At 44.4% G+C, this 72,089-nt stretch overlaps 1 protein-coding gene across 5 annotated transcripts; it reads left to right on the top strand.

Annotated features, from left to right (window-relative positions):
- Positions 1–17,641: 17,641 nt before the first annotated feature.
- DCBLD1 (discoidin, CUB and LCCL domain containing 1) lies at positions 17,642–71,653 on the top strand. Of its 5 annotated transcripts, none has more exons than XM_082216117.1 (15): positions 17,642–17,687; positions 47,519–47,731; positions 50,230–50,364; positions 51,397–51,448; positions 52,226–52,298; positions 53,363–53,496; positions 54,579–54,619; positions 55,067–55,282; positions 57,534–57,658; positions 65,433–65,580; positions 65,693–65,809; positions 67,032–67,122; positions 68,571–68,620; positions 69,528–69,662; positions 70,912–71,653. In XM_082216117.1, exons 1-15 carry the CDS (start codon positions 17,657–17,659, stop codon positions 71,424–71,426), a joined length of 2,076 nt encoding a protein of 691 aa, XP_082072243.1. In that variant the 5' UTR covers positions 17,642–17,656; the 3' UTR covers positions 71,427–71,653. The 5 variants fall into 5 exon arrangements, with proteins under 5 accessions (XP_082072243.1, XP_082072241.1, XP_082072242.1 ...); XM_082216115.1 differs by lacking the exon at positions 17,642–17,687 and adding an exon at positions 30,406–30,702 and having other exon boundaries at positions 52,229–52,298; XM_082216116.1 differs by lacking the exon at positions 17,642–17,687 and adding an exon at positions 30,406–30,702 and having other exon boundaries at positions 69,543–69,662.
- The last annotated feature ends 436 nt before the right edge of the window (positions 71,654–72,089 follow it).

Below are 72,089 nucleotides of genomic sequence, written 5' to 3'. Positions count from 1 at the left end.
ATCAGCTAACCTTTCTTCCTTTCCCACCCCTTGTTATTTGGACCATTTAACCTGATGAAAAGTTATGGCTCCATGTGTGACCTTTTGGTTGGCCTAATAAAGTTATTGTCCTACTATGGATTTCATACACTTGCAATTGTTACCAGCCCTAACCCCTGCAAGGTAAGCCATTGCTCTTATTCCTATTTTGATGACAGAGGATGGTCTGAAACAGAGGATGGTCTGAAACAGAGTGACAGGGGCTTGACTGAGATATTCTAGGGTGTTTGGGGTTGATATGAGATTCAAAGCTTCCTGATTTGGAGTTGAGTTGGTTGGCCACTATACTATTGATGAGGGACCATAGAGAACATGCTTTCCATGCAAACAGTCCCAGGTTCAATCCTGACAATCTCTATTTTAAAAGGATGCAGATGATGCCCAACTACAGACCATCAAAGGTTATGCCAGAATAAATTTGTTAGCCCTTAAGATGCACAAGGCTGTTTTGAGACTAACATGCCTAGCCCTCTGCAGAGCTGCTCCTAGTTGGAAGAGATTTACTAATAAACATTAGCAAATATTATAACCAGGTTTCTATGTCCTACATTAGCTCTTATGTTGCTGCTTTAGCTTTATCATAAATCTGGTGGGCTGTGTTCACCTAGGTAATCTAATTTGAAGACATCTTTAAGCATATTTGGAAAGGAAATATAGTCAGAATGCAATAGGTCTTTATGGATGCATTAGGTGGTGTGGAGAAAATTTGGCCCCCTGGATGTTGCTAAACTACAACTCCCATCTTCCCTGGCTACTGGCCATGTTTGCTAGGGATGGTGGGAGTTGAAGTTCAGCAATAGCTGGAGGGTCAAAGATTCCCAGCTCCTTATATGGATTCTACATCTGAGATGGGGAACCTGTGACCCTCTAGACTTTGACTCCAAATCCCATTAGTCCAAGCCAGCAAAGCTAGTGTTCAGAGACAAATGGGGGTTGTAGTCAAGCAACATCTAATGGGCCAGTTTCCCTACTCTGGTGCTACGTGGCTTGCAATTGCAGAGCTCAACACAGCAGGGCATCTAGCCAGAATGGCCTTAAGTGCAAATTCCTCCTGATTGGATGTGTTCACACCTCACCAGTACAAACTGCTTAGGGTGAATCCATATATGCCTGCTCATCTTCTAATGATCTGCATAGGTGTGGCAGTCATCACTGGTGAACCACCTTGCATTACATCAAGCACACTATTTTGATGGAGGCCGATCACACATTAAGCTGCAATCCATTGAGTGGTGAAACATATCCACTGATGTGCATGCACACATGAGCCAGCTCTTCATCATTTATCTGGAACCCATCTAATAAGGACAACAAAAGCAATCAGAGGCTACAAATATCTCTTTTACACAGTTTTTATTATCCCCTTTTCAGAGTCTGGGCTCCATGTTCTTCTGCACATGCTACCCTCAGCTTTTTCACATGCAGTTTATTTTTATGTTTGCTTTCCTTTTCAGCAGTCAGGGGCAATGGAATGGCACTAGTGGTGACTCCTGTCATTCTCACAGTTGCTGTTTGCGTGCAACTGAAGCGGCGATATTTATGCAAGCGGCAGCCGTTAGACAAACAAAAGCCTCCCTTAGCCGAGTCAACAGGTTCAACCTCTCCACCGCAAACGTAGACCCCAAAATATGATCTGAACCTTAATTTGATCTCTGCCTCCCCTCCCTTTTCCCCTGTTGCTGCAATGCTGCTAGTCTGACAGCAAAGATGCAAATGATTATTCTCTCCTGACAGAGCCACAGAGCACTCTCTGTATTTAACTGCAGCCCCCACAAGTTGGATCAAGCAGGAGACACTTGATAGCTGCTGTTTCCGTGGTTGAAATATTTGTGAAGTTAACGCATAATCTGAAAGCAGAAGCTAATAAATTATAGGGTGCTAATTGGGGCCGGAGTGGAGCCGTCAATCACATTATCCTAAACACACGGAGACCCTCATAGCCTAAAAAGGCAAGAGAGCCTCCAAGAACAGCTCCCAGTTGTCACCAGCCATGACATCCATCTCAACAAGAGCATCGGCTGTCAAGGCAGACAGTGCTTAAAGATTTTAAGCTGCAATCCTATACATACTTTCTTGGGACTAAGCCCCATTGAACTCAGCGGTGCTTCTTTCAGAATACCATAGGCGTAAGAAGACATAATTAAGATCAGGCTTGCTTTAAAGCTGAAAAGATATTGCAGGTATTTCTGTATCAGCCAGTGGGGACAACTTTCTTTATTGAAACATCTTATGTATGTAGCAGCAGCAGCAACAACAACAACAAATTGCTTTGAAACTCCTGTATCTCCCAAGTTCCCACAGTTCTGTAGAAAATGGAAGGTCGGTTTTGTAGAAATGCATTTTGATTACTGTTATTCCTTTTCTGGCACTTTTGAAACGATTACATATAGGACCCCTGGACAGTTAAGTCCAATCAAAGGCAATTATGGGGTTGCAGCACTCATTTGGCTTTTCGGGCCAAGGGAGCTGGCTTTGTTCACAGACAGCTTTCTGGGTCATGAGGTCGGCATGACTAAACCACTTCTGGTGCAACGGAACACCGTAACGGAAGCCAGAGTGCACGGAAACGCCATTTAGCTTCCCGCTGCAGCAGTACCTATTTATCTACTTGCACTGGTGTGCTTTCAAACTGGAACAGAGCAATGAGAGCTCACCCTGTCGCGCAGATTCGAACCACTGAACTTCTGATCAGAAAGCCCAAGAGGCTCAGTGGTTTAGACCACAGTGCCACCCGCACAAGACTCTCCATTTATGCACATATGTCTATTACAGACAGCTGCTTACAGCAGAAGCCAAATGCAGTCGCATAGCGTGGGGGGTGCAGGGGGGGCCGGCCGCACCGGCCGCAACATCTGGGGGTTAGGGTTAGGGGGCGCAAATCCACGGGTTAGGGGGCGCAAATTACTTGCCTTGCCCCGGGTGCTGACAACCCACGCTACGCCACTGGCCAAATGGTGTTCATTTGCCATACAGCACAATTAATAAAGATGCCCCTTGTTATCATCCAGATATGCTAGGCAACATGGCGCCACTGCTTAAATCTGCATTAGCAACTATGACCTGCTTATTTTCCCACCACCAATGTATTTCACAGGCAAAACATTTAAATAGCAGTAGCACAGTGGAAAGAGCATGTGCTAGCTTGATGTCCCCAGTTCAAATATCAGCTTGCCCATGAAATCACTAAATGGCCTATGTAATATGGAGTAAGCAATACCTGCCTACTTTACAGGGTTCTAAGGATCACTGAGATAATATATGCAAATACTCTGACCACTGTGAAAAATGCTATATAAATATGAAGGTTGACATCTTCTGCATATTTATTAAAGAGTAAGCTTCAACTAACATAGTGAGCCTTGCTCTGTTATAAAAAGGGTATGATCAGGCTACACTTAGTGTTATAATGTGGAAATGACTCCAGGTTTGTGGAATGGTCTTTATTGCCCACTAATGATGGCTCTAGACTGAGTCAAGCAAGAAAAGAGCAGGCGAAACCCTAAGTTACAGGGGAACGGAAAGGATTTGGTCTCTTACCTTTTGTCTTCCTTAGCTGTTGTTAGAAGGCTATGGGGCAAGAAGTGGGGCTTGCAGGTTTCTTTAGGAATGTGAGCAGAGGGAAACCCTGGAGAAATCTTCATGCAACACATCAAAGTGTTTTAGTGGAGTGGCAAATCATTTCTTTGTTGAGAGGAATGCAGCTTTGCATAATTGGGAATCGCTGAATTCAAACCTGTTGCAGGAAATAGAAAGTGACTGGCACTCTAAAACATCGTTTGATAAAAATGATCAAGAGTTCACCAATGCACTTGCCCAAATGAGAAGGGGTGGTACCACAGAGAATGGCAAATATCAACACCTGACCTTCGTGTTCAACTGCAAAAGATGCATGTGATTTTAGACCAGCTACCATTTTTAGCCCCCTTCGCTAACGCACAAGGTGAAACCTGTGGGTTGCACAAGAGAGACAAGTTCTCCATTTACATCACATGAAAGTCTGCAGATTTTGTGTGAGGAATTTGTCAGAAGCAATGGAGACGGCACTGACACATACTGAGACACATATGAGTTGCATACTATGAGGTAGTCTCTGACTTGGTTAAAAAACAAACTGTGGTTTTACGCAAATGAGCAATGTGCTGGCGCACACACCTGCATCATGCTTGCTTCTCTCCACCCCGTGTCTGGCGGCCATCAATTTAAATCTGAACCCATGGCTCTGACTGACACACTGATTGGGACAATGCAACGGTGGGCAGCCTGTGGCCGTCAGCCTAATTTTATGCAGATGGCAAGGAAATGGGTGAGGTTATTGAAAGGGAAAAAGAAAGAGCACTTTGGGGTCTGGCCCCGCCTACCAGCAGCAAGCAGTCCCTGATAGATTAACCCTGAGGAAAGGTTCACAGCCCTGATATGATAGCTGTCAATGTCACAAAGATACTATATTCCCACTCTGCAACTCAGGCTGCCTACACAACATACATTTCAAGCACATGACTCCCCCCAAAGTATCATGGGAACTGGAGCTTGTTAAGGGTGCCGGGAATTATAGCTCTGTGAGGGGTAAACTATGGTTCCCAGGATTCTTTGCAGGAGGCCATATGCTTTTATTGTATGGTGTAATCCCCTTAGGCATCTTTAGGGGTGATGGATGGCTCCCAAGCCCTGCACCTTTATGTTTTACAGCCTGGACGCAGAATAAGGGCCACATTTGAGCAGAACCTGCCTCATCCACTCAGAGTTTTAGGCACCAGTAGAAGTGATGCAGAAAGGCCACTCTGTTCACCTTTGGTGAGGCTGGAGGTGTGGGGAGGTGGAATTGCCTTCCCCTACCCAGGCAAGCTTTTGCTTAAAATTTTATTGAGCTCCCACACAGATAACTTCCCCTTGCAGGTTCTGCTTGTGTTCAATTTTAATAAAGTGGCCTATTGTTCAACCCACCCGTTGGTGTCAGGTTTTATTTCAATGGCCACAAAACCAGAGCTTGGAAAGTAAAAAGTAACTTGTTCTAGTCTCAGGTCCGAAAAGGAACTGATTCCAATTCACTCTCATCTCTTTACAAACTGAACTGGTTTGGTTTACAATTCAATGCAAGTTCATCCAAATGATTGTTGGTGCTTTTTTCAGCTTTGAGAATGTTACAAGCTACTGTGCTGAAGTATAAATTATATATAAGGAGACATCAAAATACACACACAGTAGAATGTATATTATTTGGTCTATTTCCCCCCAACAATTATAATCTTTAAGCAGGCCAAAGTGCTGAAAGAATAAATTTTTTTTTAAAAAAGAGAGAATGAAGATGAAGATTAACTACAGTAGGAATTGTTCAAAGTGCTGGGGAATAGCATATCTGCGCTACTGCTATTTTCAAGTGCATTTCAGACACTCCCCACATGCAAATGAGAATAAATGCTTTTTAAAAAAAAAATAGCCAAGAGAGTCACACATCCCTGCAAACTTAGTGCAAATGAATCAGGATGAATGTTCGCTACGCAGATCATCAGAAAGTGAACAAAAGATGCAGAGGGAAGAGGGATTCACTGAGTCCTGTAATCATGACCTCCCCCACAAATACGGAGCAGATCTGCATATATGGGCACCTTCTTGAAAAGAACCCTTGCATGACATTTGACATTTTCCCAGATTTGAAAAGGCCACCAGGTGATTGGATTTTTAATTTGATTCAAAATGGATAAAGAGCATCTACTGGTAAAGTGATTTTATTTGTTTGCATGGAACTCAGCATAAATACATACAAACACAAATGTGTTAATTATTAATGCTCAGTATTAAAATTTCTTCTTTAAATTTGATTTAAGAAGAAAATATTTGAGATTCAACATCCAACAGGAACAGGCTCTAGATCTGCAAATGTTAGTAGCATGGTATTGGCAGAAATGTTCCTTCCTTGTCTATAAATTCTAGCTGAAAGGGGACTAGCTTCAACGTGCCATATTAAACTGGCATTTAGCACAGTGAAACCGCAGTTGATCTTCCCTGATCGTAGAAACAAAATGCTAGCAGGTTCATATTTATAATGCAGATGTATTGCATTAGAATACATCACTACACACGACAAAATTTCTCCTTAAACATTGGCTGTTAGAAAACTGCTTTTTGGATTATGCAGGAACAGCTGCAGATATTTGTGTCTTCAAAATATATAGTATTGATGAAAGGTAGTTCCTTTACACCTCCATAAGTCCCTCCATAAAAATAGCCTTTTGAGTTCTCATGAAGACACACTAAAGGCTTATCAAGGAAAAGGGCAGAAAAATAGGGGAGGTGGGAGAGAGAGAGAGATGACATTGCAAGGATGCACAGAAATAAAATTTTATTGGCCCAATGTATTTTGAAATACACTTATTTTGGGGACACTATAGATAACAGCAATGAATGTTTCATATGATATAGCACTAACAATTATACATGGTGTAATACAGGAACTTTTTGTAAGAAAGAAGCCCACCAAATGGTGGAGATGTGCAGAGACAAGTACTATAAAGGTGGTTTTGCCTTGGCTTTTAATTCTTCCCTCTGTGCGTCTATTTAGGGTCCTTGGTCCTTACTGCAGGCTTCCGCAACCCCCTCTTGCACATGTAGCTGTGCCCATTAGAGGACGGGTCTTGCCCCATTTTCATTTTCTGTTCTTTTTCAATTCTCCCAAAATTACGATTGCCAACCAAACATTGCGTTCCTTAGTCCTGACTTGTGTCAACATATGCAGCCTTATTTGTGCATCTGAACACAGACACAAAAATAAACAGCTAAATGGGTTTGAGTTATTATTGTTGCTATTCTCTGTACATATTCTTAGTAACCCATTCCTTTTTTTATTACAGCCTCTGCTTAGTTTTCTTCGCTACTAGGAAAGGAAGCACGTGACTGACATCCACGCTCGCTGTCGCTTAGGAGGCATAAGCAATGAATGCCTGCGTTAATTTCACATGACCAGATAATCTTGAAAAGATCTCTAGTTAAAAGTAAAAGTTGGAAAGATAAATTTAGGCACCAAGCTTGGCGTGGGATGGGGGTGGAAGCAGGTTTGGAGACAAAAACACATTCCCCAGCCATGATGACAAACAGCTTAGAAAAATCACTTGATACTCACTGTTAGTTCAGGAGTATTAAAGCAATATTTAGCCTTTCAATCCTCACTTACTTTTCATGAAACACGTTGCGCCGTCTAGGTATTCAGATTCCTTGATTAACAAAGCATTTCATGGAGACTTAAAGGGCAAACTATCTTAGATCCACTGTGCTGGCAAAACACTCTGGATATTTTTGCAGTACAGAAGGAAAGTTAAAATAATGACTTCTAAGTCAAACTGAGTATTTACAGAGCAGACACATGATGGTTGACCTGGCTAAGTATAGACCACTGGAGAAGCATTCACATTACTTTTCTTTATAATTATCTAGAGGTGATGAGGTGATCTCCGTATAAATGGAAATATGATGTCATTGCAATATTTTTTAAGCCAGATATATAGATAGCTTGCTGATTGTTTCCTTAAATGAACAAAACAATCCCACAATTAACAAAAAATATTGTTATTCCCTTTAAACCAATGTGCCACTATCAGAGAGGAGGGGCCATATATATTGCGACTTATTTTATTTTATTAAACTCTACACTTCAGATATAAATTCAAAGAAGAATGGTGTTGCATGTGTTTACTAAAGCAGAGAAGAATATTTTTTTTAAAAAAAATAATTATGCCTGTTGCTATTGCATGATCTTAAACATTTAAAGGTTTGCACTGTTTAAAATGAATTCCCATGTTCTCCTGACCAGGATGCACATTAACAGAAGAATCCTATGTATGTATACTCAGAAGTATTTTCCCTATCGAGGATAATAAGTCTTACTGCCAGATAAGTGTATACAGTAATCTGTGACGCTCCAGTAGGGATGGGAAAATCTATCCATTTCATTTTTTTCTCTGTTTTTCAATAATCAAAGCTCTTTAAAAAATACCCTACATTGTTTGGCGTCACAATATGGCATTCATCAGGATCCAGGCCTAGAATGTTATGTCAGTAGCAGATTAAAGGTCAGTTCGCACAATCAGATTGACATGATGGGAATGTGGATCAGCAGGGGAAGTCCAAGACATTTTTCTGCCCAATGTTAATCACCAAATGATCCCACCTCCCAGTCAAGGTGTTTAAGTACCCAAGGTTGGACACATTATTTTGTCAGTTGAGGCAGAGCATCCTGCAAGCATCTCTCACTGGCAAGAAAAATACAATACATTAAATAGGAATTTGTTGCCTTTTCATGATGCCCCAAACCAGCTGTCTGAAGCAGCTGCCTCACTTCGTCTAGTGATAGGGCAGGCCCTTTCAGACTGTGCAGAAGGATGGAATCAGAACCTGGCAAGCAGCAGGCTGTTCCCCAAGCAAAAAGACACTTCTATTATTTCTACCTGATATGACCAATCAGAAGGCACCTTACTGTCTATCACAGAAAATCAGCACATCAGAGACAGGCAGCTTCGTGCTGAAATGGTATAGTCCTAGGAGTGGGATACAATGCGATTCTTAATGTGGAGAGTGGACCTTTTTGAAAAAGGAGTACGGATGTAGGTGGCAGGGCCAACTCTGCCCTTAGGCAGCTGCCTCAGGTGGCAGATGCTGGGAAGCAGGCAGTGTTCAAAAACAGAGTGGTGTGTACCACACAACTTGCCCTGGACCTCTAACCTAGCCTGCTGCACTCAAGTGCCTTGGAGAGCACTGTCCATTCACCTCGGTTGAGGGATGGTGGAGAAATGCAATTCAGTTTGCATTTAAGGAAGAACCGACCTTACTCACACTTTCTGAAACAGTACAAGAACCCAAATGCAGCCATCCATTGAAATCCACACTTTTCTGAATTTTGCATTTCAGTTCTCCATCCAAGTTATGTGTGTGAAAAATGCATAGAGTAGTGGAAAATCACAACAACAAAATGCCTCCTGTGAGGGATGAAATGCTTTCCAAAAATGTGCTCAATGGGCAAAGTTCAGTTGGTAGAGCATGAAACTCCTAATCTCAGGGTTGTGGGTTCAAGCCCCACTTTGGGGGGGAAGATTCCTGCATTGCAGGGGGTTGGGCTAGATGACCCTCGTAATCTCTTCCGATTCTATGATTCTGTGAGTGTGGTTTGGAGAAATCTGTTCTAAAATATTGGATAATTTTCATGAAACTTTTTTTTCAAATTGCAAACTGATGTGAAGAACTAATCTTAAGAGTGGGGAACTGAGAAACAGAGAGAAACTGAAATGGGTATGTTTTCCAATCTCCACCAGTGTTGGAGCAAGATTCAACTGCTGGTTCAACTAGCTTTTTGTGAGGCATAGGGCAGGGCATCTTGTCCTTCACCTCCGACATTAAAATATCTTATGCTAGCCCTGCTAGCACCATTCTGAGGGATGCTGTGCATGGGCTCCAGGGAAAACTTTTATTCCTTTCAGCTGACAACAACTTCTGATATGCCCAATATGCCAAGCTTTTTTAGCCCCACAACTTCACAACATTAAAGAACAACCTAAATAGGTATTGTGTGAAGCAGAGAAATTGCCAGTTGACCTGATCTCATAGTGACCATTTGGAGGCCAAAGAAAGAACAAGTGCTCAAGGCAGCGTCACCACAACTCTGGTGTAGAAGGGCCATGAGCTTGTTTTTTTACTCAGTTCCAGCTTTGCTAAAATTAGGCAACTGATTTATGCCTATCCAGGCCTGAGGTCTTCATGTGTTGATGCATCTCTAAACACAGTGTTCTCATCCCCTCAGGTTTCACAAGCAAAGCAGGATTCAGCTAATAAAATGGTCCCATGGAGAGCTTCCAAGTGGCCTCTGTGCTCACTGATGGCTGGTCACCATGGAGCACACATAGAAGCAGAGTGCTGAAAGGTACTAAAGGAGCATTTGGCGCAGACCATCACCACCCCCTGCCATAGCCATGAGAAAATACTACAAATCGGTTCAAACTACGCTTGCAAGATAGTCACAACATGCAGTCCATATCCCAAGTTGCCACAAAGTATGAGTTTCCTTGCCTACTATGCAAATAATAAAACTAACCTTGTATTTATATGGCAAAGGCCTCATGCAAAGTTTCCAGCTGGGCATCCACACGTCTCAAAAGCATTCAGCATAAATGGGAGAATCTGGCTCACTTACCTGTTTTTTCCTACTGCCCTCCAAACAGCTTTGTGCAAGCGCTTCACGGATAGAACTGGAAACCATCACCTGCGCATCTGAACTGACAGTACCAATGGTTCTAACTCATCCTAAAGACAGATAAATTCAATTTCTTTGAGCTTCCTGTGGTGGCATCAAGCAGAACTGACTCACACTATGCTTTGTCAGTGGTGATGGTCTGACGGATTGCTCCTCAAATATCTGCAATATGGACTGCGAGAACTTCACTACCAGCCAGGATGTTAGGATCATTTCTAGAACTAAAATAATATCAGGTATCAAAAGACTCTTGTGAAATTTGAATATTGTTATCATTAATCAAATCATAATACTACAGGACCTATTCAGAAGTGGCCAAACACTTTCTACCCTGAGAAATATGAATGACCCCTTCTACACACACACACACCATTTGGGGAATAAACAGCTGGTTTTATTAATTGGTGTTGCTATTAATAACTATCATTGATGTTTTAACTCTTGTTGTTCAATGTTAAAGGGAGTGCAAGGAGTTTTTAACTGGATGATTAATACTTAATGTATTATCTTTGTTTATTTAATGAAATTTTGCACATGACCTTGAAGGGGCAAGTCTGTCCTAAAAGGAAGTCTATAGCTCAGATAATAAATACAAATACTGCTGCTTTTTGGACTCACTTTTTGCAGTACCTGTAGGCTGCGGTCTTTTTTATTGTTACTGGGTGACAATCACTGGTGTCCATCCACTTTTGCAATGGAAATGCTATTGCTGCCCCAGTGCCCTCCGTTACAGAGGGCAGTATTCTGTTTGAAGGGCTGTCTAGCCCAAGTACAGTTCAAAACATGAAGAACCCTGAGTAAGGAGACCACAGCTGCCCATCACTTGGCAGCAGACTGAGCAGGGACATAGGTCACCTAGCCACAGTCTGCTGAGATGTATTTTATCCCCTATTTAAGTTGCAGTAATTACTTCTAAAATTTGCATCTATTATAAAAATTAGCATGTGCAAATTGTATGCAAATCCATGCTCCCTTTTGTCTTCTTCTTCTTCTTCTTCTTCTTCTTCTCCTCCTCCTCCTCCTCCTCCTCCTCCTCCTTTGATGATGCATTTCCTCCTCCTTTCCTTCTAGGAAATCCACTAGACTCCAGAGAAACTGGCTTTTCCATTCTCTTCTTTGTCCTCCAATCTCCCACATACCCCAAAATATGTTCTGTCCCCTCACCTGGGCCACCAGAATCAATGATCAGATTTAGCTCCCCCTCCAGTCTGCCCTTGAGTGTTTTCTCCCATATAATTCTTGTTTAAAATTGTTTTTACTGATAATTCCTTCGTCTGTTCTTCTGTAAACTGCATTGTGGCTTTTTCTTTTTACAATCAAGCAGCTCATACATTTCATGGACTAAATAAATTGTAATATTATTTGTTACTCTTGCCATTACTATGCAATGCCCCCAAAGTGCTCTAATGTGCAATTAAAATCTAAACACCACAGATGTAAGTTAATAACACCTGCTCACCTCTCTGAGCATCATTTTGGTGGTAGCTAGAGCTGGCACTGGATGGACATGGGGGGGGCTGGCCCTGAAGAGGACCCCAGCCCAGGGTGTGTGCTCCCTCAAGGGAGCCTTTGCACCATACCTGATACATCATACAAAGTGATGGGCACTTTGCTGGTGTAAAACAAATGTATAAATAATGTGCCATCTCTTCTTTGGGGATCAGTAATGAACTTCCATAAGCATTCCCCTTCCACACACAAAAATCAAAATGCAATCTGCCTATTTTCCTTTGCTCACGTGCACCCACCCTCACAAATTCCCACCGACTTAAGGTATTTTATGTCTGACAGCTTCATGTCAATTCTTCACTCCCCTTATGCTATAAGCCTACCGCAAACTCCAAAACACTTCTTAGTGGAAGGAGTTTGGCCTTTGAACTCCTTTCCTCTTCTTGATTGCTTGTTTTGTAAAATGACTACGAGAAAGCTCAAATGCAGCAGAGGTGTGATTAATTACTGCCACTGTCCAGTGCAGGTTCAAGATAATATAGGAGGAGAGAAGAATCTCAAGAATCCAAGTATTCCATTAATGACAGAGAAAAGTAGCAATAAGCTGTTTACTTTGCTGACAGAATCCTCCGCACAGGTGCTGAGTGTTCCATGGCTGAGATAAAAGATGGTTCAAGAGTCAAAAGAGCTCATTCAGACCTTTGAATCTTAATCCGGTGTTATCGATATCACATCCTGACCCCACAGGTTACAATGGCTTGGATCCTCGGAGAAGCTAACTTAAGGAAGTTCATCAAAGGAAAGGTTCTGAGCCCCCTGAACCCCTGAAAAGGCTTCGAACAATGTGGGTGGGGTGATGAGCGCTGCTGGGGTGTAGCAGAGACTTTCCTTAGGAAGGTCTCCCTTCAGTAAGTTAATCTTAGGATCCAATCCAGTAGATGTATAGGAATTCTTCTGCTCCTGTGAGGACAAGGTACAGAAGTCCCCCTCTGGGAGTGAAATTTGTAAGACACAGGGCATGGTTAAACCGACATTGTTTAGGATATGGAGTCAGCAATGACAATAGATGGTTTGGTAGAATAAAACATTTCAAACTGCTTTGTATCTCTTGACGATTTATCTTTCTTTGCCAGTCCTCGCACACATACACCACAACACTTTAAAGTCCCTTATGGTTTTAATGAAAAGTGTTGCTTGTGGCATCTGCCAGCCTAACACATCAACTAGAGCAGTGTTTCCCAAACTTGGGTCTCCAGCTGTTTTTGGACTACAACTCCCATCACCCTAGCTAGCAAGACCAGTGGTCAGGGATGATGGGAACTGTAGCCCCAAAACAGCTGGAGACCCAAGTTTGGAAACACTGAAGTAGAGAGTAAGTGCTGCTGAATTCAGGAGGACTGACTTTTAAACATACTTTGGATCACACTGCACAGTCTGCGTTGAAATCAGTGGCACATAGGTCCAGTTGTGCCTGCAGTTTTCTAATCATCTTAATCCCATGCAAATTTAGCAACAACCGTGCTGTTATAACTATACTAGCTGTACTGTTGCCATGTTTTCAATGGATCGCAGCAGTATCTATGAAAGTTGTAAGGGTGCAAATTTCTAGACAGCTGACTTCAAGGTGTGAATTATTGAGGAGGGGGGATATTTTGGATTTGATATAATGAAATTTCTCGTTTTTTCCAGTCCCATGATTCTTGGCAGAACTGTTGTAACTCATGTGGTCCTGAACCTTAAGAGGTTTTGCCCTTGCATTTTAAAGTCAAAGCTCCTGGTTTCTCAGCACACATTAAAAAAAAAAAATCTGTCCTTTATTGAAGTGCCAGACTGAAAGCTGAACTCCTGAAAACCTAACCCTCTGTGTCTGTGAAAGATGACTCATCTTTTCCAGGCATCAGGCCCAATCCTAGGAGATGGTGGACACTCACACCTTTTTGTTAATTTCAAAGGGTACTATACATTCAAGTTGTCCTCAGAGAGGATCATATATCTTACTTACATGCTTCACAGAGTAAGAGGTTTCACCTAATCCAATGCACAAGGAACTGGCAGTCCAAAACAGAGCTAGCTGCTTGCCTTCATTCAGAGATACAGTCCACCCATCACATGTTTACTCTTGCCTGTGGAAATAATGGACCTGAAAAGCGCTTATTTGTGGCTGGATCCTGCCTTCAATAAAATAGCAAAACAACAATAAAGCATTAAAGCATTATCCACAATGGCCCTTAATTGGTATGAGTTATGGGACTCATTCCTGAAGAGGACACACGAAATGGAGACACATTGCCTAGTGAAGTGTGTGTTATTTACAGCTTCTCCCATACATCATCTCAGTTCCATGGTCTAGCCTTTAAGTCTCCAGTTGCATACACAACCTCCACTCAGTGCCATTCCACATCTGTGAAACTGACTGGCTACAGAACATGGTAATCATAGTATTATGGCAGGGTAGGAAATCACACATCTTTAGCATGGCGTATGAAAAAAGAGGCCAGCACATTCTAAATGCATAGAACCAGGGCATCCTTTCTGCTCCTTTTAATTTACCCCCCTGCAGCCTAGATTTCAAAGCTTGTTATTTTTGCAAAAGCAATGCACTTTTGTTGTTTGCTCCACTGGGGGCAGGTTAGATTTCCAAAGCTGAAGAGCACTTGAGTGCACCTCACTTAACTGGCTGTGAGAAGAGGCATGGCATGACCTTGGCAAGATAAGCCATGCCAATTCAGCTTGCAAGCTTCTCATAGTTTTTAGCTGGCTGACAAGTATATTGCTGTTCCTTTTCTGCATTGGTTTCATTTTGAAGTCCCACAATAAATTATGAGCAACTTACACAGTCCCCAAGGAAACAGACTGAAGTGGACAAGAGAAAAGGGAAAAAGTTGGTCAGTGCTGGCCCAGCCATGAGACAAGATGAGGCAACTGCCTACACAGGGGCAGCAAATCCCAATGTAGATTATTCCACTCCCCCTTTCCTTCCCTGATGTAGATCTTCAGTCACCCCTTCTTCCCTGACAGGGAGGGCAATGCCATTTTGTGGTTCGCCTTGGAATCAAAATGTATTGGGCCGGCCCTGACATTGGTAGCAGATTTGCCTCTCAAGGATAGAAGTGCACATGGGTGAGTTCCTTAGAAGGCACATCAGGATTGTGTACCTTTAATTATGATCCCTCCCAGTCTCTCCGACTGCCATTGCTCAATGGTAGGGCAACTGTTTTGCATGCATAAGGTTCCAGGTTCATTCTCCTCTGTTTCCAGGTAGGACTGGGATGGAGACAACCTGGCCTGAAACCTTGGAGAGCCATTGCCAGTGAATGTAAAGCAATACTGAACTAGATCAGCCAAGGGTATGACTCAGTGTGAAGCTGCTTCCTGTGTTCCCATAATTTTACAACCAGTACTTTCAGCAGCAGTAACACTGGTTTGTCTATTTTTAGGAGGATGAACCAAATGTCTGGAATATTCCAGTGTTAAGCTACAGTAGCTGTTGACACAGGATAACTGCTGCTACCTGCGTTGTTTTTGCTGCCTTGGCAGCCCCGAAGTGACCATCAGGTTGTGTATCCATAGCAGCGACATGAGGAGGAGGAATGACCGCTGGAAGAGAAGAAACGCCATGGTGCATCTGGACTTCTTCACGTGCCTCAGCTGCAATAAAACATGTCTCTCCCATAGCAGGCGCTGTAACTCTCCAAAAGCAATCGCTTGACTTCAACCCCCCCCCCAAGGCGCACTCCTCCATTGTCTCCTGAGACAGACAGATGCCAACAAATTAGGATAAAGTGTGATTGCAAACGTTTTAAATGCAAGTTTGCACACACAATAATGGGCTCATTTATTGCACTTCAGTTAATCCAGAATCACTATTGTAGGCCAATTTGTTGTCAATACACTCCATAAGAAATGCTACTCTGGAATACAGGGCACTGCCTTATACCAAATCATGCCATTGGTCCATCTAGCTCAACACTGACTGGCCACTCAGTGATACTACATAAGCCCACTGTAAAGGGGAGTAACCAGAGTGCACTTAGCCCTGGACCCTCTCTAACTAAAAGTCAACTGAGCCCCTGTTGGGTGGCAGGTATGAAGGCTCGTGACAGAATTTGGGTACAAATAAGCAACAATGACAATAATCTGCCAGGCCTCCCCAAAAGAAAATGTCTTGAGCGTTTTAGCCCCATGCCCACATTACCCACCTGCCTACCATGGCAATTTCTGATGCCTCAGATAAAAAGAGAGGAGGTGAAATCCTTACAAAAGGAGGCATGTTTGCTTAAGGCATACAGAATTGGAGAAAAGAGAGGCTTTGCAGAGTCTCACATTAACAACAACAGCAGCAAAATATTCAGCTTCTCAGCTTTATCATAGGCAGGTCAATACTTTCATATATTCACAGGACTCGTGCTGGTAGCTTACAGCACCAGGAAAGTATGCCTGGATGAAAGCTTATACAGCATCAAGTATGCTTAACCATGCCACTGCTGTCAGTCCTTCACATTTCACAAGCGTATTGCTTCAGTAGCAGAGCTGGTGTTTCATTGCCCTTCCAATCCAAATACTAATATAACAGAAATGCTTTAACACTGCCTCGCCTCCCTGAATATTGAAAGCATTGGAATACATGAGCAGGCTTTTCCTTTCCTTTTCGTAAAGAGCACTGGCCTCATTCATTCCCATCCTAAACGCTGAGCTGTAATCAAAGTTTCAGAAAAATACAGGGTCCACTGCAAGGAGTTTGTCTTTCATGATGTTCTTCTGTAGAAACATTCCCACACTGTAAATATATGAGGCAACATAAAGCAAGTACCATAATACATTGTGTTAAGGGCAGTGTAGGCTAGGTGAGTGGTATAGACAAGCTCTGAAGTGTCACAGAAATTCATTAGTTAATCTGAAGATGGTAAAAATATAGGACAACCAGGATGGTAAATGGTCTGAAAACTACAACTGCAAACATACCATATATTTCAAGTACATAACTCCCCCCCCCCAATAATCCAGGGAACTGTAGTTTGTTAAGGGTGCTGGGAATTGTACCTCTGTTCCCAGGATTCTTTGAGGGAAGCCATGAATTTTAAATATATGCAGCCAAAGTTGAAAGAACTATGTATGTTTAGCTTGGAGAAGAGACAATTAAGGAGAGACATGAAGGCTGTCTTCAAATATCATTAGTAGTAGTAGTAGTAGTATTTATTTCAATTTAATATCAGAAGGCTGTCGTGCATAAAACAGCACAGACTTGCTCTTTACTGCCCCCAGTGGGTGGAAATTTCAGTGAAGCATATTTGGGTTAAATATTGAGAGAAACTTCCTAATGATAACAGCATTGGGCATGTTTTGGGCAGGGTGGGTTCTCCTTCACTGGAGGTGTTTGAGCTGGGTGGTTATCTGAAATGGATGCTATAGTTGCATCTTGTGTTGTAGATGCTGCACTGAGCACAGGGATGGCCTCCAGGGATGGCCTCCAGATGTCTTAGACTTCGACTCCCATCAGCCCCAGCCAGCAAAGCCAAGGGCCAGGGATGATGGGTGTTGTAGTCCAACAGCTTCTGAAGGACCACAGGTTCCCTATCTCAGGACTAGATGACTTCCAACATTCCTTGGTTCAAGATTCTATAACTCTATTGTTTCACCTATTTTTGATATTTGTAGCCTGATAATCTACCTACTAGATAGCAACATATTTTCTAGCTGCTATTTCCCCAAAATTTTACCACATTGGAGCAGGGATGATGTAGGAACACTTGCTGATAGTTCTTGGGTGTAAGAAATGGGAGCAATGCAGTGTGACTTTATTCAAGCTATATGCTCTTGATTGATATTATTGTGGTCATACTTTTGTCTAAGGCAACCTTCTCTGGTGCTCCACAGATTTTTGAACTGCAACTCCTATCATCCCTGATTATTGACTCTGCTATTTGGGGCTGATGGAAGATGGAATCTGAAGGTCATCAGGCTGGGGAAGGTAGGTGTAAACATAGGAATTTAAACAAATTTTCCTATTCTGGGGCAATAAGGCTTTCAGAATCTGTTGTAACAAGAGTTAGTTAGGCATTTTGGGGTGTTGACTGATGGCTATGGAACTGCACTGACCATGTGTTTGCTTATATACCTCCAATAACACTTCCTCAATCTGTACATATGGAAATTAATAGTTCACTACAAAGCCTTGCTTATATTTTCATTAATGAGCTCCAGCTACTGAGGGAAATGGGAGCTCTGGCAAAATGCCCTGTGTTGCCCAGAAACGTGCACAATCTAACACCAACCTAATGTGTGCCAATAGAAGATATTGTTGTACCTCTAGTCTGGGGACAATACAGCAGCCAACATTTTGTCAACATTCTTAAATTTGTCATTTTCTTCTGCTAACACAGGGTGCTATCCACAGTTAATTTAACAAATCGTTAGCATCATTTATTTGAATTCTCTTATTCCAGAATAATTCACTGCTATGTAGGACACAAGAAGAAGTCATAATTAAGGTTTAAAGCACTCTGGAATTCATGGTTTTGAATGTTCTGGTGAAACTCTGATTCTACTGGATTTTGAAGACTCCATTTACCAAATATAAACCTTCTGCGCCATGCCATCTTCTTCACCATACAAACAGGCAGCAGCAGTATCAGTTCCCAACCAGATCCCAAAACCCTACTGCAATATTATAGATTTCTTCTTTACAAAAATAAGGGTGCTCAAATGTGTTGACCAATGGTATTAGAAGGTAAAGGGATCCCTGAACGTTAGGTTCAGTCGCGGACAAACAATAAAATATTGATTTCTCCTAGAAAGCTAATGACATTTTTAAAAATGAATGTTTTCATTACTATTACTAGGATTTGTATACATTCTCTTTATTATGCAAGAAGGTCCCGTCTCTATCGTTTTTAGCATTAAATTTTAAGCAGAATTTCTCATCGTCACACAATGACTAGCTTTCCTAGGAAAATATTTTTGAGTCTTCTGTGGGTGAGCTGGTGTCAGCGACCTACTTAAGCTATCTATGGAACGAGGGTGACACACTGTGGTCAGAAGAAAACATGACTTCACTTCTCCACCTCCATCGTTCTACCCGGACACTGAGGTCCAGCACCGAGGGCCTTCTGGCGGTTCCCTCACTGCGAGAAGCCAAGTTACAGGGAACCAGGCAGAGGGCCTTCTCGGTAGTGGCGCCCTCCCTGTGGAACGCCCTCCCACCAGATGTCAGAGAGAACAACAACTACCAGACTTTTAGAAGACATCTGAAGGCAGCCCTGTTTAGGGAAGCTTTTAATGTTTGATGTATCATAGTATTTTAATATTCTTTTGGAAGCCGCCCAGAGTGGCTGGGGAAACCCAGCCAGATGGGCGGGGTATAAATAATAAATTATTATTATTATTATTTAGTTCTGAATGTAGTATAAACACTGAAAACTGGGAAACACTGGCCTGTGAGCGCTCGAATTGGAGAACAGCCTTTACCAAAGGTGTCACAGATGCTCAAACTCAGGACAAAAGGGAGAAACATGCTAAGAGGAAGGCACGCTTAGCAAAACCTCACCATGATCAACTCCAGCCTGGAAACCTATGTCTCCCCTGTGGAAGGACGTGTGGATCCAGAATTGGCCTCCACAGTCACTTACGGACTCACTGTTAAGACAGTGTTCATGGAAGACAATCTGACTCGGCTATGAGTGACTGTCAAAGAAGATGGTTCTGTTCATATTCCATCCCTAGGAATGGCTAACATAAGTCAATGAGAGTTTTTGAACTGAATACAGTAGCCTCAAATAGGTTGCCCTAAGTTGATACAAATGGGAAGAATTCACCAGGAAACTCTCCCACAAATGCACCACAAAATGGATGGGAGGAATAAGCACAAATAGGCATGAGATATGGGTGGCAAATGATGTAGTTAGTGACTAATTTCTAAAATGCACTGACAATTGCCTAAACCAGAATTTTCCTCTACGCAGTGCCCAGCTGATGGATTTGTTGAGGAGAAAGTTTGGTTTTTGCAGCTTAAAGGCTGTGAGCTCCCTTCCCCCAATGCAACCTGCTACACAGGGATGAGAAAATATGTGGCCCTCCAGATGCGGTTAGAGTACAGCTTTAATCACCCCCAACTATTGTCCATACTGATTGGGGATGATGGGAGTTGTCCAACAACATTTGGAGGGCCATAGATTCCCCACCCACAGCCTATTACTTTCCACCTTTCACCCAAATCTCTTGCTTTTTAAGGATATCTCTCCTGCCCATGTGAGCAAAGTGAGGCAAAGATGAACAGACAGACATACAGACTTGCAGTGGTGTGGGACATTATTATAGAAAATTTTGTCTGCAGTGCCATCTCATTGCCACGTTCTTGGTTTTGTCGCCTTGAGTCTCGTCGGGGAAAAAGGCAATGAATGAATTAATAAAACAACTAGACCCATCAGAGACTTTCAGTTTATGAGATTTTTTTTCCTTACCAAGATATCAGCCAGATTCTTAAGTAACAATACAGTACAGTGGTACCTCGGGTTACATACACTTCAGGTTACAGACTCCGCTAACCCAGAAATAGTGCTTCAGGTTAAGAACTTTGCTTCAGGATGAGAACAGAAATCGTGCTTCGGCGGCATGGCAGCAGCAGGAGGCCCCATTAGCTAAAGTGGTGCTTCAGATTAAAAACTGTTTCAGGTTAAGAACGGACCTCCGGAAAGAATTAAGTACTTAACCCGAGGTACCACTGTAGTACAAATTAACTAGCTCAAAGGTTTCCCAAAACTTTGCTACAGACACCCTTGCTGCTGTCACATGGTGAGAAAGGAGTTCCTTACTTTTAAGGTCTTTATTGGCTTCAGAGGATAATTTTTCTCCCCTTGTCCTCTGCTCAAGTAATGTTCCTCAACCTTCTCTAGGGCCACTTTCCCCCACTCCCCTTGCAACACGCTCCTGCACCTGCAGGCTGTCAACCTCCTCTTCTAAGCAATCCCTTGGTGACACATTAAGGCAGAAAGGAAAAATGTGTAGTATTCATACTCAGGGGTCACCAAGTAAGTTAACACCCTTCCTTCCACAGGTCACAAAAATAGACAGACAGATTTTTTCCATAATATGAAACATATTAATCTCTCTGAGGATGATGTACAGCCGGTAATCTGCAATGCAACCCTACATCATAAGATGCGACATAAATTTAGCCTCTTGAAAGGCTCTTGGATTTATTATGGCATTTCCCTGGGCAGTGCTCCTCGGCAGGGACCTTAACCACATTGCGTGCTCTGCTGCTCTGTAATAAACCACACACCTCACACGGTGCTTCCAGACATGGGTGATTTAGCAGCACCCATGGTTCAGACTTTGCATTGCAAGAAATGGCTGACTAGGGATCAGCTGTGTTGTCTGCACAGCTGGTGGGAATGCTTGAGATAGGTCTGTATGTGGCAGATTGCTAAAGATATATTTGGGAGAGATTACCATACAGGAACCACATCTATCTTAGTTATTTTGTTTAGTTGCTAATGATGCTGTTTTGTACAGTGGTACCTCGGGTTGCATACACTTCAGGTTACATACGCTTCAGGTTACATACTCCGCTAACCCAGAAATAGTGCTTCAGGTTAAGAACTTTGCTTCAGGATAAGAACAGTAATCGTGCTCTGGCAGCGCGGCAGCAGCAGGAGGCCCCATTAGCTAAAGTGGTGCTTCAGGTTAAGAACAGTTTCAGGTTAAGAACGGACCTCCGGAATGAATTAAGTTCTTAACCCGAGGTACCACTGTATTTGGTTTTATGTTTAACAGAATATTTTACTTTTTTCATGTTGCATTAAATATGTATTTTGTATTTGACCCCTCATCTGTCATGTTTTATTTCATGTTGTTCTGGTAGCTTGTGGTCCACTTTGAGATTTTAAGATTTTTGTAGTCTTACCTATTCCCACCTGGACATTCCAGGAACTGAAATTGGGTCCTGTGTTGTACTACTGACCTATCTTCCTGACTTAATGAATAAAAGTGAACCCTCACACTTCTATCCACTGCAACTCACCTGGCCTTGGTTTCATTGCATCATACTATTGTTATAAACAATAAAAATCTGCCCTTTTCCCCTTATGTGGTATCCAAGAGCTCGTACAGTCCTTACGTGGGTTCCCTATTGGTAGGAGAAAATAACAGAGGCGAACCAGAGAATATTGAGAAGCAAAGCAGCTAGTAAGTCTGATCTTTATTGATTTGTTGCAACAGGGTGCTCCCCTCACCCGCAGGAAAGGAGGAGGACCTAAAACAATGGCGTGCAAGGCCTTATATAGACATTTTAAATTCCCTCCCCCGGAGCTCAAGCTCCATACATCATACATACATCACAGAAGGGGTGTAACCTAAGACCACGCCCCACAAACATCATACCTACATCACAGAAAAGGTGGTCTACAACAGAAATTTGAATGTTATTGTTTTTCCTGTCTGCCAGGTTATCTGATAATGCCTTATCTGATTGCCTTTCCTGGTAGTCTGTCACCCTTTGAAATGGTGATTACTAAATTCCTGTAAGAAGGCAGGTTTTTTCCACCTCCTCCCTCCTTGCAGAGAAACATCTGGTCAGCTTGGGAGTCAAAATGGTTTCAGGACTGTCTTCCTGCACTGCTTCAGACATGTGGTTTATATATTTATGTACATGTTTGCTTGGTACATGAACATTTAATATATATCTAAGACCTTAACATTCTTATTACACTATGACCTACTGAGTTAGCCGGCTCCACTAGCACCATCCTCCATCAATATCTGTGAGATTCAAAACCATACCTCTGTAATCATGAAACTAGCTGTGGCTGACAACCTGAGGCTACAATCTCATGTCATGCTACTCTCAAGAATTTGTCCTACATACCAGTACTTAACTTATACCAGGCAACTCAAAAACCTGCAGTCAGAAACACCTGAAACTGGATAAGACATAGATGATGAAGCATTTTTCTTTTTTGAAAAAATGTGCTATGCAAACATAATCAATAATTCTAACAGCAGCCTCAGTGGGCTGTATGGATCCATCTTTTTCTTATAGGTCCTGCAGTTTTATTGATTTATTTTAGGGTCCTTGTACAAGACCACCCAGCTCGCAGAGGGTCAAGATAAAAGTTCCAGCTGTCTTTTGTAACAAGGAGCTGTTAGATAATTATTAACCTTTGAGTGACTATCAGCCCAAATGTTATCTTGGGGGTGATTATTTTTCTTGGTTGTTTCATATGAGACTCCCTGGCTTCATTGCTACACACGCAGCACTAACCCCATTTACCTGGGAGTAAGCCCCACTGAATTCAGGAGGACTTATTTCTGAGCAGACATGGTTAGGACTTCAACCATAACCACGGGGAGTCAGCAATCTCTACCCTGGGAGCATAATATATTTCTTTATACATATGAGCTCCTTTTTTCAGGGGACAGACTGAATTGTGGCATGCCCTTTCTTACCTACTTGTCTTATTCCCATCTTCTTCAAACCAACAAACTCTCTGGGTGTGAGCATGGGAGAAACACACAGAGTCACTCAGCAGTCTCTCATGCACCATATGTGGGGGCTAAACTCAGCAAGCTTCATGCTCATCAGTGGCGTAGCGTGGGGGGTGCCAGGGGTGCCGGCCGCACCGGGCGCAACATCTGGGGGGGCGAGTCCAGAGGGAAGGGACAAGTTCCTTCCTCCGCCGGGCTCCCCGCCGCCACCGCCAGCCTTGCGCCCTAGCGCGCGCGCCCCCCGCCGTCGCTGTGGCTGCGCTCCGCTCACTGCTCACAGGAGGAGCAGCTGCTGCAGCAGCGCCGACGCCGCCACCGACGCCTGGCCGGGCACGGGCAGCCTCTGCACCCTGCCGCCGCCGCCATCCCCTCGGCCCAGCCACAGGCGGCGGCTGCTTCTGCCTCCATCCTCCTCCGGGCAAGCAGCGTTGTTTGCGCGGCAGCGCCAGCGGCAACTCGCAGGTTAGGGGTTGGGGGGGCGCAAATTACTTGCCTTGCCCCGGGTTAGGGGGCGCAAATTACTTGCGTTGCCCCGGGTGCTGACAACTCACGCTACGCCGCTGATGCTCATGTTTGAGATACACAGTTCAGTCATACACACTAAATGAAAATGATGGTGCTGACTTTTAGACAAAACATTGATAGCCAGTCCAAGATTCTGTCTTTTGCACAATACATGAAATCTGGCAAAAGGGCCCAAAGGTTGCTTCTTTCTTTCTTTCTTTCTCTCTCTCTCTCTCTCTCTCTCTCTTTCTTTCTTTCTTCCTTCCTTTCTTGTTTTAAAAAAACTTGTTCTGATAGGCTAGCAACCAGCTTCCCACTTTTCATCATGCTTTCCACTAGGTGGCACTGTGATATGCCGCATGTTAAATTTTGGAATTGTAAACACCTTACAAATGCTGGATACTGTTTGGTCCTTTCTTTTATTGAATGCCAGGCATGCATAAAGAAAACATTCCCTGGACTCAGTGAAGTAGAAAGGGTCGTCATAAATCAACTTTGTGCCAGGTACTAGTGGGAGTGTGCAGCCACTTATCGCTTAGTCTAGGTCTGCATTCATGAATTTCTGAACTCCTCACCTGGGCTGGCACATATTGGAATGTTTCTATTTAAATACAAGTTATATGATGCAGCAGAAGCCTGCACCATTTTTCCTGCAAGAGTGCAAATATAACGAACTGTGTCATTGCCTGAACTCCCTCTCAGACAGGTGAAAAACATTAAAATAATAGAAGGTACCTCAAGGGTCATCTTAGTCCAACTCCCTGCAATGCAAGAGTCTCACCTGCTACCTGGCTGCTTTGTCCTATGCTGCTGAGTACCTTCTAGGCTTGGGGCTCAAAAGACAGTGAGTGGACTGTCTGGCTCTTGTCTTTGTGAAACCCAAAGATGTCCAGAGAACAACCTGGATTTCCTCTGGGCTCAGGATTGGGGAGACTACAAGGATGGCAGCAGTAGAGCACATATTACACAGAAGGTCATGGTGTGTGTGTGCTGAGTCAGCATGGTTTGTCTGAATACAGGTGCAGTGCCACCTATAATAAGAGCTTGCTGCGCCACCTTTCAACTAGCATGCCATGACAAACCATTGCTATGGACAAATGAAATGGAACACCTACAGAAAGGACACATTTCTAAATTGATAAGTGCCAAGTCAGCATGCCTCTGAATAGCAGGTGCTAGGGAACAGCCCACTTATCGTGTCCTTAATGTAGGTGTTTCATTTCTGCACTCAGGTCCTGCTTCTGGGTGTCCCATAGGCATTGCTCTGAGAAGAGGATATTGGACTAGACGGACCCCTGGACTGAACCAGCAGAGCTCTCCTTATGTGATTATGTGTGCTTGTTTTCAGTGGGTTGCAAATGCTCAGTGGTACATTGTTATATTACGCATCCCAGGGTTGAGAAGACATTAGATCCTGTTGGAAAGGAACAACAAAATCATTTCCTTGCAACCTTCCCTGTGAAATGTGAGGCAAGATATTAAAAGAAGCACCTCTTAAAAGCACTAAACTGGGTGTAGTTATGTTTTAAATAAGCAGTCAATATTGTCTCATTGCCTTTTCAAAGAAAGATTTCGCTGAAATGAATTGAGAAAAAAACCAAACCAAACCACAGGATGTTTAACCACATTTTATATATCCATGTAAACTGTTTTGTTTTCTTTAAACACTCTTCACAATTCACTTCTAAAGCTGGAGAATTGTTTTTAACACACCACCTGAATATGTGAGTAGCATTTTTGTTTACAAAAAAAAATTCACCAAAACTTGCATTTATACCTGAGCTGCTATTAAGCCGTTAAATGTTTGCATCAGTCCAAGAAAGAATACCTAGAAAATGTAGTCTGGCATTTGGCGATGGCAGACTTTGCTCTCTATACAACTGTCTAGAAAGGCTCAGCAGGCCAATTCACTGTTAGAATTCGTGGGCAGAGTGGTTTGTTTTGCTTTCCCAGGCATTTTAAAACTTCAACTGATGCTGATGGCTCCTGCAGTTTAGGAGTGATTGGATGTTGTTGTTTTAGTGTTTAGGGGTTTTGTTTGTTTGCTTAGCTCTGATGAATTGGATGTCACCTTGGGAGCTTTTTAAGGTAGAATGGATGATTCATAAATTTTATAAACAAATATTTGCTGTCCAAGTCATTGTGGGATGCCTTCTGCTGGCTAGGCTGGGAAAAGCTTTAGGCTTGCTGACACAGCTACTTTGACCCAGTTGGACTTGGCAGTGGACAGACGTGAGGCTGTGGGAACCTGTCAGGATTTGCACGCCCCTTGTTCCCTATTAAGAAACTTTGGAGAATGATAGCCTCCATTCATGAGGGTGCCTGTTACTGAATGTTGAACATGCCCCTAGCAAACTGCTTGCAGTTTGAGCCAGTGGAGGTTCCCTGCCCCAGGCTTGATGTCCTTTGCTCACTTAGCCCTGCCTGGTTAAGGTCAATTTAGGACTGGATCTCTTCACGGCAACCCATTTCAGAGCAAAGTTGACAGACAGCAGCCCAGCCAGCCCACTTTGCATATTCTTGATAACATTCTAGCTCCTTTGTCACATGGGATTGCTTAGGAAATGAATAGTAAAAAACAACAACACAAAACCACAATCTGGGGGGTTGAAAGCTTTGCCAATGTTTCCTAAGGATCATGTAACTCCCTGCAGCAATGCTTCAGTTCCAAAAGTTCACACTGCAATAAATCACATCCAACAGTGCCATAGACTTTTTGTTGTTGTCTTTGCTTAAAAAGATTAAGGAGGCTACTCCTTTGGAATCACTAATGTAGGCTGATTTAATGGCCCAGTTTACCTGTAACATTAAATCAAAACATAACTTACTTAACATGAAGCAAACATATAAGCTCCCGGAGAGATCATGGCTGCTTTGCTCATTTTGCTGCTGTGCTGCACTGAGCTAAACCATGGTTTGGTTTAGCATGTTGTTCAAACCTGGGCTTGTGATTTAGGTCTCTCCAGACAGACAATGAACAGAAACCATAGGTTTTGGCTGAAGGCTTACTTCTTGTTCACACTGAGATTTCACTATGTGATCTTGTATGGAAGAAGATGAGCTGGCTTGGCGAACTGGCCCTTAAATACTTAGAGAATTTATGTGAAGAAAGTAAACAAAATCCCTTGTGACTGCAAAACTCAAACTTAGTCTCTCTCTCTTTCACACCCACACCCCCTCTGTCTTGCCTTGGTTTTGATCGACTCTGCCTGTTTGCAGGAACCATTCATTTAACATTGTTTTGTACATACAGGGAGAAAAATGAACACAAAAAGCCCCAACAAGTTTGGCTCAAGACTGATATGTACCTTTGCAGATTACAGAAGAGCTTGTGAAAACAAGGCTGTTAAAGCTGGAACAAACTGGAAAGACAGTCATGCATGAGATACTAAACTGGTCATGAGACAGGGATTTGTTCTCACTGATGTAGAATAATAACCAAATAAAATGGTGTGTTAAGTGATCGTCAGCCATTTATTTCAGCACAGGGAAGTTCACACTGGAAACAATTGACAATGGTATGAACACTTTATACTACCAAGGGGATAATGAACATTTTGTTTATTTATTTACAACTAGTAGACTCAAAGCTGTCATTGCTCGGGAATTCTAAAAAAACAACAAAAACAACCAGTGCACATTTGGAAATCAGTGGTTAAAATCAGTGCAGTTATGAAAATTTCAGTCTATCATCTTGACTCAAAATGGCTTCCAACTGTATTCAAACATCAGTGAAAACCCACTCCTTGATTTCAGGAAACATCATGCATTACTTGGTTACAAAATCTTAAGAGACGTCCAAACACATAGTGAACAAACAACTTTGCAAAATATAAAGCATATACTTACATCCTGCTTTATAGTCCTGAGATGCTCTCAAAGAAGCTTCCAAAAGATTCTCAAAATAAGATCACATTCAAACCTGGTACAGGAACCAAAACCACTCAGTGTACATTAGGGACCAGGATTATTCAGGCAGCATTTCCTGCCCCCTTCCTTGTCCTTCCCTGTTGTCAGACCAGGCAGCAGTTCCCACCAAAATCTTGAGTCAAGGGAGTATTCTTGAGCAGCTGCATCTTGCTCCGCTCATGATGGAATGGAAACAGATTTCCCCCCTAGCAGTTGGCAAGCAGCAGATCCTCTGAGGCGCAGGGGTGGGGAACCTGTGGCCCTCCAGATGTTGTTGGACTCCATCTTTCAGCAGCCTCAACTATCATGGCTGATGGTCAAGGATAAGAGGGGCTGTAGTCCAGCAACATCTCGAAGGCCCCCCACCCGCTCCTGCTCTGAGGCAAGGAAGGGGGGCTGAGCAGCTGGATCTCATTCAGCACATGATGGGACAATATGGCTCCAGAAACAAACTGATGTGCTGTTGCCCTGTATTACAACAGCAAGCAACCAAGAAATTAAACCCTGCATCCAAATCAAATATGGATAAATCTTTTCAACTTGTATATTTGGCTTCAAAAATTCCTCAGTTCAAGCAGTTGGAGCTTCGAAGGACAGCTGCTACAGGTTTGGTCCAGAGTATTGATGATTTACAGGTGAATCCTAAATGTGTATGTGTGTGAGATGTCGAACACAGCCACTGCTAAACCATGGTAACACATAAGTGGAAACATGAGAGGCAGAATTTATTGGTTCCCAACTTTAGAATTTTTGATCCTGCTCTCCCCCCAAAAAACACACACACACATTGGGCTTTAGATACATGGCTGCCTCTTATCTGCTGCTGAATGCTCTGTTTTGGGTCTGCCACTAGAACAAACATTGCAGGTGGTAGATCACATCCACATCACAGTGGATGCATGCCACTTTCCACAGGTGGAGCACCTTTTTGCAAGCAGAGGGGCACTTCTACCTCCTCCAGCCAGTGGCTCTGCAGGTCAGGACTGCACTCTTATGGCATTTTAGTACACAATCCATTTCTTTACAAATATACTAGATAAGCAAGAAAGAACCTAGACATGGAACTGCTAGTTTGCAAAGCAAATAAATTCCTCCAAAAGCAAATCTGCACTCACACTTGGAAACTCCCAACACTGTTTCTTGTTAGCCAGCTGCACAAACTCTGGCCTGATGTGCAGAAACAGCAGGGGAGGTGGCAAATTAATTATCATGGCATTCGGATGCTGCCCTGTAGCATAGAAGTTTGTGTTAGATAAGAAAGCAACTAGAACACAAAGCAGACACAAAACCCAAAGCAACATAAATACAACCAAACAAAACCTCACCACATGCACAGATTAAAAAACTGAGCGGTCCACACTACTTCCAGTTGTTTAAAAGGCCTGGATGATGAGAAAATATCACGAAGACAGTGCCAGGTGAACCTTCCTGGGAAGGAAGGCTGCTCTGTAACTGGGTGGCCACTGCTGAAAAGGCCTTATCCCTGGTGTTTACTCACTTCATTCCTTAAGGGTCTCCAAAGAGCATCTTAAGGTTGGACTAGGTACATAGGATAGAAGGCAGTATTTCAGATGACCTGGTCACAAGCTATTCAGGGCATTAAGAACATAAGAAGAGCCCTGCTGGATCAGGTCAGTAACCCATCTAGTTCCACATCCTATTCTCAGTGGCCTACCAGATACCTGTGGGATGCCCAAAAGCACTTTCTCCAGCTTTAAGGCACAGTGTGGTGTAGTGGTTAAGAGCGGTAGACTCGTAATCTGGGGAACCGGGTTCGCGTCTCCGCTCCTCCACATGCAGCTGCTGGGTGACCTTGGGCTAGTCACACTTCTCTGAAGTCTCTCAGCCCCACTCACCCCACAGAGTGTTTGTTGTGGGGGAGGAAGGGAAAGGAGAATGTTAGCCTCTTTGAGACTCCTTTGGGTAGTGATAAAGTGGGATATCAAATCCAAACTCTTCTTCTTCTTAAGTTGGGCCCAGAAAAGCACTGGGTGCCACTACAGTTGCCAAAGCACAGGGATAATATGGTCAAACCACCTTGTTCTCAATTGACAGCAGTTTCCATTTTAAAAAATATGTAGCACATTGCAATAATCGAAACAAGCGCATGGGTAATGAAGATTGACTGCAAGTTGCCTAGAGGCTGCCCCAGTTTAAGTGACTTACCAATTATAAATTACTGTTAATAACAACGATGGTGGACACGCGATATTCCTCCAAGTTAATGTATGCACAATATTTGACTTCAAGGTCATACAACTTAACCCACATGAAATCACTTGCATTTAGAAAAGAAGAGTGGATATCACAGAGTTCTAGCAGGCTCCTGTGCTAGTTTTCTGGGTGCTGTGATTTATTTTTCGAGGGCGAAGGTGTGTTCAGTGGTGCCATCAGGGCAAGGCTTTGGGACAGAAATCTAGGGCGCCATTAGGCAAAAGGAGGAGTGTCCCCAAACCAAGGAGTCCTGGCATAGTGCAATAAAGTGAAGAAATACACTTTATACACACTAGAGAAGACAGGAGTTGCACCTGGGTACAGGCAGAGTGCCATTCCCTCCCGTCCAGATGAGGGAAGAGGAGGGCTTCGGGGTAAATCCCCGCTGGCTTCCAGGCAGGCTCGAACCGAACCCCTCCAGGCGAGCCATCGCTGGGAAAGGAGCCGCCTGGGCGGACGGACGCGCCTCCCTCGGCGCACGAGGGGAGGCCCGGGCCCGTTGGAGCCGCCCCTCCGCCGCGCCGTCCAATGGGAAGAGCCGCGCTCGCCTTCCTCGCTTCCTTTCTCCCGCGGGAGGCGGCCGGGCGCTGGGCAGACGGGGAGCAGCTTCTCCGGCGGCGCCGCCGTCGTCGAGGGGGCGTCCCGAGGAGGAGGCAGGCAGGCAGGCGAGCGGGAGAGGGCCGCCGCGGGCGTTTCAAAGCGGCGGGAAAAGGGCGAAGAGCGGCGGCTGGGCAGGCAGGCAGGCAGCCGCGAGTCCCGCGGGGCCATGGGTCGCTGCAGGCGGCGGCTGCTGCTGCCGGGGGCTCCGGCGCTCGCCCTCTTCCTGCTGCTGCTGCTGCCCGCTTGGCTGCTCGGGAGCTGCGCGGAGAAGCTCGGTGAGTCGGGGCCGCCGGGGCCATTTTTGAACGTTTCCTTTGAACTGGGAAAGTTTAGTGCCGAGCGCGGAAGGATTGTGTGAGAGAGTGACTGAGAGAGAGAGAGAAATTTTCTGTATGTGTAGAGAATGACTGAATGCGACAGCGCTGGAAAAGCTCGTGGTTTAGCGCTCTGAAAAAGATACCAGATGTTCTTTGCCTTCGATGGATCAGATTCCTGGAGATTTAAAACAACCTTTGAGATTTCTTCCTTCACCGTCTTATAATAATAATAATAATAATAATAATAATAATAATAATAATAATAATAATATTGTGTATATTGTGGCAGAGCGGATGTTTTTCTCACCTTTCCAATAAGTAGTTTGTGGCTGGTCAGCTTGTGTTTATTAAATGGTTGAAAATGCAGGACTTAAAGGCTAGAAGGTATTTCGGATGAACTGGCACATAACAGGACCAAGGTATGATTTGCGGTGCTACTCTTGTCAGGGCCACCAGCAGATGTTGTTGAAGTCCAGACTCCATCACCTGCGACCATTGGCCAAACTGGCTGGGGGCTCATGGAGTTGCAGTCCCTAGAACATCTGGCACCCCAGCTAACCTTGTGCTAGATATATATTCTACTTTACCCCAATTTCCACATGGAAGAGCCCTTGCTTAGCAGCAGAGCACATTCCTTGCATGCAAAAGGTCCCAGGTGCAGTCCCAGAAATCTCTAGGTAGAACTGGGGGGGGGGGGGACTGCCTTGAAACCCAGGAGAGCTGCTGCCAGTCAGGGTTGACATTACTGCTCTGGATGGATCAATGGTCTGACTTGGTATAAGGTATTTGCCTTCCCAGTGTTGTTCATCACAACAAAACTTTGAAGGAGATGGAGTTTATTTGCAGATGGAGAATTGGGGTTGATGGACAGTAACTTGTCCTGCAGTGCTCAAATCAAATGTCAAGACTGCCCCATTCGCTTCCATGAAGAGATTCCTCCTTTGTACACATATGGCCTCCTTCTTTTTTGAAGGGAATGAAGAAGCCTGATGCATGGTGTGTGTGCAGAGATGTAGATTGCGGGAGGCAGTAAAAGGCTGACTTGGGAAATTAATAAGGCCAGAGAATGCACACTTAATAGGACTGAAATGCAACATTACTCACATTTAATATAAGATAATTTTCCATATTTTGACAGTTGGTTAATTCACTTGCTTCTAAATAGCTTGGCATCTTGCTGGGAAGCTGAGCATCAAAAGCTTTCTGAAAATCCTATCTTGACCATTAAATAGTGTGATGAGAAGTGTGAAATTGAATGTTTGCTTTTTAAATATAAGACAGTCCTTTGATTTTTGTGCTTTCCATTTCATCGCTGCAGTTCTGCCTGTAAAACTTGTTTAGTTTGGCAATGCATTCCACAGGGGTGAAACTATGCTTTATTTCACTCCGGTTGAAGACTCAGCTTGGAACCCCCACACATATATTTGTGTACACACACACACAGCCTAGGAGCCTCATCCAGGGCAAAAAGCCTGGCTAGCCCTGCCCCTGCCCCCCAATAACTAAAGCTCTGCATTCCCTAAGGAATCTGAAGTAGACAACCTGTAAATCATGCAATGGAAGATCACATATACTTTGTTCTCTGTTCTTAGATGCTTTGTTTGTGGTTTCAAAACTAGATTTCCTTCACTGGAATACTATGCATGTTTACTTGGAATTAAGTCATGCAGTGTGCTCATAGAGGTTCACTCCCAGGGTTCACCCCTGGTTTGTTATCCTTTTATGTTTGGTATTCCATGCAATCTTATTTCATTAGCTATGTGTGCACTTCTTAGGTGAACTTTGCTTTCTGTAACTCTTTGTTCATGTAGGAATTTCCACTGCCGAAACCTAGGGCTGTCAATAATAACTTGAGAAAAGATGATGAATGAATGTAGGCTGCCAGGTGCAAGAGTCTTATCTAAGGGATGCTGTGGAGGTACATTGATTTTGCTGGCTGAAACAGCTGAGGTAGAAAGGAATCGCCATTACGTGCTGTGGAACTGTGACATCTGGCAGTTCTAGAGGGAGGACGGTCTAAATATTCTAATTAAAAAGAGATGTTTTAACTGCACACAAGAGCTTTCCTTAAGGGTATAGAATTGCCAAATAATTTTTGCTATGCCAGTTAAAAATAGAGGGTTTTTTCCTCTCCTTTTAGTCTTTGATCTCTTTCCCTACCACCCCCCACCTTTGCTTTGTCTGTGCCAGTAGAACAATGAATTATGCTGTCTTAGCTGATTTTAGTGCTTTATATAGTTTGACCCGGTTAATCCATGCCTAGTTTAGCCATGTGTCTAAGTAGCAGCAAGATTATAACAGTAACCCATATTTTAAAGTCGATGCATGTGGACTGGTGTTTTTTTAAAAAATCTTTTGATTTTTAATTTAGAATAGAAACACAAATTATGAAGTACAGCTTTACTACAAAGCATAGTTGATACTATGTAGTGCAATGGCTAAGAACCAGTGCCAGGAAGTCCCCCGTTTAAACCTCAGTTCTGCCATGAACATACTAGTTGGTCTTGCTGTTGTTTAGTAGTTTAGTTGGTCTTAGGCCAGCCATTACCCCTCTCTGTGTCAGCCCCGACAGCAGCAGCAACATGCAAGTAGGAGAGGACTCAGCTGGTAGAGCATGAGACCCTTGATCTCAGGGTCGTGGGCCCACGTTGGGTAAAAGATTCCAGCATTGCAGGGGGTTGATTCTCAGGTGTCCCTCCAACTTTACAGTCCTAAGCCTAAGCAAAGAAACTGATGATGGTAGATAATAATAATAATATTGGCCTGATTGTAAAGATTGTAAAATGAGAGGATGTGAAATCCTTCAAACATTCAAAGTACTATATAAATATTACGACATTAATCTTCTGCAAAAGTTTTTCTAATGCCTGACTTGGTCTTGGGTATGTCAGAGGATAGGCATGGCCAGCAAAAGATTTAGTGTTAACCTTTGTATGTATTGATATTATCTGCTGTGATGTCGCTTGAACGACAGTGAATAATGAGAGTTGCTGTTATTCATTAGCTTGTTAAACAGGCCATAGCTGAATGAAATCGATACACAGGGGTCGCCATAAGATTTTAACAATTGGAATGGGTATCAGTTGAACTCATTGCTAACATAAACTCTTACTGTAAAATCTCGTTTATGTACCTAGCGCATTTGCTTCCAAAACAATTGGAACATAGGAAGCTACCTTATGGGACCATTGCTCCACCTCTGCTGACAGACAGTGACTCTCCAGGGTTTCAGACAAGGTTTTCTCTCAGTCCTGCTTGGAGATGCTGGGTGTTGAAGATGGTTGTGGGCTTACTGTACAAGCTTAAACTGTGTGGTAATTATTTCTAGTGCGAGCAAAAGTTACATTCCTGGCAACCTCTGTGCTGCTCCTGTGAGAGACTTCTGGGCAGAGGTGTCACCCACAATTTCCTCCCAACAGCGTGCTAGACCTGTCTCCAACCTGTTCGGTGGAAAGTTTTTTGCTTTCTCTTTGCCCTCTCTTTCTCTCTTCATGGAGAGACAAGGAGTAGGGTTGATGCTCTTCTGTGTTCCACTAGCTGAGAGATAAAACGGGGGGGGGGGAGCACCAACCAAAGGAACAAAAGAAATGAGACACATCCAAGTTGCACAGGAAACAATGCAGTTTATTGAGGCCCCATACATTTTTTTATGCCACCTGGCGGGGTGGGGGCGCAATTACACACACACACCACCACCACCACAACAACCTGGAGCTGCTTCCTTAAAATAACTGCTTGGAGACTTGTAAGGCATCCTAGAGGGAGTTTTTATGCCTCTGGGCTTAAAAGCTGAAGTGCATTCCAACCATGGCAAACTGCTTCATTGCGCTGAGGGAAACAAAAGCAGTAGGGAGTTACTCTTGCATGAGTGCACACTTGTCTCCTGGCAGAGACATACTTTTTGTCAGTATGTGGGAGTGCTGCTGCTAGTATCCCAGTGGCGTTGGTATCTCCCATTTGAAACAACTTCACATGGTCAAGCTCCATGCCTGCAGAAGTAACAAGCTTTAGCTTCAAACCTTATTGCTAAACGAAGTTGACCTGCACAACATGGTGCTTTGTGGGATTTAACACATACACAGTCATTCCCTGAAAGAGTAATGCATTTCCAACGACATAGTGTTGACTGTATTATCTCAGTCCCATTGCAATCTGTGAGACATGTTTTGGGGGAGTTGTGTGAACTGAGATTGGCAGATACTTCCATATACAGAAAATATAGTGTCAGCACGGAAAGATTCTATAGTAGATTAGACAGTATGTCTGTGCTTGCATGTTGTATTTCCCAAATTCATCCTTGGGATCCAAAGTCCCGTCTCAACAGCAGCATAAAAATGTCTATGGAGTTGTAGAGCCTTAAAGAGAAAGGGCAATGGAGCAAAGGGTGAGAAGGTGGTGGTGTAATTATGTTTGCTTGTTTTCTTATTAAAAGAGCAGTGCAGGTGCTTAGTACCTCAGTAGGTAAAGGTAAAGGGACCCCTGACCGTTAGGTCCAGTCGCAGACAACTCTGGGGTTGTGGCGCTCATCTCGCTTTATTGGCCAAGGGAGCCGGCATACAGCTTCCGGATCATGTGGCCAGCATGACTGGTGAAACCAGAGCAGCGCACAGAAACGCCATTTACCTTCCCGCCGGAACGGTACCTATTTATCTACTTGCACTTGACATGCTTTCGAACTGCTAGGTGGGCAGGATCAGGGAGCAGAGGGTTTGACAAGTTCTTCTAGCCCCGTCCTAAACCCTAGGTAGAGCTGCTCTAGTTAGTTTGGTGTATCAGACTGGCTATAAATGATCAAAATGTGTTGGATCCTGAAGCGTTGTAGCAACATTTTAATGCCATATATGGATGGTTCACATGCACCCCGAATTTTAGCAAAGAACACGTAACTCCCACAACTGATTGACATCAGTCAAATCAGTAATCCTGCTGAGTAAGTGTGCCTTCAGGATTCACATGCAAAAGCCTGTTTTACAGCCTTGACCACATTTGCATGTGAACTTTGACTTAAATATCGGAGCCGGTTTCTTGCTTGCCGGGGCAGTCCTGGTTTTGTCTGGGTGTGGACAAATACAGTCTGCAGTGTAGTCAATCACGTATGCAGCTGATGCTGGCGACTGCCCACTCCCTTCTGTTGCTGGATAGGGAAGTGCTAGCCATTCAGCTCTGCAGCTGACGAGTTTTCATATTAAGCTTGGCTGTGCTAGTGTTCACCTGGCTGGGACAGGACTTCTCACATGTGAAATGGACTAAGGACTTGCAGAGCAGCATTTGTGGCTGTTACTGTCAGGGAGGACGCCAGCTCCCAACCCAGCTGTTCTGGCTTTGTGAAGTACCGTATTTTTCGCACCATAGGGTGCACCGGACCCTAGGGCGCACCTAGTTTTTAGACGGGGAAATCAATAAAAAAAAATCCCCCCCCCCAGCCCCAAAGAGCAGCGTACAGGCTGCGCACAACCTCTCCCTGCCGGAGGGGTTGTGCGCAGCTATGGCACAAGCCAAGGCAGCCAGCGGGACGGATTCCGCTCGCTGCTTTGGCTTCCTCTTTAGCCCCGCACAACCCCTCCTGCCGGGAGAGGCTGCACAGGGCTAAAGAAGCCATAGCCCTGTGCAGCCTCTCCCTGCCGGAGGGGTTCTGCGCGGCTATGGAACAAACCTGCATTCGCTCCATAGGATGCACACACATTTCCCCTCCATTTTTGGAGAGGAAAAACTGCGTCCAATAGAGCGAAAAATACGGTATATGTTTCACAGCCCAATCCTATGTGTGTCTACTCAGAAATAAGTCCCACTGAGTTCAGGTTATTGTGCATAGGATTGCAGCCTTTGATGTTTAATCACTGCACTTGTGACTTCTCCCCGCCCCACAAGCCCCTTGAGCCAGATAACAAAGCTTGTGAAATTTATTTCAAAAAAGGGAAGTTATTCAATGCTTCTATTTATTTATGAATGACTAGATTGTGAAAAGTGAGTTTTTAAGCAGGGGCTTGTATACATCAGTTGTGAAACTTGTTAAATTATTATGGAGACTTTTCAGTAGACTTTGCTGTTCAATGAATTCTGTGGAATTCAATCCCCCCTGCCCAACTCATTTCCCGTACATGCAGTACACAACTTTTTCAGTTTCTCGGGCTTCATGCTTTCGGGGAGCAGCTTCCTCACTGAGTCGCCTCCTGACAACTTGGGCAAATTGTAAATTTTGAGGATGTTTGATTGCTGTTTTTGTCTTGTTATTCACTATTATAATTTGTGCTGCTTTGTTCACCACTTCATGAGGATTTCTTCATCTCCCCCCCCCAAAAAAGCAGGATATAAATCTTTTTTTTTATTATTTAAAAAATGCTTCAAAGTTCACAGTCTTTTCATGTAGAATACTGGCCAGGCCTTTTGCCTTCCTGAGTGAACAGAGAATGCCGCCAATGCTCTCCTCTACAATTTGTAGCAAAAACCAGTGGGCATACCCTCTTTCAGAAAAGTTTATCTTCTGAAGGGAGATCCCTGTTCTGGACCCGGATTCCTGATCTGGACCCTCCGAGTTCCTGGAACGCAGTTTGAAAACCACTCGCAACTGTATGTGATTTGGATTATAAACATTGATGTTGGGTGAGCAGGAAGTCACTAGTTCTGTTGAATTGGAATATAATTGTTGAGTAACAAATGTAACTTTCTATATGGGGAAAAAAAGAATAAAATATTATAAAAAAGAAAAGCACTAAAGTAGTGTTTTGTTTTTAGAGTATCTTTTTGAAATATAAACACTGGAGAGAGACAGATTCATTGTAGCTGAGGTTCTTCTTTAAAATAAAAATTGAGCATCCTGGTATTTGTGTGTTTATCAATATTTTCCAAGTTTTGTGCCCAGTGTTTTATGCCAAGTTAAGTGGGATGAGGCCAGTAGCAGTAGATATGCGATGGGGCAGTTCAAGAAAACTGTGATGGTGGAGAAACGCTCCACTTTTTAATGTTTTCCCCTGAGAATCTGCAAAGGCCACTGCTGGAATTGTGCACAGCCAATGCTGCCAATCAAATCAGTGTCTCCCACCAGAAGAGAGTGAAAGAAAGAAAGAAAGAAAGAAAGAAAGAAAGAAAGAAAGAAAGAAAGAAAGACATATGTGTCATCTTCATTCCTTTTGAGTTTGTTTGTGAAGGTCCCAAGCGCAGTGCGACGCTGGAAGGAATCAATTAAATGAAGAAAGGGAGGACATAGGTCTCCTTGATACACAGGTCTTTCTAAATCTAAGATCTACCCTGCCTTAAAGGATTTTAAAGGGTAGTCAATAAGTAGAGCTGAGAATTAAGTATCAGGTGCAAATTCATGATGCATTTTAATAGTTCACTTCTTTTTGTCTTGCAATGGCACCTGGTTTCCTCCCTGAAAATTCTTGAGTACTGACACATCCTTGGCTTGGACCGGGGCAAACATTTTGGCTCCCTCTTCCCCCAACCCCAAAGCATCTTGTTTCTCTAACAAACCTTAGTAAATATTTAGCCACCCAGGATTGTCAAACCAGAAAAACTTGTGTGAGCTGTCCCAGACAAAGCCCTTCATAACCTTAAAAGTCCATATTGGACAATGTAAACAGACACCCATGGGGAGGAGGGATTCCCGAAATTCATTCCCTTTGCATCCACCCTCGGATATCCCTGAAGGCTCCTCTGTTTGGAGCAAGAGGCTTTGGGACGGATTGAGACGCATGGTGTTCCCCAACTAAACAATCACTGGTGTATTTTGAATAGGAATCACAACCCCAGTTATATTATCCTGGTTTTATATGTTCAAGTATCTGTGTCTAGAACAGCCTTCTCTAAACTGGTGTCTGCTTGCCATTTTAGAGTAGCCACCACTTTCACTTTTACAAATGCCGCTCATTTTCCCATTCTGCTTTTGTGATAAGTTGTGCTTCTATCCAGTGTGGCAATGCCTATGCTATGTAACTCCTTGCCTGTTGACAGGACCCTTTGCTATGCTGTGTTAGATGCCTGCTGAAAATTTTCCTGTTTCTGCAAGCCTGTCCAGTCACGTTATTTAAAATCATAGAACTGTAGAGTTAGAAGAGACCACAAGGGTCGTCTAGTCCAACCTCCTGCAATGCAGGAATCTTTTGCCCAACGTGGGGCTTCAATCCATGACCCTGAAATTAAGAGTCTACCGACTGTTCTATCTCAGTTTAGTTACATTTGTTTTAAATGTTTCTTATTTTATCATCTTACGTTTTTTGAAATTGGATTTGTGTGGTTTTAACCATGCTTTATATATAGTTGTGCACCACTTGAATGTATATATTTTTAGCAAGTGGTCTACAACAAGGTGGATAAAAATCAATGATTTAAAAAAATAATCTTTTTTTTGTTTGTTACTTAAATCCGATTTTTTTTATTTAAATTGGATTTTTAAAATAAAATGCTTTTGGAGGAAAAATCTTTATAAAGATAGTTTTCTGTTTAAGTTACATTATAGTCCAAAGGCTATTCATCAGGAAATAAGGACTTGTTTTTCATGTGTGCTAAAACTCAGTCTAAGTTTATAGATAGATGATAGATAGATAGATAGATGATAGATAGATAGACAGATGATAGATTAGATAGAGATAGATAGATAGATAGATAGATAGATAGATACACACACACCGTTTAACCACATCAGTTAACAAACATGGATACATATGCTATAATATTATTGTTTTAGTTAAATAAATGGTTTAAATTGTTATTAAGGAAATGATTATTTTTCTCCTTCCAATAAAGTACAGCAGAAAAGTTGTCCAAATATAAACAGTTAACTTATTAAATCTCACAATAATTTCATAATTATCTGTCTATGTATTTCTAATAGTATAACCAAATCAGTAATTTTTTATATAACTGTAAAAACTACTCTGAAAATTTATTATTCCAAAAATGAAACCTTCATCTGGTTGTAAATATTAAGATTATACCAGCAAGAATGAGTCTTTCTGTAAAAAAAAATGATTTAAATCAGTCTTACTGACTGGTGATTTAAATTGTGATTTAAATCGTGATTCAAATCGATTTGATTTAAATCAAATCCACCCTGGTCTACATGTTAATAAATAAATACAGCTCATACTACCCATCAGCCTCAGCCAGCATGACCAATGGGCACTAGATTTGGGAAGGCTGTTGAAGAATACTATATACTCTTCACACAGATACCGTTCTATAGAACTGCGAAAGGTGTTTCACTCTGGAACCAAGGAGGCAATTTTCAGAAAGTCTTGCACCTATTTACTCAGAATATTTTTACTTTGAAGTACGCCGAAGGCTGCAGTTCTGTACACTTACCTGGGAGTAAGCCACATTGAACTCGTTCGAACTTACTTTTGATTAGATGTGTATAGGATTGTGCTTTTATGTTGGCTCCTAAGGAAACTCTTCCCAGATGTATGAGACTGGTGGACTTTTAACTTACCGTATTTTTCGCTCTATAAGACGCACCAGAACACAAGACGCACCTAATTTTTGGAGGAGGAAAACAAGAAAAAAAATATTCTGAATCTCAGAAACCAGAACAGCAAGAGGGATCGCTGTGCAGCGAAAGCAGCGATTCCTCTTGCTGTTCTGGCTTCTGGGATAGCTGCACAGCCTGCATTCGCTCCATAAGACGCACACACATTTCCCCTTACTTTTTAGGAGGGGAAAAGTGAGTCTTATAAAGCAAAAAATATGGTAGTTGCTGTATTTGTAAAGGGATGAGTGAAGAGGGGGAGGAGAAGCTTGATAAATAAAGCTACCCTCCCCCAGAAATCATTCTGTTACTTCTGAATGCAATTGCTTTTTCGGATGTGCTGTGCACAACTATCAGGGGACTGTGCAGGCAGTATGACAATTCACCATCATCCTGTTTCAGAATACAAAAGGGAACATCTGCCAGTAATGAAGCCCAAGGCTACATGTGGGTGGAGGAAAGAGGCTCCCAGCTTAGGTCATTCACTGTTAATGTCAGGATCATTTCCTCCTAAACCATTTTCTTCTAGGCAAAAAAAATTAAAAAAAAATTCCATGGGTCAGAATGTAAGCACTGTATAGCGCTCGTGCGAAATCATGCCTTTGTGTAAACCAGACAGAGGTAATCCCACTTTCTTGTGTTTTCTGATTTCTGTCGTGCTAGTACAGAGGCCCAAGAATGTAATTCCTTCATGAGCAACCTCATAGGGTCACATGCTGGTGGTTCCACATGAAAAAAGTGGGTGGAGCGACAGAAGTGGTCATGAGGAAAAGGGTGTTGTCAGGGAACTGACATCAGAGGGAAAGGAGGTGGTAGGGCTCCCAGAGACTGGGAGAGACTCAACAGCCAAAGCAGGGACCAGCAGGGGGAGCACGGGGTCTCTGGAGGGGAATCTCAGTAATACTGAGAGAGACGCAGCAACGCAGGCAGGAAGCAGGGGAGAGAAAGGGGTGAGAGACACTTCCAGCGAAAATAGTGGGGAGGTGTCAGAAGCAACTGCAGGGAGACCCATGCTTCGTCGGAAGCTGTCACGTCGTGAGTCCAGGAGACGTGTTTCCGTTAAGGAACTTCTTTGTTGGAGGTGTTTCCGCAAACAGCCACTGTCGGACTCCACCAGTGACTAGAGCAGACATGTCTGATGAGCTCTGTCACACACAGAGGCTTGTGGAGCCGCACAAACTCTGAAGGGGCACACTTTTAAGCACAAGCAGCTAATCAACCCCCTGACAGCAGTCCGACAGTCTTTGTACGCTGCCTGTGCAGGAGAAAGCATCATGAGCGACCCAGCAGGAGCCGGAGCAGGAGGAGCTGATCCAAGCTTGGAGGAAAGATACCGAGCATTGGAAGTCCAACTTGCGCTGCAGACGGCGAGGCTGGAGGAGAGGAGGGCGCAGGATGCTGACAAGAAGGGGAGAACCACTCAGTTCCCCAGAAAGGTACCAGGATTGGTGCAGAAGTTTGGGGGGGACCCCAAGGACTATCATGCCTTTAGGACAGAGATGCAATATGCCCTGAATGTGCAGTTTGATGAGTTCCCTGATGAGGAATCGCGAGTTGCTTTCGTAATTGGGCATCTTGAGAAGGGCGCGCGTGATTGGGTTCGGCCCCTGATGGCAACGCACAACGATATCCTAAAGGACACTATGAAATTCTTTCGTGCAATGGATATCATGTTTTCCAGCGATATTGAGGAAGGGTTGGTGCGCAGACAGCTGATAGCTTGCAAGCAGGGAAGCAGATCTGTCCGTGAGTACTGGACTGAATTTACCATGCTGATTCACAGATTGGGGTGGGATTTATCGGCAGCACCCATTCAGATGCTGTTTGAAGAAGGTCTTTCTTCAGCTGTGAAAGACGAGCTGTCCAGGAGCCCCAGGGCTGTGTCGATGGATCAGCTGACCAAGTCTGCGCTGACCATTGGAGCGCGCCAGGAGGCAAGAGCCTTGGAGAGGCGGGAAGGGAGAGGGGAACGTTGGAAGGAGTTACGCATTCCAGACATTCCTGAGCCAGCTTTCCCGCCGGCAGAGCCGATGGAAATCGGAACAGCCCGCGCGCGCGCAGTTTCAAAGCCCAGTGAGGGGGCGAAGAAGGAGGGAAAGGGAGCCCGGAAATGCTATCTCTGCCAACAGCCAGGCCACTTTGCCAGAGTCTGCCCCCAGAGGAAGGAATGGCAAGGGATGGTGGGCGCAGTGGAGGGAGGAGAGCAGGGAGAAACGGAGCAAGTAAAAGCCAACGCCTGGTTGCCGTCAGGGCACTGCAACCAGGCTCAAGAGCAGTGAAAGTGCCCGTACCAGAAGCTCCTCGACCTGCCCTAGTGATTGAAGTGTCGCTAGAGCTGCAAAATGGACACCCCCTACAAATAAAGGCGCTGTTGGATTCCGGCAGCTCTTGCAATTTTATGAGCAAGGAGTTTGCTGCTGAACATCAGATACAGACTATCCCTTTAAGCAACCCCCTGCAGGTGACCACAATCGATGGCAGGGAGCTGTTGGGAGGAGGAGTCAGCTTGCAGACCGTCCCAATGATAATGAGGGTGGCAAGGCACACAGAACTGATAGCGTTTAATGTGGCCACCTTGGGAGGCGCTCCCATTATTTTGGGAATGAGCTGGCTAGCCCTACATGATCCGCTGGTGGGCTGGCATCAAAGAGTGGTTTCCTTCGGTTCAGCACATTGCTTAGAACACTGCAGGGGGGAAAGGGGTTCAGCAGGGGCCCAAGCCACCCTGGCAGGGACTGAAGTAATGGAGAAAGGGAAGGTGCCACCACAGTATGCTGATTTCAACGATGTGTTCAGCGAGAAGGAAGCTGATCAACTACCCCCGCATAGGCCCTTTGATTGCCAGATTAATCTACTCCCTGGAGCCCAGCTTCCTGTAGGCAAGCTGTATGCCATGTCAGACAGGGAGATGCAGGAGTTGAGAGCGTTCATTGACAAGAACCTGAAGAGAGGCTTCATCAGGGAGTCTAAGGCAGCGGGGGGTAGCCCAGTGTTTTTTGTGGATAAAAAAAACACGGACAAGCCGAGGCTGGTATGTGACTTTCGACAGTTAAATGCAGTGACTGAGCCTGCGGCTTTTCCCATGCCCAGGATTGATGATATTTTGACCAGGGTGCGAAAAGGAAAGATTTTTACAAAGCTGGACCTGAGGGGGGCGTACAACCTGATACGTATAAGGAAAGGGGATGAATGGAAGACCACCATGTTCACCCCTTTGGGGGCATTTGAATATCTCGTGATGCCTTTTGGATTACAAACAGGCTCCGCGTGTTTTCAAAGTTTTATGAACCACGTGCTGGGGCCTTTGCTCTACAAGAATTGCGTGGCCTTCCTAGATGACGTGTTGGTGTATTCGGAGAACGAGGAGCAACATGTGAGAGACGTCAGGGAAGTGTTGAGCAGGCTGCAAGCCAACAGACTGTGGGTGAAACTGGAGAAGTGTCAGTTTCATACCAAGGAGGTGGAATTCCTGGGGTACCGCTTGTCCGATAAGGGGTTGGCTATGGACCCCAGCAAGGTTCAAGCGGTGCTGGAATGGAAAACACCCAAGACCAAGAAGGATGTGCAGAGGTTCCTAGGGTTTGGAAACTTTTATCGTAAGTTCATCCGGAACTTCGCCCACCTGACGGCGCCCATCACGGACTGTCTTAGCGGCAAAAAGAAGTTTGTTTGGACGGGGGAGGCGGAGAGAGCGTTTGATGAACTGAAAAAGGCCTTCGCCTCTGACGAACAACTTCTACATGTGGATTTACAAAAAAAGCTGAGGGTCGAAACAGACGCGTCGGACAGAGCCATAGGGGCGGTGCTTCTTCTGCAGCCGGGGAAGGAGGGGTCAGAGTGGCGACCGTGTGCCTTCTTTTCGCGAAAGCTGAACAAATCTGAGAGGAACTACACGGTGTACGACCGGGAACTTCTTGCCATTTATGAGGCCTTCCGGAGATGGAGGCATCTACTAATTGGTGCACAACAGAAGGTGCAAGTGTGCACGGACCATAAGAATCTAGAGTATTGGAGAACTGCGCGAGTGCTCAACCAACGGCAGTTGAGATGGGCCCAGGAGTTCTCCAAATTTAACTTTGAGATTTGTTACGTACCAGGCCCGGAGAACGTTAGGGCTGACGCTCTCTCACGCAAACCTGAATATTTGGAGGGAGAGGGTGCACCCGAGGAGACCCATGTCATTCCCGAGGACCGCTGGGTGTGTGGGGCGGCATTGGTGGGGCAAAGGGAGCTGGTAGAGGGAACGGTGCAGGATGAATACGCCCAGGACAAACTCAGGAGTCTCAGGAGGGAGGGAGACAAACCCGGGGGTTTTGAGGAGAGAAATGGGGCATTGTACTACAAGGGAGCGTTATACATACCTGAAGGGGAATTGAGGGAAAAGGTACTCAAGCAACTGCACGATAACCCCACCGCCGGGCATTTTGGGCAACACAAAACCATGTGGCTGGTCACCAGGGAATTCTGGTGGCCCAAGGTCAGGGAAGATGTGCGGGAATATGTGAGAGGGTGTGACAGATGCCAACGAGCCAAAGGGGAGAGGCGGGCACCGGCAGGTTTATTAGAACCACTACCCACGCCGGAGAGGCCATGGGAGGCAGTGGCAATAGATTTCATGACTGATCTGCCCAGGTCCAAAGGGAAAACAGCCATCATGGTGGTGGTAGACCTGTTAACCAAGATGGCCCACTTTATAGCCTGCTCACATGCGGTCACAGCAGAAGAAACCGCCAAATTGTTTGTGGAAAATGTGTTTAGGTTGCATGGCGCCCCCTTGAGGGTGGTTTCGGACCGAGGGAAACAATTTACTTCCAGGTTCTGGAGGAGGCTCATGAGCTTATTGCATGTAGAGGTCAATTTCTCTACTGCCCGTCATCCCGAAACCAATGGGCAGGCGGAAAGAGCCAATGGTGTCCTCCAGCAATATTTGAGGTGTTATGTTAATGACAGAGAGAATGATTGGGTGGAGAAGCTGGCGTTGGCAGAATTTGCCTACAACAATGCAGAGAACGTGTCCACGGGGATGAGCCCCTTTTTGGCCAATCACGGGTGTCATCCCCGAGCCTTCCCAGGGGGGGAGGGGGAGAACTGGAGCGTTCCAGCCGCAGAACAGTTCGTTGAAGAAATGGAAGCTATCCACCGCCAACTTCAACTTAATTTAAACCGGGCGAAGGAGGAATATAAGAGGCAGGCAGACAAAACCAGAAGGGAAGGGGAAAGCATTAGGGTGGGGGACCAGGTGTGGCTGTCCACCCAAGGGTTACCGTTTAAAGGAGGTTGTAAGAAGTTAAGACCCAGAAGACTGGGTCCATTTGAAGTCACGCAACAGGTCAACCCAGTGGCTTTCAGACTCCGGTTACCGAACCACATGAAGTTGCACCCAGTGTTCCACAGATCGTTGCTGTCACCGTATATAGGGGACAGAGAGGGGAGGGTCAATAGGGGACCAGCGATGGAGGAAAAAGAACAAAGCTACCATGTAGCGGAGATTCTCGATTCCAGGTGGAAGGGAGAGCAAGTAGAGTACTTGGTAAGGTGGGAAGGGGAACCGGAGTCGGAAAACACCTGGGTCAGGGCAGAGGATGTAGATGACGAGGTTCTGATTGAAGCCTTTCATCAGAGATTCCCTCGTAAACCCCAGCCAGTGGCGAGGTTCCGGAGGGAATACTTCGCCACCACCGACGAAGAAGAAGAGTTGGAGGGGTTCGCTGATTCCGAGGTGGAGGAGGATTCAGCGAGTCGGAACGAAGACCGATGGAGGGAAATGTTCGAGACGTCTGAAGATGAAGAGGATTCGTTTCGGGGTTTCAGCTCCTCACCGCCCAGAGGAGAGGGAGGGGGCGGGGGGGAAGGGGGCCCTGGAGGGGAGGTGGATGTCAGGGAACTGACATCAGAGGGAAAGGAGGTGGTAGGGCTCCCAGAGACTGGGAGAGACTCAACAGCCAAAGCAGGGACCAGCAGGGGGAGCACGGGGTCTCTGGAGGGGAATCTCAGTAATACTGAGAGAGACGCAGCAACGCAGGCAGGAAGCAGGGGAGAGAAAGGGGTGAGAGACACTTCCAGCGAAAATAGTGGGGAGGTGTCAGAAGCAACTGCAGGGAGACCCATGCTTCGTCGGAAGCTGTCACGTCGTGAGTCCAGGAGACGTGTTTCCGTTAAGGAACTTCTTTGTTGGAGGCGTTTCCGCAAACAGCCACTGTCGGACTCCACCAGTGACTAGAGCAGACATGTCTGATGAGCTCTGTCACACACAGAGGCTTGTGGAGCCGCACAAACTCTGAAGGGGCACACTTTTAAGCACAAGCAGCTAATCAACCCCCTGACAGGTGTGACCTGCACAGAGTCTCGAAGGCTGGATAGAGTGGTCTGGGGGGTTGCATTTGGCCGCTGGTTCTTAGGTTCCTTACCCCTGTTCTAATGGAATGGAATGTCTGTGTGGGGAGGAGGAAGAAGAAGAAGAAGAAGAAGAAGAAGAAGAGGAGGAGGAGGAGTTTGGATTTGATATCCCGCCTTTCACTCCCTTTAAGGAGTCTCAAAGCGGCTAACATTCTCCTTTCCCTTCCTCCCCCACAACAAACACTCTGTGATGTGAGTGGGGCTGAGAGACTTCAAAGAAGTGTGACTGGCCCAAGGTCACCCAGCAGCTGCATGTGGAGGAGCGGAGACCCGAACCCGGTTCCCCAGATTACGAGACTACCGCTCTTAACCACTACACCACACAGAAGACAAGATCCCCTACTTTTCTTTACAAGGAGCACAGTGCTTTGCAGAGTCTGTGTGAGGACATTATGTCTACCAGAGTGAGAGCAGTCACTTGGTGCAGATGAACATTTTACCACACCTTCTGCTGCTCACCTGCATTTGACCCTTAAACAAGATGAGGTGAACCTTCCTTTCCCTTTATCCCGGTGATACAGAAGATCATGTTATCCTGCGGTGAGAGAGCTCACCCAAAAGATAGTTGAGTGACCTGTTTGAGCAAGAAGGTCTGAATTCCTGATCCCTCCCCACTGTAAGACAGAACAGGAGCATTTAAATAAGTTTGGTACATGATGGGTTTCCATGGTAAACATTAAGTGTGAGTCACACAGAAATTTGGTAATTTCTGAATTGGGGGCCCACGTACCGCCCCCCGTTCAGTCTGACCTGTTTCTGAGAGTTTATTGAGAACCTGCTTTAAATTTTAAAATGGAAAAAATAAAATAAGGAGGACTTGCATTTTGAAATAGTGTAGTGATTTGAAGTAGGTATGTGCCTATTGGTGAAAGCTTTGATGGTTTCTTAATTGCCGCCTTTCTGTGTCCTCCCCAGGAGATGGATGTGGGCCTATGATAATCTATCAAGACAGTGGAACACTGGCGTCTAAGAACTATCCGGGGACCTACCCCAACTACACTACCTGTGAGAGGAGAATTCAGGTGCCCCAGGGAAAACGTCTGATCTTGAAAATTGGAGACTTGGATATTGAATCCCAGCAATGTGAATCTAACTATCTTAGCATCCACAGTTCTACAACAGTGCATGGTATGTAACGATGTACCAGTAAGACTGGATTCATTAAAATACTTAGAGCTCGAATTAACTCATTGTTGAGCAAAGTAAGAAAGGCTACCCTGAAACCAGTCCTATTTAAGATTTGTTCTTGAGCATTGGGTGTTCAAGACTGGGATGGCACTTTTTCCACTCAGCTAATGTAATTTGGTATGGTCATGCACAGGTGTTTAACCTGTAGACATCCAGATGATGTGGGATTCCAGGTCTAACCATTTGCCATGTTGGAATGGGCTGTTGGAATTTGGAAGGCTGCAGGTTAACTAGTCCTGTTTTAAGGTAATATTGTTCAAGGTAATGTTTAAGGTACAGTTGTTATATTGTTAGAAACTAATTTACGGATTGCCTTTCACTTAAGTTGCAATGTGTTTTATAGTACTGTAATAAAAACAACAAAAAAATAGATTTAATAAGATTTATTCTTTATGGCATTACTTTGCCATATTCCTGTGTTTTGTACTTAATTATTTAGAAGCTGGTTACTTTTTCCATTCTGTCTGTATTCTGTAGAGCAGGAGTGGGGAGAAAGGTAGATGAAGGTCTACTGTTTGATCTCTGAGTGATTCATAGTAGATCAGCATGTGTTTCTGACTCCAAATTCTTTAACAATAACAACAAAAAAATGACTCTTCCCTCCACCCTAAGTTATACTGGTGAAACGAAGAAGGCCAGGGGAGGGGAGCATATTTTTGTGTAGAACAACTGAGTTCAACCCTAGTACTCAAAGTTCTCTAGTTCTTTGACTGGTGGATCTTGGAATTCTTTTAAAATGCAAGAGTAGATCCTGCAGGCATGATGTCTGCCCTCCCCTGCTGTAAAGCACCAAACAACATTTCCTGTTCCATCCCACTTGTTCTTTTCTCTTAAGAGTCTACACACCCACCCATACTTTTTTTAAGGCCTTGAGACTTTCTGCTGACCTGTCTCTCTCTCTCATGCATGCATCTAGACTTTTAGCATAGGTTCTCATCGTCATTTGGACAGGTATGCTGCTTTGAAAGCCCCAGACCAGTCAGCCATAGATTGAGTCAGCAGTCTTAATTACATCTGAGCAATAGACAGGTCATTGAGAAACGTAAGCAAGAGACAGCAGAAATATATTTGTGGGAAAATATGTGGAGGCAAATCTTGTGGGAAAATGTGGGAGTGGGTGGGAAGGTTAGGTACAATGATCTCCAGATTATAAAACAGTATTCCCTCCCTCCGCCAGCTCGTGTGGCACATGGCATGACATATTTAAGAATTAACAGAAGTGATCTATCCTTGCTTGGCTAACAAATAATTTTTCCTCCCTGTAGTTAAATTTGAAATCATTTGGTTAAGAAGCCCTATGTGGGGAGATAGAGCTGATGGTGGAAGGTCAGTAAGGAGTTTCTGCACACTCTCACGCAGCCCTCTCTATCTCCACCCAAGCAAGAAAAAGAAATTACCAGAATTCAGCGAGGTGCTCACATATTTAAATGATGGCAAGAGTCCATCTGTGTTGGCTTTGTCTGTTTCTCGGGGCCTCCATTGCCAAACTACTCACCTGGTGGCAAGGACGGTCTGGCTGTCATGCATCAGAGCTGGACTCAGCTGGACTTGAGCCATTTTATTTTCCCTGCGATGTATGACAAATGGTAACTGATGGAATGTATCTAACGTAGTGCGGTCAAGAGCTAAGCATCATTCTTCATGTAATGTTTCCTCTCTTTTGTAAAATTGTAATATAGCTTAAATTAAAAAATCAATTAATATCAGCTTAAATTAAAATTAAATTAAATGAAAATTAAATTAAAAATATCAGCTTAAATTAAAAAATCAGTTAATGAAATAATTTCAAATGTAATGCCTTTTTTGGCTGATTGGTTTTAGAAGTTAACTATAAAGGTGCTTTATAGCTAATAATTCATGTGAAAAAGTAAAACTGGTTCCAGGTTGACTTCTAATAGATTGTTTCCCTAAATTTTGATGGGTAGATGGGAATCTTAAGAAAACAATATGATTTCTTTTTAAAAAATTGAGAATGAACAGTTAAGTATTCAAATATAGAATTCTTTTTATATGCCTTTATTACAATGTGCCATCTCAAGAAAAATGTGTTTGTTTTCCCCCTGTGTTGTGATTGCATTTAAAACTTGTACCTGGTGATGCTATCTTGCTGAGTATATGCAATATTCAGTTGCCTTTGATTGTTGTACTCTTTCTGTAATGGATTGCTGCACTTTAAGAATGCTGTGCTTCAAAGGCTAGGGAGCCCCAGCCGTCTACGAAGCTAAAACAATTTGAAATGTTAATTCCAGCTTTTATCTTCTACTGAACACAGAATTGCAAGAATTTGGTGGTCTGAGTAACTTCAAAAAATTACAAACAAAAATCAATTAATTATGCACATGGATAGATGAGTGCACTGTAGACGATGAATACATTTGTACGCTTTATTGTTTCTAGGCCACAAACATGATTTCAAATACTATTTGTTCTACATTTAGGACCCTACTGTGGGAATGTGCCTGTCCCAGAAGAAATCATCTTAGATTCTAATGAAGCAACCATTCACTTTGAGAGCAGGTCCCATGTGTCTGGAAGAGGCTTCCTGTTGTCCTTTGCTAGTAGCGATCATCCAGGTAAAGTTCAATTCTGCACATCATCGTGGACTAATGGTTTTGGGTTGGTGCTACGCTCCATCCAGCCTCTGTCCCTTCCTCCATGCCCCACGCTTCTGCCCTTTTCAGAGCAGATTTGTCAGGGATGAGTGCAATTATTCTCTCACCCCATCATCTTACCTGGTTGCCTCTTGGCCTTGTCTGCTGTGGAAGTGGAAGGTAATACCCTGCCTGGTATTACCAGCAGATGTTTTAGAAAAGCCCCTGGCATAGATGAATGTGCTTAAGTTTTCTAAGTAGTTCAAAGTGGTTTTATGGGTTTGGCCCCTTAGCCAACTGCTTGACCCGCTTGTTTTCCCTCTAGAAATCAAGGTCTGGATGCTATTTCAATAATGTGATAATTCATCTAATAGATGGCACTGATGAAATTTGGTTCTTTCATGCACTTGAACATCTAAGTGCATTGGCCGCCATATAGAACTGGGAATCCTAATTTTGATCCCATTGTCTCATTGGTTAGGCCTTATTATCCCTGGGCTTCTTCATCTTCTCCAAGTATTTGAGCACCAGCTGATATAAACCAAGACTTCTCTTCAGACAAAGTTTTGATTCAGTTCCATAAAGAGAACTCTTTTTTTCATGGTAGTTGAGACGCATCGCTCGGGCTGAAATCTTTTTGCTTCAGGCCTCCCTCTTGCCTTGGAACAAAATCCTCACTGTACAAAAATATTCCAAAAATGTCTGTTGGAATTCTTTCTACCACCCTCACTTGGCCATTGCTTCAGGATGTAGTAGGATGTGACTGATCTCTCAATGAAGTTGTTGCTTTGAGGGCAGATTCTGGAACAATTGCTCCTGTGCAGAAGAAAATGTGTATCCAGGTGAACAAATTGGGGGGGGGGGGAGCCGGGAGCAGAAGGTCTCTGGCAGAAGGAAACACTGAAGAGGTGCTGTGGCTGCTGAGGGAGGTTTGAGAAAACAACAGTTCAGCCGGAATTGACTATCCACATCTTCTCTGTGTGATTCCCAAATAGCTTTTTTAACCTTTCGCAGATCTAATCACATGTCTCGAGAGAGCAAACCACCACGTGGAGAATGAATTCAGGTAAATATAGGTTTTGGTGGCGATACACTCTGGTTGTCATGTTGCATCTTGCAATTAACATACTTACAGCTGTAGCCGGATACAGTCCATGACCGTTTGTGCTGCGTTTGGAACCCTGTTGCCAACCACAGGAATGTGTTTTTCTGAAGATACTCGGAGGTATCTAAATCTGTGATTATCTCCTTACATGGGAGAGGCAATGAAGTCTTCCTTGGAGAGAGACTTTGCATTCCAGAGTAATTAAGGAATGCAGCTTCAGACCACTGAACAGCCGTTATCTGTAGCATAACCAGTAATGCCAAGGGAAATTAGGGCAGTGCTTTGGGTACTGAATACTCCTGTCTTGGGGGTGGTTGGGTTTTAAAGCTCTAAGCATCTTGCAGGATCAGGCTGGAGGATTGAAAGCTGATCCATGTCAGTTTAAATTGTTTCTCGGTTCTCTTGAATAAATATCCTTTGCAGTAAGTTTAAAGAGTAAGGGCATGTAAGCCAGTTGCTCAAGGTGTGAACAGCTTTGTGCAAAATGTAGTTGTGCTGTGTTACCTTTCCTTCAATTACTATTGTTCCCTGAACATGTAAAATGGTAGAAGGAACTAAGCAGAACAAAATTAATTTCCATTGCTGTTTATGTGGCTACCTGTGCCATTTGGAGCACATGAATATGCTAGAAATTAGAAGAAGAAAAACCTTTATCTTTACACTGTTTGCTTTACAAAGTGCATGTGTGCAAGCATTGTACACCAGTCACAACAAGATCCTCTCTTTTCTCCATGGCAGCAGGTACTGTCCAGCTGGTTGCAGAGACATAGCAGGTGATATTTCTGGGAATATAGTGGAAGGCTACAGAGATGTAAGTACATGGGATAAAGGAAAGGTCTAGCGCAGCCTTCCCAAACCTCCTGCCCTCCAGATGTTTTGAACTGCAACTCCCATCAACCCTGACTATTGGCCGGTCTACCTGGGGCCGATGAGAGTTCTTGTCCAAAACATTTGGTGGGCACCAGGCTAGCAAACACTGGTCTACAGAAAGGTAGAGATAATGACAGCATTGCTTTCTGAAGAATTTTTTATTGCAGATAAGCACAACCTAAAAGTTTAATGTTGGGCTCAAAGACCAGTAGAACAACCAGTTGTGCACAGTGAAAGTTAGTGCATTTTGCTGAAGACTTGAGAACTGGAAGAACTAGTAAATTATTCTTAGGTTACCTCAGTTCGTTGAAGATGTTGGCTAGAAAATCATTTATTCTACTACTGTGCAATCATAATTACAAAGTATAGAATCGGAAAGAATTGTGCATAATTGATCTGTCCAACAAGTATTATGATGGTCAGCTATTCTGTTAGTGCTAACAGTGTTACAGATTATATGTGCATATGCATTTCATACATGCACATTTCATGTGGGCTTGAAAACTCAGACATTTATTTTTGTTCAGGTCACAGTATAATAAGTATAGTTCTTCAGGTACAACTTATTGTTGTTCAGTTTGCAAAATGGGCGTAGCTGATCTGCTTTTAATAGCAATAATCAAATTTAGGAACATTTTCCTCAGCATTGCCCTGCATATAGTATATCTTCAGCATGTTGTTTTACTCTTCTGCACATATGATGTGGAAATGACACTCAGTTAATTATTTTCTGAGGAAGCATGTGTGTGGGAGGATTACTACACTGTAAAATATTAACCTTAGAATATATTTGTCCAACAGGTAGATTTGTCTTAAGTCTCTTCAGCATGTTTTCACATTTAATTTAGGTAATTTAGCATACAGAAAATTGCTACTTCCTTTTGCATTTTTGACTTGAATTTTTTTAGGGCACCGCGTTTCTTCGTTTTGTTTTGTTGTATTGACTGTGAGTTTGTTTGAATACTAAAATCTTGCCTTACTTTTCACTTGATTTCTGCACCTAAGACTTCCTTATTGTGCAAATCTGCCATACACGCTGGAGTAATTGCAGACGAACTGGGTGGTCAGATTAGTGTGATTAAACTGAAAGGAACGAGCCGGTATCAAGGAATCCTAGCCAATGGCATCCTTTCTCAGGAGTAAGTATTGGTTGTGTTCGTGCATAATGTGTGTACTAGTCAGCCATGATACACGCAAGCCTTTTTCCTGCACACAGAGCCCCTTCATTCCTTCCTTTGTGTGAGTTGGAAACTCTTGTTAACCATTGTTTTGTCCAAACTATGTACTGAAATGGCCATGTTTGGAGCATCATATTTTCACTTAATCAGCCAAGATGTGAACAGGCATTGTGCATACAGCTGCTTTCATCCTCCCTTCACGTGAGTAGGCAAACAAACCAAGAACTCTTCCATTACCACCCAAAACAATGGGTGGTATCCAGTTTAAGTGATCCATCAGCACAATGATACTTGCACGATCCATCCACTTGCACACTGATACTTCATTCTGCCTTCTCCCTTTGTGTACCCCATAAATCTGTTCTAGGGGCTACCCCAACCCTCCAGAGCAGATTTGGGGAAGATGTGGGCGAGGGGAGGGAAGAGAGGTGGGGGAGCTCAATTGCACAATTGATTTCATTTTAGGTACTGTTAATAGTGACAGGCACTATCTATCCTCTGGGTGTTTTGAGTTAATAAACTGAGAGATGTTTAGATTTAAAGTGCACTGAGTTCTGCAGGCTTATGATAAAATTGCAACTGTATCCTTGGCTCCCCCCCACCCCTTGATATTCATATGGCTCCCAAAGTTCAGATATTGTACTAAAAAGCTCCCAAAACATGTAAGTTGCATGTCCCCTTCCCACAGAAAATTATGGGACACATTCAAGCCAGAGTTCAATGTATTGAAGCCTCGTTGATTTCAAGTGGGGGGTTAAGCACAAGTCAACTGCTTCTTGTTATACTGTACTTACATCCTGCTCTGTTTTGAGAAACCCCAGAGCACCTTAGATGAGGCTCCCTAATGGTCTGGTCATTGTTCGCCAGAGTTAGATGATCCACAACCAATCCCTGAACTGTATAGTACTTTAAAGTATTTATTTTGGTGCATCAAGTTGTAGGATCAAAAGGCAGGGTAAGAATAAAGCAGAACTATTTCAGCTTAAAATTTCTTGTACATGAGTAGCTAATCAAAATGATAATGTCATCTCTTTTTCTTACAGTGGCTCTCTGTCAGATAAGCGGATTATTTTTAACTCAAATGGTAAGGCAATTTTTTTTCATTTTAGACATTATTAATGCATAATCCAGGAAAAGCCAAAGCACTCTCCAATTAAAATAAATACAATATAGGGCCGAATACAATGAACTACTTTATTTTGTTTGCTTGTTAACGGAGAATGTATATACCACTTACTTTACAGGCGATCTCCAAGTAGTTTACAAAGAACCTATCTAAAATATTCATTTAAAAATAATAATGATAAAAGCAGATATTAAAAACAAGTTATTATAACATATTTAAATATCAAATTATTTTGTTTACAGGAGTTAGGCTAGGGTTCATGGGTGGGTAGAGAAAGAAAGCATTTTCAGAAACTCTTAATGATATTTGGGGGGGAAATTAATCAAGTCTTCTAGGTTGATATTATAGTCATAGTTAATACCGTTATCTGAAAATACACTTTCCTCCTTTTTTTCACTTTGGAAGGTTGCAATCAATCACTGAACCTAGAAGGACGAAATGCATCCAATGGTCAGATCACGGCGTCATCATTCTGGGATGAAACCAATGACATTGGGGAGGTGGTTCCGTGGTCTCCTGTTAGGGCCTGGCTCAAAGTCCAAGGGCCTTCGTGGGCAGCAAACCAGAGCAACTCTCGGCAGTGGCTAGAAATTGACCTGGGAGAAAGGAGAAGAATAACAGGTCAGTTGTCTGTCATAGCAAGAGTACGTCTCTTAAGTTAGATTTGAGTTTAGTGTCGTTCAGTTATCAGTTGTGACCCAATGCAGCTTGCTTGCTTACTGTTCTTGTAAGCTAGATTTCCTCAGGTTTTAAGTGAGGTTTCAAATGGGACTCCGAGCAAGGGCTATTTACAAATGTAATGTATATATATCTCGTAACACTGCAATAATTACTTTCTGCCAAAAAACAACAAAAACTACTAAGGGTTGTATCCAATGTTAATCCTACTTGGAGTAGACCTGTTGAAATTAATGGACATTGCTTACTTAGGACCATGAATTGCAATGAGTCTACTCTGAGTAAAATGTAGGTACTTACAACATTGAGTACTTAAAACTAAAGGCCTTTAGGCCAAATTTTACTGCCCACACAGCCGCAATTCAGGAGCAATATGCCTTTCCAGTAACCAAATGGGAAATGTTTTATGGTTCGATAAATTGCAGAAGGCCCAATGGGGCTGGGGTCCTCTTCTTATCAACAGCTAATAAGCCTTTATCATTGAAATGCAGAAAGGAATCCCTCATACTTGCATCTTCTATCGTCTTTTTGGAATCTTGTCGTTGGTTATAATTGTGTTCTTCTAAAGCTTTTAGACAAACAAAACTAAATATATATGAATCCTTTGTGGCTTCTGGGTTGTCAATGAGGCTCCATTCTTCTCATATATCCCACAATTTGATCTTATCAGGAGCACCTTAGATGTTTTCCCTTCCGCCTGCCATACTATGCTGGAAGTCTAGGACTTGCTGTTCTTGTAAATAATAGCTTAAGGCAGGGGAGTAGGGCACCAATTGCTGCACCCAGATAACAGGTTGCACAACACTGGGTGAGAATTTATTTGCAGGGGCCTGATAAAGGACACTTAGTCCCATCCTGAAAATGGTTCTGGAAACGCTTTGAAACCGTACTTTTGCCACTATTCACACAAAGAGCCATGCTTACACAAATGCAATCACATCTGCCCATGCCATGCCTTACACACTCTCACATGTGCCCCACCACCTCCCATTGTTCCACATCTCAAATCTTCTGCCGATACCCAACAACTAGGGACAACATTCACTGTTACCATGATTGGTGATGAGAGTGTAGTTCTAGTCTGGATTTGATGAAACTATGCATTGTGTTTTTACTACATAAGCTGCAGGCTGCAGCTGTGCATGTGCTCTTTTCTTTTGTGCATAGGGGGTGACGTGGATTAGGATTAGGTTTAATCCTTTCCTCCCCAACTGTGATACTCCCCAAGACTCTCTCCCCCTTTCTCACACACACCTCCTAATAACACCAAGGGATTTTAAAGTTTCTTTTTTATTATCAGTAGCTGCTGAAAGGGGTCTGAACCTTTTGTGGGGAGGGTGGCATGGCTCTTTGTACCTCAGTCATGTATTGGATTGGGTTCCCTTTGCTTGCTTTTGAGTAAGAAAAACCACACACACAATTGCAGGATAAGTATTGAATGTAATTATAATTACAATTTCAGATGAGCCATTGCACACTTGGATATGGGGACCCTTTCCACATTACAGAAACTCCTGTGTAATTAGCTGGAAGCCTGTATTATTATTATTATTATTATTATTATTATTATTTGCTGAGATCCCACTCAGCAGCTTATCTGAATCTGATTCACCTGTCACATGGTAGCTATTCACTGGTCAAAGAGGGGTGGGATGTGGCCTCACTTCCATCCCACTTCTTCTATGGACATAACTGAGTCTGACCTAACCACCCCGTTTCCTTTTTGTCCCATTTTCAACCATTTCTTGAGTCCATGTTGCTGGCATGCTTTTGCAGTTTTGCTGGACAAATTGCCAATGCCAAAGGAGGGGAGGGCATGTCTGTTCAAATACTAATTAGTTTTCATTATCGGTTTTGTAGATTGTGGTGTGCTCACTAGAGACACTTGCCTGTAAAAATGATTCCTGCGATCCACAGCCTGTGCAAGTGCGATGCTCCAGATGAGCTTCACAAGTGCAAGAGAGCCTTTCCCCTATTGCTATTGACAGTGGGAGAGCCCTAGCATGTACATTTGAGGATGCCTTTACAAATAATATAGTAGAAAATGAAAGGTTTTTCAGGTGGTGGCATTTCTTAATTTTGCTGCAGATATAAATGAGTGATTATTGTTTGAAGGAAATGTATGCTTATTTTACTATTATTAACCAACAGACCAAAACAGATCCCTTTTGTTTACTTTTTCTTTCATTACAAGGAATTAGAACCACAGGGTCCACAATGCTCAATTTTAACTATTACGTTAAGACGTTTATTGTCAACTATAAAAATAACAACTCAAAATGGAGGACTTACAAAGGAATCCTAAGCAATCAAGAAAAGGTAACTGGGGAAGCGGGGAGATAAAGGGCAAGGGGGAAACGGTGGTTGCCCGGCGGGGGGGGGGGTGTTCTCCTGCAGCCCAACTTCCATCTTCCATCCTTTTCAGACAGCTGGAGCTATTGAACTGTTATACTCAAATCTTGTTTACTCCAGTGGGTTTTCAGCACCCTCATTGCACACGGGGTGCTGTCGAGGCTTAGTTGTGGCTTGGGTAATTTGCCCTGTCCCTTACATTAGGAAGGCTCCAGCTAGTTTCGCCAGGGAGAAATGATTTCATTTGAAAACATTTGTAAGGAAGCTAGAGATTCCTCTTCACTAGAGGAAGCTGGATGAGCAATTTGGCAGGAAAAAATATTACAGTGGTACCTCGGGCTACATACGCTTCGGGTTACACACTCTGCCAACCCAGAAATAGTGCTTCAGGTTAAGAACTTTGCTTCAGGATAAGAACAGAAATCGCGCTCCGGCGGCACAGTGGCAGCAGGAGGCCCCATTAGCTAAAGTGCTGCTTCAGGTTAAGAACAGGTTCAGGTTAAGAACGGACCTCCAGTACCAATTAAGTACTTAACCCGAGGTACCACTGTATTTGGGCTATGAGAAGAAGCAGGGCAGTGTACTAAAGTGCCCTCTTTACCATTTTCTTTTTTTATAGGTACAGTAAAATATGCTTTTGCATATACATACCCCCACCCACCCCACAGACAGAGCCTTCTTCCTTCTTCAAATTTCACTGTGGGGGAAGCAGATCGGATTGTTTTCAGGGATACCTATATGTGATGCAACAGTTTCTTGCCCCTCAAATCGTGTTATTTGCCCTCCAGTAGATAACAATTTGTATTTTTAAAATCTTCACTCACAACCTACGGCGTGGGGGTGGGGAAGAGCTGCTTGTATTGTGAGCTGATTTTGCATATACTTCAACATTATTTGAGAACTATTTTCTGTGAAACTACTGCTTGTGGTGGAGCAGCTTTTTTCAAATCTATGTTTATAACTTTTAGGTGTTAGAAATCTTCCATTTTATTTCCCCTTCTCCCCTTGTCTTGAAAGTGGGACTTTTCTGGTTTCTAGCACAAGGCTGTAATTGCACAAGGATCTGATAAGGTGTGGCGGGGATATATACAGAATATTTAGGCTGCAATCCTGAGCACACCATACAATAAACTAAGGGCCATTGAAAGCAGTGGGAATTACTTCCAAGGTTTGCTCTGTGACGGTGTGCACGACAAACATTTAAAGCACATCTGCCCCCACTAAGAATCCTGGGAACTGTAGTTTAAGGGTGCTGGGAATTGTAGCTCTGTCAAGGTTAAACTACAGTTCCCATGATTCTTTACAGAGGTGATGCACTTTAAATGTGGGTTGTGTTTTCAAGAGCACATCTACATTCCTATGCCCTTTTTCAGCTCCATGAATCATTCTAGAAGAGGCATGGACTCCTGCTCATTTGACCTACAATAGGAATTGGAGAAGCTCAGCCTTTATCAGTAGGAGATAAAGCAAACTCTCTGCAAGCAAACTCTGATAAAAGTCTCAGTTTGCTTGCAGCTTAGTGAGAGAAACTTACTTTTTTGCCCCTAAATACAAAGGGCAAGTTAGAGATCGAATCTGGAGAAGTTATTATCTCCTACCATCATATACTCGTTTTGTATATATATTATTAGGGGATGATTAGCTGCTTGTGCTTAAAATGGTGCCCCTTCAGAGTTTGTGCGGCCCCACAAACCTCTGTGTGTGACAGAGCTCCTCAGACATGTCTGCTCTAGTCACTGTTAGAGTCCGACAGTGGCTGTTTGCGGAAACGCCTCCAACAAAGAAGTTCCTTAACGGAAACACGTCTCCTGGACTCACGACGTGACAGCTTCCGACGAAGCATGGGTCTCCCTGCAATTGCTTCTGACACCTCCCCACTATTTTCACTGGACGTGTCTCTCACCCCTTTCTCCCCCCTGCTTCCTGCCTGCGCTGCTGCATCTCTCTCAGTATCCCTGAGATCCTCCTCCAGAGACCCCGCGCTCCCCCTGCTGGTCCCTGCTTTGGCTGTTGAGTCTCTCCCAGTCTCTGGGAGCCCTATCACCTCCTTTCCCTCTGAGGTCAGTTCCCTGACATCCACCTCCCCTCCAGGGCCCCCTTCCCCCCCGCCCCCTCCCTCTCCTCTGGGCGGTGAGGAGCTGAAACCCCGAAACGAATCCTCTTCATCTTCCGACGTCTCGAACATCTCCCTCCATCGGTCTTTGTTCCGACTCGCTGAATCCTCCTCCACCTCGGAATCAGAGAACCCCTCCAACTCCTCTTCTTCGTCTGTGGTGGCGAAGTATTCCCTCCGGAACCTCGCCACTGGCTGGGGTTTTCGAGGGAATCTCTGATGAAAAGTTTCAATTAGAACCTCGTCATCTACATCCTCTGCTCTGACCCAGGTGTTTTCCGACTCCGGTTCCCCTTCCCACATTACCAAATACTCTACTTGCTCTCCTTTCCACCTGGAATCTAGGATCTCCGCTGCATGGTAGCTGTGTTCTTTTTCCTCCATCGCTGGTCCCCTATTGACCCTCCCCTCTCTGTCCCCTATATACGGTGACAGCAACGATCTGTGGAACACTGGGTGCAACTTCATGTGGTTCGGTAACCGGAGTCTGAAAGCCACTGGGTTGACCTGTTGCGTGACTTCAAATGGGCCCAGTCTTTTGGGTCTTAACTTCTTACAACCTCCTTTAAATGGTAACCCTTGGGTGGACAGCCACACCTGGTCTCCCACCCTAAGGCTTTCCCCTTCCCTTCTGGTTTTGTCTGCCTGCCTCTTATATTCCTCCTTCGCCCGGTTTAAATTAAGTTGGAGTTGGCGATGGATCGCTTCCATTTCTTCAACGAACTGTTCTGCTGCTGGAACGCTCCAGTTCTCCCCCTCCCCCCCTGGGAAGGCTCGGGGATGACACCCGTGATTGGCCAAAAAAGGGCTCATTCCCGTGGACACGTTCTCTGCATTGTTGTAAGCAAATTCTGCCAACGCCAGCTTCTCCACCCAATCATTCTCTCTGTCATTAACATAACACCTCAAATATTGCTGGAGGACACCATTAGCTCTTTCCGCCTGCCCGTTGGTTTCTGGATGACGGGCAGTAGAGAAATTAACCTCTACATGCAGTAAGCTCATGAGCTTCCTCCAGAACCTGGAAGTAAATTGTTTCCCTCGGTCCGAAACCACCCTCAAGGGGGCGCCATGCAACCTAAACACATTTTCCACAAACAATTTGGCGGTTTCTTCTGCTGTGACCGCATGTGAGCAGGCTATAAAGTGTGCCATCTTGGTTAACAGATCTACCACCACCATAATGGCTGTTTTCCCTTTGGACCTGGGCAAATCAGTCATAAAATCTATTGCCACTGCCTCCCACGGTCTTTCCGGCGTGGGTAGTGGTTCTAATAAACCTGCCGGTGCCCGCCTCTCCCCCTTGGCTCGTTGGCAACGGTCACACCCTCTCACATATTCCCGCACATCTTCCCTGACCTTGGGCCACCAGAATTCCCTGGTAACCAGCCACATGGTTTTGTGTTGCCCAAAATGCCCTGCTGTGGGGTTATCGTGCAGTTGCTTGAGTACCTTTTCCCTCAATTCCCCTTCAGGTATGTATAACGCTCCCTTGTAGTACAACGCCCCATTTCTCTCCTCAAAACCCCCGGGTTTGTCTCCCTCCCTCCTAAGACTCCTGAGTTTGTCCTGGGCGTATACATCCTGCCCCGTTCCCTCTACCAGTTCCCTTTGCCCCACCAATGCCGCCCCACACACCCAGCGGTCCTCGGGAATGACATGGGTCTCTTCGGGTACACCCTCTCCCTCCAAATATTCAGGTTTGCGTGAGAGAGCGTCCGCCCTAACGTTCTCCGGGCCTGGTACGTAACAAATCTCAAAGTTAAATTTGGAGAACTCCTGGGCCCATCTCAACTGCCGTTGGTTGAGCACTCGCGCAGTTCTCCAATACTCTAGATTCTTATGGTCCGTGCACACTTGCACCTTCTGTTGTGCACCAATTAGTAGGTGCCTCCATCTCCGGAAGGCCTCATAAATTGCAAGAAGTTCCCGGTCGTACACCGTGTAGTTCCTCTCAGACTTGTTCAGCTTCCGCGAAAAGAAGGCACACGGTCGCCACTCCGACCCCTCCTTCCCCGGCTGCAGAAGAAGCACCGCCCCTATGGCTCGGTCCGACGCGTCTGTTTCGACCCTCAGCTTTTTTTGTAAATCCACATGTAGAAGTTGTTCGCCAGAGGCGAAGGCCCTTTTCAGTTCCTCAAACGCTCGCTCCGCCTCCCCCGTCCAAACAAACTTCTTTTTGCTGCTGAGACAGTCCGTGATGGGCGCCGTCAGGTGGGCGAAGTTGCGGATGAACTTACGATAAAAGTTTCCAAACCCTAGGAACCTCTGCACATCCTTCTTGGTCTTGGGTGTTTTCCATTCCAGCACCGCTTGAACCTTGCCGGGGTCCATGGCCAACCCTTTGTCTGACAAGCGGTACCCCAGGAATTCCACCTCCTTAGTATGAAACTGACACTTCTCCAGTTTCACCCACAGTCGGTTGGCTTGCAGCCTGCTCAACACTTCTCTGACGTCTCTCACATGTTGCTCCTCATTCTCCGAATACACCAACACGTCATCTAAGAAGGCCACGCAATTCTTGTAGAGCAAAGGCCCCAGTACGTGGTTCATGAAAGCTTGAAAACACGCGGAGCCTGTTTGTAATCCAAAAGGCATAACTAAGTATTCAAATGCCCCCAAAGGGGTGAACATGGTGGTCTTCCATTCATCCCCTTTCCTTATACGTATCAGGTTGTACGCCCCCCTTAGGTCCAGCTTTGTAAAAATCTTTCCCTTCCGCACCCTGGTCAAAATATCATCAATCCTGGGCATAGGAAAAGCCGCCGGCTCTGTCACTGCATTTAAGGCCCGAAAGTCACATACCAGCCTCGGCTTGTCCGTGTTTTTTTTGTCCACAAAAAACACTGGGCTACCCCCCGCTGCCTTGGACTCTCTGATGAAGCCCCTCTTCAGGTTCTTGTCAATGAACGCTCGCAATTCCTGCATTTCCCTGTCTGACATGGCATACAACTTGCCTACAGGAAGCTGTGCTCCAGGGAGTAAATTGATCTGGCAATCAAAGGGTCTATGCGGAGGTAGTTGGTCAGCTTCCTTCTCGCTGAACACGTCGCTGAGATCAGCATACTGTGGTGGCACCTTCCCCTTCTCCACTACTTCAGTCCCTGCCAGGGTGGCTTGGGCCCCTGCTGACCCCTTTCCCCCCCTGCAGTGTTCTAAGCAATGTGCGGAACCGAAGGAAACCACTCTTTGATGCCAGCCCACCAGCGGATCATGTAGGGCTAGCCAGCTCATTCCCAAAATAATGGGAGCACCTCCCAAGGTGGCCACATTAAACGCTATCAGTTCTGTGTGCCTTGCCACCCTCATTATCATTGGGATGGTCTGCAAGCTGACTCCTCCTCCCAACAGTTCCCTGCCATCGATCGTGGTCACCTGCAGGGGGTTGCTTAAAGGGATAGTCTGTATCTGGTGTTCAGCAGCAAACTCCTTGCTCATAAAATTGCAGGAGCTGCCTGAGTCCAACAGTGCCTTTATTTTTAGGGGGTGTCCATTTTGCAGCTCTAGCGACACTTCAATCACTAGAGCCGGTCGAGGAGCTTCTGGCACTGGCACTTGGGGAAGGGGCACTTTCACTGCTCTTTGGCCTGGCTGCAGTGCCCTGATGGCAACCAGACGTTGGCTTTTACCTGCTCCGTTTCTCCCTGTTCTTCCCCCTCAACAGTTCCCACCATCCCTTGCCATTCCTTCCTCTGGGGGCAGACTCTGGCAAAGTGGCCTGGCTGTTGGCAGAGATAGCATTTCCGGGCTCCCTTTCCCTCCTTCTTCGCCCCCTCACTGGGCTTTGAAACTGCGCGCGCGCGGGCTGTTCCGATTTCCATCGGCTCTGCCGGCGGGAAAGCTGGCTCAGGAATGTCTGGAATGCGTAACTCCTTCCAACGTTCCCCTCTCCCTTCCCGCCTCTCCAAGGCTCTTGCCTCCTGGCGCGCTCCAATGGTCAGCGCAGATTTGGTCAGCTGATCCATAGACACCGCCCTGGGGCTCCTGGCCAGCTCGTCTTTCACAGCTGAAGAAAGACCTTCTTCAAATAGCATCTGAATGGGTGCTGCCGATAAATCCCACCCCAATCTGTGAATCAGCATGGTAAATTCAGTCCAGTACTCACGGACAGATCTGCTTCCCTGCTTGCAAGCCATTAACTGTCTGCGCACCGCCCCTTCCTCAACGTCGCTGGAAAACATGATATCCATTGCACGAAAAAATTTCATAGTGTCCTTTAGGATATCGTTGTGCGTTGCCATCAGGGGTCGAACCCAGTCTCGCGCGCCCTTCTCAAGATGCCCAATTACAAAAGCAACTCGAGATTCCTCATCAGGGAACTCATCAAACTGGACATTCAGGGCATATTGCATTTCAGTCCTAAAGGCATGGTAATCCTTGGGGTCCCCCCCAAACTTCTGCACCAATCCTGGTACCTTTCTGGGGAACTGAGTGGTTCTCCCCTTCTTGTCTGCATCTTGAGCCCTCCTCTCCTCGAGCCTCGCCGTCTGCAGCGCCAGTTGGACCTCCAATGCTCGGCATCTTTCTTCCAAGCTTGGATCAGCTCCTCCCCCTGCTCCGGCTGGGTCGCTCATGATGCTTTCTCCTGCACAGGCAGCGTACAGAGACTGTCGGACTGCTATTAGGGGATGATTAGCTGCTTGTGCTTAAAATGGTGCCCCTTCAGAGTTTGTGCGGCCCCACAAACCTCTGTGTGTGACAGAGCTCCTCAGACATGTCTGCTCTAGTCACTGTTAGAGTCCGACAGTGGCTGTTTGCGGAAACGCCTCCAACAAAGAAGTTCCTTAACGGAAACACGTCTCCTGGACTCACGACGTGACAGCTTCCGACGAAGCATGGGTCTCCCTGCAATTGCTTCTGACACCTCCCCACTATTTTCACTGGACGTGTCTCTCACCCCTTTCTCCCCCCTGCTTCCTGCCTGCGCTGCTGCATCTCTCTCAGTATCCCTGAGATCCTCCTCCAGAGACCCCGCGCTCCCCCTGCTGGTCCCTGCTTTGGCTGTTGAGTCTCTCCCAGTCTCTGGGAGCCCTATCACCTCCTTTCCCTCTGAGGTCAGTTCCCTGACATATATATATATATTTATTACTAAGTTAGCTGCATTGCAGAACATGGGAAATCCATCTGCACAGATACTTCAAAAGCACTGTATTCTACATTGTTCTTGTGGGGGGGAGAGAGAGAATTGTGCTAGAATTGTACAGGGCTAAAGCCTTCCCTTCAGTTGTTCAGGCTGAGACTGGCTCTACCGGTTGAATTAAAGTGGTATAGTGCTGACTCTGCAGCTTGCTGTGCATCCAGCCTCAAACTCTGCCACAATCTGTAGGAGGAGGAAGAGTTAATCACTCCTTGATGGCCTTGGACTGTTTGGAGTTGAGCCTGTTTGCGCAACTAGCTGCTCAGCTGGTCACAAACCCTCTTTTTACTGCTGTACTGCTCCGGTTTAGGACTGCCTGCATATTGGAGGAAGAGCTTTAAACTCTGGAGGGTTGAGGTCTTTCCCCGCCATCCCCCAGTGAATCAGCACAGGCTGCTGTTGATTTTTATCCTCTGTGATTTCAAGAGGAGAAGTTGTTATTCATTGGCTTTAAACCAAATAATGTGGTTCATTTTCCTTTCAAACGGCAGGTATTCAAAGCCAACTCTAATCATGGAGACATAGTCCGGAATAATTTCATTCCCCCCATAGTAGCCCGCTACGTGAGAATTATTCCACAGAGCTGGAACAAAAGAATAGCTCTGAAGGTGGAACTTATTGGTTGTCGCATAAACCAAGGTAAGTCGTTTTACCATTCGGGGGGGGGGGGGAGAGAGGTTTGATTGGCAGCAGGATCTGAATGCCCTTCAAATGTTTTGAGGTTCACTTAGTTCCACCTTTTGCCTTGCAGTTAACAGCTCCCTTACGCATCCTCTCTGGCAGAGACCAAGTCAAAGCACAGGTGTCTCGGTTAGAAAAGAAGACAGAACCATCACAGAGCCCATACCCTCAGAAGGCGGCAGCTTAGGTAGGAAACACCTTTCCTAACCTTAATGGAGGGTGAAGGTCTTAGCACAACTCCTACCACAGACTCTGACAACTTTTCAGAAGTGATAACGTGAACCTATTTCTAAACCACCTTTTTGAATCCCAGTTTTCAAATGCCTGTGAACAAAATGTAATTCGTTGAGGTGAGGTTGGCAGAGCACATTCCTGTCTTTGCTACATGGTTTTTACTTTATGAGGGCCAAATGACCAGAAAGAGTGTCTTGTGTTCTGGATATATACAAGGCTTGATCGTATAACTTGAGAGGTATCCAATGCTTAAAGGTAAAGGTACCCCTGCCCGAACGGGCCAGTCTTGACAGACTCTGGGGTTTGTGCGCCCATCTCACATCTATTGGCCGGGGGCCAGCGCTGTCCGCAGACACTTCCGGGTCACGTGGCCAGCGTGACAACGCTGCTCTGGCGAGCCAGAGCCGCACACGGAACGCCGTTTACCTTCCCGCTGGTAAGCGGTACCTATTTATCTACTTGCCCCCGGGGGTGCTTTCGAACTGCTAGGTGGGCAGGCGCTGGGACCGAGCAGCGGGAGCGCACCCCGCCGCGGGGATTCGAACCGCCGACCTGTCGATCGGCAAGCCCTAGGCGCTGAGGCTTTAGTCCACAGCGCCACCCGCGTCCCAATGCTTAATACCAATCTAATGTGGGTGCAGCTCTGAGCACACGGAGTGATATTCAACAAAGTGGAACACATAATCAAATCATAAGTTAAGCCTGTATATGGGCAAGCCTTCTGCACCCAGATGCAACCTCATTCCTCTTGCTGCACTCTTTCCCTTGTGCAAATGGGGAAAGAAACCAAGAAGAAGGTCTCCGTTAACCATGGCTTCCATGCAAGCTAGAAACTGTGGTTAATGACTTTCAAAACTTGGCTTGTTTGGAATCCATTGTGCATAATTCCTGGCTTGTACGTAACAAGAAGCCATGGTTAACAGCAGCTACCTCTCCCCCCCCCCCCGATCATGTGAAGGGAGGAGTGAAATGGGAGCAAAGGGTGCAAGGAGGTCATTCATATCCTTGCTTGTTAAGCCAGGATTCAATAATGTGAATTAAGTCCCACTGTTTCCTGGGTTCTACATACTGCCCTCTATATACCAGTACTATGTGATACGCAGTCCAGCCCTCAAGCTAGTTTTTCAGCTGGGTTTTCAGTATATTGTAACTTTTTATCTTCATTTCTTTTTAAGGACTGAATCTTACTACCATAATCGTTCCAGTAGTAGTGGTGCTTTTGCTGTTCCTGATATCTGGAATTGGTATCTATGCTGTTGTACGAAAGTATGTAACTCTCACTTTTCCCTCTTCAGAATTGAAAAGCATAAAAATTCCTGTGGTGGTTTTTGGACACTTAACAGCCTTTTCCTTAGCTGTTTAGTAGGTTAAAGAGTAACTGGCAGATTTACCTGCTAACAGGACTACACCTGATGATTCCCTTCAGTGGTTTTACAGCAGAAGAGGAAAAATGCGATGACCAAAACCTATAACTGCATTTGCATTATTAATACGAAGTCCCAAGCTTAATCACCAGCATTTCAAATTCTGTCGCCTGGGCTTCCTCAAGTCCCCTCGCCAGCTCCTCATTGTGCTCCTGCTGACCCAATGAGCTCCTTCTCCCAGCTGATGTCTCCATGAATTGCAGGGAATGGGAAAGGGTGGCTCTCTTCACAGAAGGAGTCTTCTAGCCTTTTATAGACAAGCGAGCTAAAATAGGAAGTTCCATGAAAAACAGCAGAAAGATTTCCACAATGATTCATTCCTCACCTGAGGGCTTTTCTGATTGGGAAAGAGATGACCTATGCAAAAGGCTCAAGGGCAGTGTACTTTCTTTCTCTCTCTTTCTCTCTGTCACTCTTTCGAGTAACCAGTTGCAAAGTCCATTCCCACCATTTTATAAATATAAAGCAAGGAAGAACTACAAGACTGTCTTGTAGTCGCACCCCAAAGAAAAGCAGTCCACTATTAGGGTGTTTTTGGATCAGTAGTTCATTGCTTTAAGTGCTTAAATACAATCTGCAGTCCATTTAAGTCTGCATTTCTAAACATCCTTACTTAAGGATGAAATTGTAGTATGTTTGGTCTTTGTAGTTGGCCACCAGAAAAAAATGATTCGCCAGTTATTTTAGGCACAGTCTGTAGATTCCGATGGCATCTGTCAGGGGCATTACTGAGTAATTAGAAAGATTTGGAACACAAGTTCATGAAATAAATATGCCTATGTTAATGCATATTTACATTATACAAATTTAGTCTGATTTTCAAAGGGAAATGAATTTACTCTGGCTCTTGCCATCAATCTGTTTTATGTGGGTTGGTCTCTCTGCCCTATCTGGCAGGAATTTCTACTTAAGTATATATGGAAACTGAAAGAAGCCTTATCCAGTATAATATCTGTCTGTTTACCTGTCTGCCTCCCCCCCCCCCACCTCCTTGCCCAACTCATTCAGCAAATCAGGATGGTGAGTGGATGGGTCTCACCAGTATTCTGCTTTGCATTGTGCCTAGCTACCTGTAAGCATTTTCTTAAGTTTTCAAAAGAGGCAGTAGATCCAGGGTTCAGCATAAAGACCCAGGTCTCCGTCTCCAAGGGACACCCGGTGCCACTAGTAGCAAAGTTGGTGAAGATCAGTGCCTGAAAATCTAGCCTAGACAGTCAATAGGAGTTGACAGTCACTGGCTCAATGGAACTGACTGAAGCCAAGTGCTATTGTTGCTGTTCTTCATTATAGGAGAGGAAAGAAAGGAGGTGCTTATGGCTCATACGACACTGGAAAACCAGGTGGGTGGTAAAAATCGTGGTTTTGTTCATCATCTGACAACAATGAGAAAGGGAAATGTTTATGTGGTTGTAACAATATCTTTGTGTGTAGTGAGACTAATTCCCCTTAAAGATCTTACACACAAACAGCACAAGAACTTTTAATATATGTAATGGATGGGTGGAACTGGAGCAGTCATTGACAGCAGCCAGCGACAGTTTCCTGTGCTTAGTATTTCCTGATCCTTGGAATCACTGTGGCTTAATCTGGATGGCTTGGATCACGCATCCATTATCCATGTCAATCTCTACCAGGGGATAACTTAATAGAAAAGGGGTTTTGTGGAACCATTTTCATTAAAAGATTTAGATCAGGTTTTTTTTATATCACACTCTTGTTCCCTTCTCCCTTGCGGGCCTGTTTCCATGAGATGCTCAGCAAGTCCAAATTTAGCTTTGCTTTGAATTTCAACAGTGCACTGCTATTGAGATGGGTTGTTGGGGAGGGAGATCCAAAAATGATCAGCAAAGCAGCTGATTTAAAATTAAGTGTGTTCATGACTCCAAGAGAACGTCCAGATGATAAATTACTGGGATCCAAGAGTCCCTTGTGTGACCATACTAGATGAGCTTCAGCTGATTTTTTCACGCACGGACACACGCACACGCACTGCAGCTCTCACCCCCAATATCTCCCTTCATTCCAACTCTCAAGGGTGACTTGTGAAGAACACAAGCAACTGCAGGATGGAAGGGAAGCTAGTTGTCAGGATTTAGCCCTATGTGGTCTGTATAGATAGACTGATCTCTGCTAATGCAAGCTTCTTTTAACATGCCACCCTTTCCAACACACACTCTGAATCAAACTGACAGTTTGTGCATGCAATGTTTTATATTGGATCACATTTGAGATTTTTAACATTATTAGGACTTGAACTTCTAGGTTTCTGGAAACAAATCAAGCAACCCTTTGTCAGACATCAGTCTACTGAATTCACCATCAGTTATAATAATGAAAAGGATACGCCACAAAAGCTAGATCTCGTCACAAGAGAGATGGCAGGTAACTTCACTGTCTTCTGAAAACAATCCCTATGTAGCACGTAAGAAACGTAAAGAACAGGCTTAGTTTGCCCATCCATAAGGAGAACTTGGCTGTTCTTTGATTGGCAGAATAGAACTTGTACCATTTTTTAATTTATTTATCATATTTCTATTATTGCCCTGCCAGTGTGTTCACATAAAACGGTTGGCATTCTTCTTCCAGATACCTGTAGAGTAATGGCTTTGGCATTCCAACATTCTTCCTCATCAGGTTACCCATGTGCAATATCAAAGATGTTAAGAAGAGATTTCTCAGTCAGGCCCCTCTAGCCCAGCCTCCCATTCTCAAGGGGCCAGACAGATGCCTTTGCAAAGCCTGCAAGCGGGACATGAGGATTTTGCCTGACTATCTGTTATTCCTAGCAATGGTTATTCAGAGGCATACTGCCTCTAACAGTGGGGGCAGAACATAGCTATCATGACTAGTAGCTTTTCGGAGTTTAGCTGTAACTTGTACCATTCTTTTAGATAGGATGGTGAATAAATTTGACGATTGTGTTCATGTTTTCTTGCTTAGTAACTCTAACATTATAGTGCACATTTTTTTCTTTCTTTTCAACATGGCTCATGCAGCTTGTATAATCAATAGCTATTCCTCTACTAAGGATCTAATGTAGGAATCTGTTTTTGACCTTTGATAAACTGAAGGCTGGGTTTGTCAGTAGAGCGAGAAGGATGGTTTGATCTTGTGGCGAGAAGGCAGGGGAAAACCAAATGGTCTCTAATAAAATTTGTGCATGGAGGCAGGAGTACTCCAAGGAAAATCTTACGATCCTTATAAATATTTATTGCTCGTTGCCATAGGCCATTGCAAATAAGGAATTAAAAATGCCCATTGACACAAACATAAAACATGAGCCGGTATGCTTCCTATTTGTTCTTGTCTTGAACTTAAAATACATATTTGAAGCATCCTGGAAATCTGCTTAATTTTAGCTTATTCAAGTTAATTAATTGCCTTGACAGTCCACCGACATTCGATTCAAAGTACTTGCTTGAATTTTCTTTCCTGCAGTTGAGAAATAATGTGACTTGGTCAGATGACTCAGGGATAACAGAAAAAAATAGCTGTCTCCTGTAGGCACAATAACAATTTCTTTCTGGGAGAAGGCAAATAATATAGCAGATTGCTCAGTGCAAATGAAGGTGGCATCCAGTATTTGGTGTTATCTGAGATTCTGATGTGATTCTTTCTGTTTCCCATCTAGATTATCAACAGCCTCTCATGATAGGAACTGGAACAGTAACCCGAAAGGGATCCACTTTCAGACCCATGGACACAGAGAATGAGAAAAAAGGTAGCGCCGAGACCGGGAACCATTACCACTGCCCACAGAGAGCAAATCGGCACGATTATGCACTGCCTTTGACCAACCACGAGCCTGAATACGCCACTCCTATTATAGAGCGACACGTAGGAAGAGAAAACGCTTTTCCTTCAGAGAGCTGCTATAGCATTCCTACTGCTTCTGCTGCGCATAAATGTTCCCTTTCCACAGGCACTTTCGCTGCCTTGTGCCAGACTGAAACGGGGAGTGAAGATTATCAAACACCGCAAAGTCAGAAGGATTATGACAAGCCAAAAATGAAAGCCTTGCCCATACTTGACTACAATACTGGCTATCAGAAGCCCCAAACCAGTTTATTGACAGATGAGGGCTATTCGACACCCAGATACTGCCTAAAACCGGTAAATCAGACTGCAATGACAGCTCTTCTGTAACCTTAAGGACCAGCGGAAACTCACTGCCATAATGTTTAAAGCACTGGATTAGATTTAGAGCAAAACAAAATTTGCTCTTGGCTGAGGAGTGAAAGCTGTTCATTGCTGCCTTTGCGGTAGAGTCTTCAGGCAGTCGATTCTCTGCAGCTGCAATATTGGTGCTCCACTCTAACATTGTGCAATGTGTACATACATTTTTAATTTAATAAAAATAACTTAAACTTTAATCCGTTTTGTCCTGTGTGGGCTGGGGGCTGTCAGTGAGAAGAACTGGTCACTGCACTGATTTCTAGACAAGGTAGGACAGTGTCCTAACAAAACAAAGCACGGCGTCTGAGGTTGTTTTCCTGTTGGTAGTTGTGCTAACTAGTTCTGACATGTTACACAGAAGTGGGAGCTAATTAAATTTAAAAGCTAATTTCCTCGGGTCATATCCTATGCTGCAGAACCCCTTGCTTTGAACAGTTTTAACTGTGTGGATAAATCTGTACTTGTTCTGGGCAAAATAAGTTTTGAAAGAATGAGAGATGGTGCATGGTATTGTGATGAGAAGTGATGCTAGTCAATTGCCACTGAGTAATAGCGGGCTCTTCTGTTTCATGGATTTAACTGTGCCTGTAAATGGTTCTTTAGCCCCAGATTAGGACAAGGGAAATTACCAGG

The sequence above is a fragment of the Podarcis vaucheri genome, assembly GCF_965113315.1.
Source record: "Podarcis vaucheri genome assembly, chromosome: 3".
Classification (NCBI taxonomy): domain Eukaryota; kingdom Metazoa; phylum Chordata; class Lepidosauria; order Squamata; family Lacertidae; genus Podarcis; species Podarcis vaucheri.
The sequence above is the reverse complement of the archived record's forward strand: the minus strand, read 5'-3'. Positions and strand labels throughout refer to the sequence as shown.

Excerpts from the sequence above, each read along its gene's own strand:
- DCBLD1 (XM_082216114.1), top strand. The coding sequence starts at position 30,594 with ATGGGTCGCTGCAGGCGGCGGCTGCTGCTGCCGGGGGCTCCGGCGCTC. Across the intron at positions 50,365-51,396 it reads TGCTAGTAGCGATCATCCAG|ATCTAATCACATGTCTCGAG; the intron begins GTAAAGTTCAAT and ends AACCTTTCGCAG. Across the intron at positions 54,620-55,066 it reads GATTATTTTTAACTCAAATG|GTTGCAATCAATCACTGAAC; the intron begins GTAAGGCAATTT and ends TCACTTTGGAAG.